Source organism: Oryza sativa, chromosome 12 (genome assembly GCF_034140825.1).
Source record: "Oryza sativa Japonica Group chromosome 12, ASM3414082v1".
Lineage (NCBI taxonomy): Eukaryota > Viridiplantae > Streptophyta > Magnoliopsida > Poales > Poaceae > Oryza > Oryza sativa.
The window spans coordinates 17,858,390-17,930,478 of NC_089046.1; the positions used below are offsets into that span (position 1 = coordinate 17,858,390).

Below are 72,089 nucleotides of genomic sequence, written 5' to 3' on the forward strand. Positions count from 1 at the left end.
TCGCTAATGACCATGTTGGCAGACTTCCTGTCTTTGCGCTCAGGACAGTCCTTGGCCCAATGCCCAGACTTGCCACACACAAAGCAGTCTCCCTTTGCCTTTCCCTTGCCTTTCTTCTTAAAGTTGGTTGCACCTTGGGTTTGACATCAGGCTTGACTTTCTTGTTGTTGTGGGATGCATGAGGGTTCTTCTTCTATACCATATTGGCACTAGAACCTCCCTCAACCTTTTTGGCCCGGACGTCCTTTGCCCTCGCCTTCTCCTCAACACCCAAAGAGCCAATGAGATCAGAAACACTGAACTCTTGTCTCTTGTGCTTTAGAGAAGTGGCAAAGTCCGACCAAGAAGGTGGCAATTTGGCAATAATGCCACCCGCGACAAACTTGTCCGGCAACTCACAGTTGTTGTTCTCAAGTTCCTTAGCCAGCATCTGAATCTCATGAGCTTGTTCTACTACAGAACGGTCATCGACCATCTTGTAGTCATAGAACTGCTCCATGACATACAGCTCACTGCCGGCGTCAGAAACTCCGAACTTGGCCTTAAGTGCATCCCACATGTCCTTTCCGGAAGGCATGTGCATGTACACGTCCACTATGTTGTCAGCGAGTACATTGATCAATGCTCCACAGAACAGGCAATCCGAAGCCTCGAACTTAGCCTCTTCCTCAGGAGAAAGAGGTGGTTCACTTCGTTTGCCCCGTGAAACATAGAAGCACTGCATCGCTGTCAACCACAATAGTGCACGTGCTTTCCATCTCTTATAATTAGGACCATCAAAAGCATGTGGTTTCAGTGCAGCAGCAAAGCCAACTACTGAAAATGACCTATCAGGTTTTTGGATTGTTGGAAATATGGTCATATATCGGCATATTTTAATCCAAAATATTAAGACAATAATCATGGCATGAATAGTGTAGGGTGATCTAGTGACAACATGTAACATAACCAGTAGCATGCTAAAGGCATGAACATCAGGAGCAGGAACATATAACATAACCAGTATGCTAAAGGCATGAACATCAGGAACAGGAACATAGCAAGTTGCGACTAACAGGATTAACATTGCGACTAACAGGATTAACAACGCTAACAACAGGAGAAGGATATACCCCGAGAATGGCCCTCCGCTGGATTGTGAGGCAGAATTGCGGCTCCGGCTCCAGCTCCAGGCGCGCCATCTCCGTCTGCAGCTCCAGGCGCAGACATGGTGGACGAGGACGAGCAGTCGTGCGGGAAGCACTCCCCAAAAACCTGATCACCCACCTACCGGTGCAGATCTCAGGCGAAGGTGTGATTCCAGAGGCCCTGCTCCTTCCAATCTCTTGTGCGTGCAAGCGATCAGAAACGAAGGAGGAACTAACACCCGAGAAATCGTTCTGATCGGACTCGCGACCTCCTTATCTATCAGGAGAGAGGTAGTAGTGGGAACGTGGGATCGTGGACGCGCCGTTGCGGAGGCAGTCGTGGGAACGTGGGTTCGTGGTTGCAATGTGGGATCGTGGACGCGCCGTTGCGAAGGCAGTCGTGGGAACGTGGGTTCGTGGTTGCAAAAGAATAACGACGTGACGCCCGCCAGCCACGCCTAGCCCACGCCCACGCCCACGCCCGGCGCGCGCGCGCGTGGCTTTCCGACCCCCACCTCAACCAGTCAACAGGAAGCCTCCAATAACCCCCTATTTAGGTTAAGATATTCCTCGCTTAAATCCTGAGGTGGTATTATTTTCCTTAACACTTATTATGGGCCTTTGAGATTTAATAGGATAAATTGGGCCTAGCCCAATTATTCTAACAAGAGCATACTCCCATGTTAATATTGCATTGAGGGAGATCAAAAGAAATCCAAAAGATTAGGCTCTACCAATCAATGTGGGTAATTTGTAATTAAGAAAACAACTAGCGTCGATCAGGTGGGAATAAGCGTTGAGTGATCCACCCTCGGTTTCCTTAGCTGGGAGGTCAACTCCCAACATATTCCTCCCCAGATCCCCTTTGTGTTATGTTTCCAACTCCCGTCAATCGTCGGTGGGCAGAATAGGGTCAAGAGAGCAGTCGGGTTAGTCTTGTGGTTGGCTTTATCCTATAGTTTATACTTCCTCCTTTTCTTTTCTTGTATAGTTTGAAATGATGATCGATGTCCATCATCTTTGTCTTTGCATATCTAACCATAGTTGTAACTCTCTCTGGTGTCCATTGACTAATTGGATATCTCCGGGTCTTCCAACATCGCCAATTGTGTTAGGAATGTAGCAGATAAGCAACGGAGGCAAGGTCTACTTCTTGCTTCCAATCGTTGAAGATAAACACCGGCCGATTCGGTTTTTTTGGCGAGTTCCCAGCAATATCTGGTGTCGCATTTATAAGGTCAGAGTATTGTCAGACTAAGATTCCATTGTAACAACATGAACACTGCAGCCTCCATCACGTGCAATTGTAGTTGGGATTGCACCTGATCCCAATCCCTCTTGGAGGCACCGATTGGTTTCATCTGCTAAGGCCTATCTCATTCTTTGCTTTATCATCGCCATCTGTGTTACCTGGATACGGCACAAAAGTCACGTATCCGTATCGGATACTCGCACGGATACGGATACGTATCGTATCCCGTACGTATCCCAGATTTTCGTGATTTTCAATTAAATAGAAAAACACTGATACTTCGCCGATACGTTCCGAACGTTCCTGATATGGTTCCATCTGCTATTCTTCCGGATGCTCCTCATGCTCGTGGCCACACGTGGTCCCGGTGCTGTCGTCATCGCCACACGCGGAACAGCATCGCAGCTAGGTGCAGCGGAAGATTGCCCGCGCCAACGCTAGGCGGAGGCCGTTTGGCCGCTGCCGCCGCCGCCTTCGCCGCTGCCGCTGCAACCGCCGGTGGCTCCGTGGAAGCACGAGTATACTTCTCTTCGTTCCCCTGTGAGCCAAATCTCCTCTTCTGGCTTGGCTTTCCAAATTCCCATGCTTGATCTGTAATTTTTTTTCTTATCTTCTTGCTACAAGTAGTCAAGCATTATCATGGATTTTGGATTTGGAAGCTCAGGCTAGTGCATGTGCATCTAGCAATCCTAGTGCTAGCGCGGCTGCTCATGCAGCTGCTGATTTATCAAGAGAAAGCAAGGGCAAGTAACATCTTGATATTGGTGGTGGTCGATCGGTAGGTGTTGGGTCCTCCTACTTGCCTAGTCGGCACTTCACTTGATGTTGTAAGCACGATGCATCAATTTACATGTGTTGATTTTTGTCTGAATTCGCCAACTTGAATTATCTAGAAAAGATAATTTGGAGAAGATTGATACGGAATTGGCTGAACACTCCTATTTTATTGCTATTTCCTTAATATATATAAATATATACACGTATCCCCGTATCCTAATATTTTGAAAAATGACGTATCCTCGTATCACCGTATTGCGTATCCGTATCCGTATCCCCGTATCGAGGTAACATAGATCACCATCACCAGTAGAAATTTAGCAAAGTTAGAGATTTGTCACCTGCATGTGCATTGCTTGCAGTGTGCGTGCGTCCTAACATGAGAAAACAAATAATCCTATGCATTCGACCTTCTCCAAAAGAAACATATTTAGTGCACATAAACGAGAAAGCTCATTAGCACATAATTAATTAAGTATTAATAATTATAAACTTAAAAAATGGATTTTTTTTAATTTTTAAACAACTTCTATATAGAAATTTTTTTAAAAAAACGCATCATCTTTGAAAAAAGTGCTAACAGAAAACGAGAAAGTTGAAGTTTGTAGTTGAAGAGAAAAAACTAGGCCAAGCCATTAGTAATTTAGTATCCCCTTGGTAAAAACATGCTATTAATACTTTAGGGCTTGTTAACTTTGTTGACATTTTTAACCTTTTTAAATTTTTGGTATTAACAAAATTTAGCAAGACAACAAACTAAACATAACATTATCAACACAATCCTACCAAAATAATCTCTAGAACTTTGAGCTTGTTTGGATTGAGACCTACTTTTGCCCTACCAAATTTTTAGCAACTCCAATAGTATCTTATGCATGATTGTTTTGCTATCAATTTTTGCTCATACAACTACAAACTCTATGCTACTAATTTTGGTAGTGCCAAAACTTGCCAAAGATATTGGCCTACCAAATATTTTTTACAAAAAAAAAACCGCACCAGGCATTGTGTAGTTTCATATTGATATAATAGAAAAAATATTACAAAATTATAGCCCTGGAAGGCTATAACCAGGAAAAAGCAAACAAACACACCACCACCACCTGCTAGCAGCTCTTCACACAACCTAGGAGAAAAGCGTTAGCACTGAGCCGGACATCACTAAGCGTGACCAATCACTGCTAGACCTTAAGGAGGGTCGCAAACGTCTTGCCGAACACCGAAACCACACAAGACGACAACCGAGAAACTAGCGAGGACCGACCTAAGGCGAGGTAAGAAACGAAGATCTCTATCTCTTGAGCCTCCAGGCAAGGCAAGAGACGAAGATCTCCTAAGCCTCTTGGCAGGTCATGACGCAATTATTAAGACCGGATTGGACCGGGAAAAACCGGAACCAGAGCCTCTGTCGGTCCGGTTAAAAGACTGGATATGCTATGTGTGGGAGTATGTGCAAGCAAGGGAGCAGTCGGGGGAAAATGAGGGGAAAATAGGCTTGGGACGGATTCGAACACAGTATAACGTGTGAGGGAGGAAGCTCATCAACCACTAGGCTATCATCCTTCTTGTGCTTTAAAGGAACGAATAATATATTTAATAACTATTGAACTGGGTTAGACCAATGGTTCAACCGGTAGAACCAGTGAACCATCGAACCAAGAGCCTCACCGGTTCAATTACTGGTTCAGTCTCAATGACTATGCTTAGGTGCCACCATATCTTGTCCAACTAGATTGGGTTTTTATCTAGAGAGAGTATGGTACCTCAACCACGCCCCAAGGGGGTCACGATGTCCGAAGACGTTGTCGTTTCCAGCTCAGGAAATCACGAGCTAGGCTTTTGCCTACCAAACCCTCTCTTGCACCTGCCACTGCCACCCCTAGGTTCCATCACCCTAACAAACTCCGCTAGCACGCATCTTAGCCGTACTGTTGCCCCACCACCGGCCAAACCAAACCAAGATTTGTTGCCCTGCAGTGCGACCATTGCCGCCTTCTGCCAGATCCCGCAAAGCCACGCCACCGGAGCATCCCTTACCCCTACCACTACCGCCATCGTCTCGTCAATCTAGCTCCCCACGACCAGAGGGATCGACCATAACATGGGAGGAGGAGGAGCTCCCTAGAGATGAAGAGGAATGCTACATAGGACAAGTCAACTCGGACAACTGCCATGCCTACCTCAATCGCTAGCACCCATGCATCATCTCCCAACTGCCGCCACTTCCACACCTGTCAAAATCCTCAAGGCACACCAACTAGTCGTGGCACCGGCCCAAATCTAGCCTACCGATCTCCTTCCCCACACCCCTGATGTGACTGTGCCGATCCGATCCACTCTACGTGACATACACCCAGGATCACCCATCTTCCGTACCGCCTCAACTACATCGTCTCGACGTTGTTTTCCAGCTTCAGCCTCCTCACCCGGGCCCGATCACCGGTGCATTGGATCTGCATTGCCAAATAAGCTAAACATCACCTTTGTACGTACCTCAAAAGCTCTACTCTCTCTGTCAATATAAGTGCAACCTAATATGGATGTGATATGTTTTAATAATACAAATCTGGAAAGAATATCGGTCCAGATTTATGGTACTAGGATATGTTGATATCCGTACTAGGATGCATTTATATTGGGTTGAAGGGTGTACCAAAATTAGTATGGCCTTAACTAAACTAAACATCACTTATATATTCTAATCTTATTTTAATAAAATTTGATAATACCAAAATTTAATAGTAGTATTATTAAAGTTTCGATGCACGCGCATGTGAAGAAAAGGCCACAGTGAGAAATCACACACTTTTGGCCTTGTTTAGTTTGCGAAAAGAAAATTTCTGGGTGTCACATCAGACGTTTGACCGGATGTCGGAAGGGGTTTTCGGACACGAATGAAAAAACTAATTTTATAACTCGCATGGAAACCGCGAGACGAATTTATTAATCTTAATTAATCCGTCATTAGTACATGTAGGTTACTGTAGCACTTATGGCTAATCATGGACTGATTAGGCTCAAAAAATTCGTCTCACGATTTCTATGCAAACTGTGCAATTAGTTTTTTAATTTATCTATATTTAATACTTCATGCATGTGTCCAAAGATTCAGTTTGATGTTTTTGAGAAAAAGTTTTTGGGAACTAAACAAGGCCTTAGGCCTTTCACAGTGCTCCTACGTGGAGCGGAACCTTGTTGCGCCATGTAGGATTTTCGTCGACGTGGTGCGTGCACCCGGGACCAAACACGGAAACTCGTGACCAAGCATAGCAATGCGAAACTTTGTCGAGGCGAATCCACGCGCGACGCCGAAATCGCGAGGCACGCGCACTGTGGGCAGCGTGCCTTCGCCGCCCCGTGCCCTCGCGCCGACGCCGCTAGAGAAAACCCTAGATCGCCCTCGCCGAGGAGCTCCCAAGAAACAAAAATGGTGGCGGTGGAGGGATGGATGCAGCGGCGGCGGGATGGAGTGGGGGAGGGAGAAGGGAGGGGCAGCGGACAGAGAGGGAGGGGAAAGGCTCATCAGTGCGCGCGTGGTCGACGGTGAGGAGAGGCAGCACCGTTGATCGTGCTGCCCATTCATGAGCTGCCCCCAAGAACGCCGAGGACGAGCGCGCCGAGGAGAGAGCGGGCTCTGCGGCTTCATCATCACTGTCGCCGGTTGGATCTACTCCCCCACCTCCTCCTCCTCCTAGTCGCCGCCTTGGCTAGGTCAACGCTGAGTTCCGCCGCCACGCGCGTCAAGCCCGTCGATGCCGAGCTCTGCCACTTCTTCAAGGACGACGCCGCACGGCCCGGAGGATGCCGCCACCGCCGCTCGGCCCGGAGGACGATGCCGTTGCTCGGCCCAGAGGAGAGGAGAGCCGGCGCCGGCGGAGGGAGGAGGGGAGCCGGCACCGGTGAAGGCAGGAAGGGAGAGCCAGCGGGGAAGAGTGGCATTTGGGGGTGGAGGATTTGGGGATTTGGCCGGTGAGGAGTTGGGGGTTTGTGGGTCCCACTAGAAGATATTTGTGGGTCCAACACGTGGTGCTTGCACTGTAAAGAGAGGGTCTTCAAAGCTCTTTGTCCTAGCTGTCATCTTATGGTAACTCACAGTGGGTGCTTGCACCGTGAGTGCCCTTAGGCCTCTCACAGTGCAGTGACGTGGACCGGTGCTACACCGCGCCAGCGAGGATTTGTGCTTGCGTGGAGCATGGTCGCGCGCCCTAGCAGAGCCCCTTGGCCCCAAGCAAAGCCGCGCGGACCCTGGTCCAAGCGAGGGAGCGTGCGACACCAAAATCCCCGGGCACGCGTGCTGTGGGCAGCGTCACCTCGCACATGCGTGCCCTAGCGGGGTGAAAACCCAGAATCCCTCCCCCCAAAAAAAAAATCCACTCCCACCACAGCCACTCTTTCTCCGGCCACCAAGTCAAGAAAAGGCACGAAAATTTTCGGGATCGGAAGAGAACTCAAAGAAGACGGATTCAACAAAACAAAAATTTTCGGGATTGGAAGAGAAGAACTCAAAGAAGATGGATTCAACAAAACAAATCGAGACGTATGTAAACCACATGATGAAAAAGAAAAAAAAATCCGCCGCCAACGATTCCTCCGCCGCAAAAAAAATCCCGCGCACCGGTGAGCCGCCGCCAACCGCACCGCTCGCAGGATGCACCGACGCGCGCCCGTGGCCTCCTCGCCGCGGCTTCCCGTCGCCCGCCGCCCACCGTCACCGTAGGTAGGGGAGATGAGGTGGATGAGGAGGCGGCGCGGCAAAGTTGTCGAGGCGTCCGGGGAGAAGCGGGACGGTGGCGGTGCGTCGGTGATGACGTCCTCCATGGGGCCGGATGAGAACCCACCGCCGCCGCCAAGAACCCGCTGCCGGGGACGCCTCCACCACAAAGAACCCGCCGCCAAAAACCCGCCGGATCTACGTCCCCACCTCCTCCTCCTCCTCATCGCCACCGCCGCCCGCCGGATCTACGCCCCCATCTCCTCCTCCTCCTCCTCGCTGCCGCCAAGAACTCGCTGCCGCCTGCCGGATCTACTCCCCTACCTCTTCGTCCTCCTCGCGTTCACTATGGAAGACCGCGCCGCCGACTGCTGCTTGGGAGGAGAGGAGAAGGAGGCGCGGCTGCCACCACATCCGTCTGCGTCGACCACCACATCCGCCGCTACAGCCACCACATCCGCCTCGGCCGCCGAAGGGAGGGGAAGGAGGTGCGGGGGAGAAGTGGAGCGGCGGCGCGGGAGGATAAGCGAAGCGGCGCGGGATGAGAGGCAGGCGACGGCGATGGAGTAGAGGAGGAGAAAGTCGCTAGCTGGAAGGGGTAGGTGGGGAAGAAATTTCGTCCCGTACCTCGTGTCCACATGCTTGGGTAACGCTGCACTGTGGGCTCGATTTCCTCCACCTGTGTCTCCATCCAATTAAACCACATATATATATGGGTGTTTGTATTGTGGGGTGAATGTCTTTAAACTGTGACTTTGAGCTAGGGCCTTATGGGTATAGACCCCATAGCTTACACTGCTACTGCCCTTAGGGCACCCACAATGGTTATCTATAGGCTCTCTACAAGAGATCCATGTCAGCATATTTTCCTACTTGGAATGTATTAAATGAAGAGAGAGAGCAAAACTATCTACTAACTTAGAGATAGTCTATAGAGAAAAACGAGGCAATGCATGAGAGAGCTATAGATACCAATGTAGACATACTATTAAGGTGGTTTACTATTAATCGAGTCTATTGCTGAGATGTACATGTTTTATAGATAGCACATTACTTTACCATTGCGGGTACTCTTAGTATTGCATGGACTAACGGGCCCTGCTTCTCTGGAGCAGCTGCAGCCTGCAGGTAGGCAGACAGCCACAGTAACAGTACACACTCAGCTCCACCATTACACAAGGAGGAGGCTGTGTCGTTTCTAGAATCACAAGTTTGACCGGCTTTGCTCGAGTTCCAACAACGTCAAGATGCCGCCATGCCGGATACCTCCAGCTACCCCCGACCCCGAGTAGTCAGTGGTAGTATACAGTACATTCAATGTCACCACCACCACCTGCCTGCCTGCCTTCGTCTCAGTTCTCGTTTATCGCGATCCATTCTCATTTACTTATGTAAAGTTAATTTGAGATACTCTCTCCGTTTTAAAATATAACAACTTTTAACTCTTAATATTTATTCTAAAATATAACAACTTCTCCACCAACACTTTCTTTTGAACCAATCACAACCCCCGCCATTCACTTTTCCTATCTGCCTTCACTACTTAACCAATCACAACACTCCATTATTCACTTCTACCTATTTTTTTAATAATTATACCCAACTCTAAAAATATTTATATTATGGATCGGAGGCAGTACTTATGCCATAGTCGAATGGTTGAATAGCCTGCGAATAAACTGTGGTCATTATTTGTGATACGTATGATAAATTAACTATTATAAATTTAATTTGTGATAATAACTGTTATTCGAGGGTGATACTAGAGTTAACTTTTAACGACCGTATTACATGAGCAATTGTGTCCGTAGTTATATATGTGTAAAAACTTATATTAATAGCTAGGAGTATTGGCTTCAAATTAAGCTTTGTGACTTAGTATGAATAATATGGTTTTGACAAAGCTCCAACTACATATTATGTACAAGTATTTTTCGGAGCAACATACCGACTTGGGTTCTAAGCAATCTATAAAGGTGTGATAAGGAGAAGGAATCCATTCATCTTGCATGCACAAATTTAGAGAACACGGTAATATAGATTATCGTTAACTTTGGATGGAAATTTTTAAATATGATTATTGTCCAGACAAGAGTTGTATATCTTCTTTTATTGACGGAGTGGTTATTTGTCTTCCTTTTCATCCTACGGTAGCTATTTTTTATTTGCCTTTAAGCTAAAAAACTGTATAATTGGTTGTAGGTTCCGTTGAAGTGAAGGCCGGATCTCATCCATTATTTTTTTTTACAAAAACATTACTAGGGGAAATTGAAATGAGTTGTGGAGGGTGAAATTGAAACATTTTTCAATCTCATTATCTACTTGTTAACTTATCACCTACAACCAAATTTTGAATTTTAAAATTTTAGAGTTGATTTTGGACTATTTTCATCATTGTCTATTTTTTAGCATTGCAAACAACAAAAGAAAAAAGTTTTACCTATATTTTCTTTTGTTGTTTTTGTTCAATTTCCATGGATTTTCCATTTCTACCCAGGTAATTATTCTTTGCTCCCTCCGTCCCTAAAAGGTAAATTAAGTAAGAAAACAAAAAAAAACTAATATGCCCTTCATCAATATGGAGAAAAAAATGAGAAAGAGAAGAAAATATTGCTTGTTAAATGGTTAAAACGAGAGAAAATAAAGTAATATTAAAGAAATCTCATAAATATATTACTTAAAAAGACAATTCTTTAAGTTGAAGAGGATACAAAAATAGAGTTATTAAAGATTTATACACTAAGGCTTATTCAGATTAGTACCATTTTAAACCATACCATGTGGTAAAATTAACAAATATATGGATGCATTTAGTTTGTTATCAAACATTGATAATGCATAGTGAATTCTGACAACAACATATTATCCTGTTCTACCGAAATTTGGTAACATTGTCAAACTTATAAAAATATTAGTATTGCCAAAATTTGAAAAGGTTTATTTTGAAATTAATCTTGAACAGGCCCTAAAACCGCTTGAAAATCAATGGTGGGGTGTGACCGTGTGAGCTACGAATAAGGGAAGAGTGCAAGACATTGACATGCTGGCCTATTTTGCCACGTCACCGTAAAAGTGGTCCAAATCAGCCATTGCCAACCTAACGAAAATTGGATGCCACATCATTTGATTCCGTTCCATAAACTGACTTGGCGTACAAACGCCTGCAAAGCTTAGGAAGCTGAATAGAAAATGGCCTCAGTGATATAACACCAAACAAGTTAAGGGGGTCCAGCGTGTAATGCCTATTTACGACACAAGAATTTTGCATGAGCAAACTTTAATTTCTTTAAAATGTGGAAAACTCCCCACGTCCTAAATAGGCATCACCATTCCTCACATAAATACTTTCTCTGTCCCAAAATAAATACACTTAGTACATAATGTGATATATATCGTACATCTACGAATTTAGACAACCAACTGTTTTTATGATTGATTTCTCTGCAGTATTGCCACGTCAGTTTTTATTATCTACGTTGTACAACAATTTTGTTCTCAAACAACCAAACCTCAAATAACATTTCACATCCATACATTAACAAAAGTAAGGCCAAATTCTAATCCGATAAATTTTGACACATGCATTTTCCATCAAGTAGAAATAAACGCATCTAAAAGACACAAAATCTACTGTAACCTATTACAACCATCCATAATTTCACACGTTTAATTTGCTTTTTGCATAACTTATATATTATGCTTAACTTACGGTGAAGAAGGTATCGATGGAAAAATAACTTGCTAGGTATATTTCCTTTAGTTCAACCCACACTTTTTCTTTCTGTTCTTTTTTTCCTCATTGCCAAAAGAAATCACTCTCCAATCTTTCCTATCGCTGTAAAGTTAGCGTCCCAATTAACCATCCATCATGGCGTGGTGGTCGCTACGTTGCGCTACAGAGCAAGGGTCTAATAAGGAGCTAATAAAAACACATAACTTTATAGGAGAGGTTCAATCTATCTTCTATCTATCTATCTATCTATCTATTATAAACTAAAAATCCATTAAACTTCCTACAAACGCTCTCAAGCCGCCACGTAGGACTCCTCAAACCCCTCCTATGCTGCCACGTGGCATTTTAATATATTAGAAATATCTAGCCGTCGATTTTTCACTTAAATTAATGGATCTTTATTTTAGACCATTAGATTAGATTAGATAAAAAAAAAGTTAGTTCCCCCTCTCATCTACCCACATGTACTTGCGCCTGCGGCCCCATCCTGTAAAGCAGGTTGCGTACGTACCCATCCTTTTTTACTTCCTATTTTTTCCTTTTACGTTTATTTTCATCTGTAATACCCTACAATATATTTATATCACATGATCTGTTTTTTTTATGTTATTGACTTTTCAGCGTATATTTAATTATTTGTCTTAGTATAAAAATTATATAATTATAATAGGAAATCCTACAAATTCCAAAAAAAATAAAACATCCAACCCTCGATTTTCACTTAAATCGGTGGATTAGTTTGTATCATTAGACCAAGATCTATTAAAAAATAATGCCTCCCAAAAAAAATAAATTATCGTGTGTACGTATAAATACATAGTAGTACTGTTCACCTGGGAAATAGCTAAAACAAATCCTGTGTACATACGTACTCATACTATTCACCGAATTAAAACATTTCTCTAATGTGAGATGTGCTTCGATACCCTCCTAAGAAAAAAACCGTATCGATTTTAAAGAAGATGAATGGCCTAACATCATAAACGTTATTTAAAAAGCGGAATTTCATCCTTAGTGAGTTAATTACGCTTAATCCTATTAGTTCAGAGCCCATATATAGATTAAAAGTCTACTAAACTTTCTACAAATGCTCTCAAACAGCCACGTGGCTCTCTTACAAACACTCCAAGGCCACCACATGGCACGATCTAATCTCACTGTCGATTTGTGTTTAGATTGGTGGATTATTAAAAATGTGATAATTTTTCCTCCAAATAAACTATGCAACTGGTACTGTTGGCCGGAAGAAAAAAAATAGACATCTATATATGATAAAAAATGATATACCCCCAAAAAATGCATACTTTGTACAGGTGGAAAAAACGACGGTTTAGAATAGGATTTTGTATAATATAAAATAAAAATAAAATATAATACTACATAATACACTGAAGTATATGCATGTAAGCTAGATCTATAATATAAATATCAAATATCAAATAAATCAATGGTCTGTAAACATCATCTTTTAAATTATTTTTAATTATACACCCAATATATGATCCATTGTATTCATTTAATTATATAAACTAACGGTGTATACAAGTTATGTTATAGTCTTAAATACATCACGACAAATCGGATCGACATACAATAGGTAACGTTAGAGACTAAAAGTCCATTAAGATTCCTATAAATACTCTTAAACACAACCATGTGGCACTCCTACAAATGCTTCTACGCCACCACGTGACGGTCTAATAAATTAGAGAAAACCATAAAAATTCCGAGGAAACAAAGAAAAACATCCATCCCTCATTTTCATTGGAGGACCCACTATTTTTAAACCATTAGATTAGATTTATTTAAAATACATCCCATGTAACCTCCCCGAATAAAAAAATCTCATGAATAGTTGTACATATATATACGTGCTTCCGTACTTTGCTACTCATGGAAAAAGGAAAAAAATATAATTACGATTGAAAAAAGAAGGATTAACCCTACCACTGTCCCACCTAATTGTTACGAGTGATATGTACTGTTCACCCAAAAACTGAAAAAAATTCTCACATATACAATACGTACTACTATTCACCGGATCGAGAAAAAAAGTTTCCCCTGGGTGTGTAGATACTACGCACCGTCCTTCCCTCTACTAGCAACATTCACCCGTCCCCAAATAAACTTATCTAAATTAAATGTATTTGAGAAAATATTATGACTACATTTGATATTAACTATATTTTAATTTAAAAATTATCAGATGGAAGCATATTTAGCTCTTTGTCCATTAAATATTCTATACACGCTATTAAGCCGCCACGTAGCACTTCTACAAACGCTGCTACGCCGCCACGTAGTATTTTAATAAATTAGAAAAAATCACAAAAATTACGAGAATAAATAAAACATCCGGATATCGACATTCACTAATATACGGTGGACCCATTGTGTTTACGTACCTCTCCACCTATTACCTTTCTCTCCTATTTTCCTGTTTTGTTAGATGGAAAAAAATTTTAGGATAGCAAATTTTAAACAATTACATTATCTAAATCATATAGCTAACTCTTTATTGGTGTGCACCATTATATTATATTATTTACTATAAAATGTACAATTGAAGATCGAAGTTCACGACTTCATTACTTTGGGTCATATATATTCTATGGATCTATCATAAAAAGAATAATCTCCTCCCATCCTCCTGCCTTGCGTATATCTCTGAGGTTCTGACTCTCCCATCCTCTCCTCTCCAATTCAATTACCTCATCTTCTTTTTTTTAACTAACATAATATAACTATTTTTTTATTTATAACTAAATAAATAAATCAAGATCACATTAGCTATATTTTACTATATAAAAGTTAAAATATATCATTTGATGGTACACCCTATCATTTGCATGGCAATTTAAAAAGAACTAAAAATTAATTGAACATATGTATTATATTATACCAAATCACTGTACATAACAAAAAAATCAATTAAATACCGTTTAGAGCACTAATAAATCATTAAATTAACGTATACATTATTTTTAACTATTAGATCTATTTTTTAAAAAAACAAATCTTAAGTTGCCATATGTCACATTCTATAAAAAAAAGGAAAAATCTCAGAAATTTTTAGAAAAAATGAAACATCCTGTCATCAGCTTTCACTTAAATCATTTAGAAAAAAAATAGAAAAATAAAATCTCCACCTTCTCCTCACACTAAGATGTACACAACACTGTGGTTCTCTATTGTTTTATCTATTTAATTAAAAGAGAAACAATAAATATTGTTTGATATTTTTTTTAGAAACAAAGTACAAATGCAGGCGCTCACAATGTGTGCACACTACCCCTATGAGTACTTCCAAGAGACTAGTCTGACATATTTTGAGATTGACGAAATTACCACTACGCCTCGCTATCAACGGCCACATCGCCTACCACTGAAAGAATTTGTCAAATCTGGGACATGAACCCGAGTGGACAAGTTCCACCACAAGGAACCTAACCAGTTGAGCTATGTTCACTTCGTAATGTTGGAATTAAAACAACCATAATTTTTAAGCTACATTTTCGGAATAATCCTATGCCTTTTAAATTGGTGGAAACATTATTTCTAACCGTTAGATCTATCTTATATAAGAAAAAACAAGTGTGTATTCATGGTACATCACATTTAAAAAAACCCGACACTTGTAGTATAAGTGTCGGTTTTATTTAGAACCGGCACCTATAGTTATAAAAGGTGCTGGTTTTCTTTTTTTTTCACCCCGCAGAGGTGGGAAAATCTATATAGGTGCCGGTTTTAACATTTTCGGCACCTATATAGTGCCGGCATCTATTTGATGTTTTGTTTTAGTGTCTCAAACTACATTAGTCATATTAAGCTATATACATCCATACTTTAAGTGGAGCTTTATGTCCCACCCAATTCATTCTCGAATGAACCATGATAATATATATTCAATTAAAAAAAGAATAATACCTTAGTACTTACTTTTCATTGACATATTTTCTAAAGAAAATAAGTTTACCTTCTTTTCAAATGACGAAGAAGATTACAAATAATTGCTTATAGATATTACTTAAATATGATATAATATAAAGCAGGAGGTTAGAAAATTATAGAAGAAGTTAATGCTGACAAAAACAATTTACGGAGAAATCGTGGTAGATGTTCTCCGGTTAATATTTCGCTATTATAAGTGTCTCAAACTTACGGTCATGCCCGCGCATTCGCGCGGGCTACCTTCCTAGTTTATTTAAAATTACAAAAAATCACCAGACCTTAAATATCTTGATATTCCTCACACAAATAGATGAATCACTATTTCTCAACAATAGTGCCAGATCGTTTTTTATGACCAAGTTTGTACAACAATTTTCTCTCAAACAACCAAACCTGGAAGACCATTTTAAATCTGCACATTCACAAAACTAAAGCCGAATCTCAGTCTCAAGTTTCGGCACCATATTTTCCATCAAATAAAGAAATAAATACTCTAGCCACCATATCTACAACACACAACAACCCAATATAACCCATTATAACCTTACACAATTCCACACGTTTTAAGATTTGCATAACTCATTACTTTTAACTTATGCCAAAGAGGTGATCCATGGAAACACAACTTGCAACTACACATATTCCCCTATGTTCAACCCACCCATTTTCTTTCTTTTCTTTTTGTTTCTTCCTCACCATGCCAAAAGAAATCACTCCCTAATCTCTCTAATGTCCTTAGAGGCATTGCCTCAATTAATCATCTGTCATGGTGTGGTGGGCGCTTCCTTGCGTCGCAGAGCAAATAAGTTTATGGATCCATCAAGCAACTTATAAATACATGGAATTTACAAGAGATGGTTTAATTTCTTCAAAAATGCAAAAAAGTTCACCACATCTTAAATATCTTACTGTTCCTCACACAAATAGATGAATCACTATTTCTCCACGATAGTATATACCACATCGGTTATGACCAACTTTATACAACAATTTTCTCTCAAACAACCAAACCTTAAAGAACAATTCAATTCTATACATTCACAAAACTCAAGCTGAATCCCAGCCCCAAGTTTCGGCACCACATTTTCTCTTAGATAAAAACAATATAAACACTCCAGCCGCCGCATATACAACACACAACAAACTAATATAACCCACTACAACCATCCACAATTCCACATGTTTTGAGATTCACAGAACTCATTAGAGCAGGTACAATAAGCTGACTCAGCGGGCTCTAAAACAGTGCCACATCATCATTTTCCTATGTGGATGGGAGAGAAAGGATGAGAGAGAATGAAGCGAGCGACTAAATTATCGCAGGGCGCTAGCGCTTCTCTCCACGCCGTATCGCTCGTGAGCAGTCGACCCTAGCGCTAAACAACGCGGTTTGTGGGGCCCGCACATCCTCAGCCCGATCCCGTGCGGCGCGCGATCCCCTCCCCCCCTCCCCACCGTGCGCGAATCCATTTCCATCGTCCGTGCGTAATCGTCGTCCGTTCGTCAGCGAAAAACTCGCCCGGTGAAAAACTCTCACGCCACACCGTTCAACAAAATCCGGCTAGGAAATATACTCCTTCCTCGTGAGCTCTTCTTGCCCACGAAACACTAGTGCTTTGTATGTAGTAATTTTTATACAACAGATAACTTGATTGGTATGATCTGTGAAATGATGTTGGTGTTTGGTGAACAAAGTTCATCTAACAACACAAATAGCTACAAGGATACAATTTACTACTGATCACATACATAGATATGTGTATATTATAATTAATTATTTGATTATGAGATACAGCTAGCTAATGGACAATCTATTGTACTAGTAGTTGGCTTTAGTTATGGGCTATTAGCCAGTAGCGGGCTATACTATTAGCCTTGCTCTTATACTTAACTTATGCCAAAGAGATACACAACAACTTGCTTGTACACACTCCCCCAAGTTCAACCCACCCTTTTTGTTTTTCTTTCTTTCCTTTTCTTTTTCGTTTCTTCCTCACCGTGCCAAAGATGAAAAAAATCACTCCAAATCGCCGTAGAAGGCAGCGCCACAATTAAAACCATCCAACCATCCATGGTGCCGTGGTGGTCGCTGCCTTGCGCCGCAGAGCAACGCGACAGCGCAAGTGACAGTGACACAGCGTCGTCTCAGCTCAGCTCGGCTCCCGAGCTTGAGTCTTCCTCACGCCACTGCTCCCCCCTCCCCGCCCCGCGTCGAACACCTTCCTCCTCCCGCTATAAATCCCTCTCGTCTCCCTCCTCCACCTCTCCCCCCGCCTCTACTCCCCGCACACCCGCGACAAGCTCAGCTCGGCTAGGCCAAGACGGTGGCGAGCGGCGGCGATCTGGTGCTCTGCTTGGGTTGAGTTCTTGATTTTGCCGAGGTGTATCGATGGAGACGACGGCGGCGAAGAAGCTGCCGCCGGGGTTCAGGTTCAGGCCCACCGACGAGGAGCTTGTGGTGCACTACCTCCGCCGCCGCGCGCTCGGCTCCCCTCTCCCGCCCGCCGTCGACATCCCCGATGTCCGCCTCCTCGCGCATGACCCCTCCGACCTGCTTCCTCCAGGTGAGTCATGAGCCAGCTCGCCGCCGTCGCGCGGCGTCGTCGGAGTGTGGCCGGCCGGCGCTGACGAGGTCCCGTGCGTGCAGGGTGGAGTGAGCAGGAGAGGTACTTCTTCACGTGCAAGGAGGCCAAGTATGTCAAGGGGCGCCGCGCCAACCGCGCCACGGGCGCCGGGTACTGGAAGGCGACGGGGAAGGAGAAGCCGGTGGCGGTGTCCGTGGCGGCGGCGCCGAGGAGCCAGGCCGCCGCCGTCGTCGTCGGCATGAAGCGCTCCCTCGTGTTCTACCGCGGGAAGCCGCCGACCGGCAAGAAGACGGACTGGGTCATGCACGAGTACCGCCTCGCCGGCGCCGGCCTCGCCCCGTGCCGCCGCGCCGCCACCGCCGACCACCCGGCGCGCCCCGCCGAGGGCTGGGTGCTCTGCCGCGTGTTCCGGAAGAAAGGCTCCGCGGCCGCGTCGACAGCCAGCCCCACCGCCGACGCCGACGACGACGACGCCACCACGGAGCGCGCCGACGACGCCGCGGCGGGCGTCCGGTTCATCGACTTCTTCGCCCGCGCCGACGCGCGGCGGCGCCGCGCGGCGTCGCCGGTGTCGTCGAGCTGCGTGACGGATGCGTCGGCGGAGCATTGCAGGGAGCAGGAGACGACGAGCCGGAACGGCGGCGCCGCCGCCGGCGACGCCTCCGACTAAGCTAGGCAAGGCAAGCCTTGCAAGATTGTAGCAAGAAAGAGGCAGGGTTAAGCTTTGTTTGTAAGTTTGCTTAACGAAATCGCCCCCAAAAAAAAAATGCAGGAGGACAAGACAGAGAGTAGCTCAAGAGTGTTCAGTGTAGCTCAAGATCTGTTAAAACTAATGTATCTGATTTTTAATCTGCTGTTTTTTGTTTTGTGTTTTATTTCACAGTGCCACACGCACCCGCGGTGCTCGTCCCAAATTCGGTGAGCTCAATCGCAAATTCGCATTAAATTGGATTAGATTTTTTTTTTACAAAATTCAGTTTGACTTAAGTTGGTCCCAAGCAAATGTGTAAATTGTGATTTGTGGGAGATTCAGTTTGACACGTCCTAGGTTTTTTAATTCTAAGAATCAATTTCACATGTCCTAAATTTTTATCATATTCATAAACCCCGCGCATTATCAAAAGAGTTGATAATCTCGTATTCTTTGTTCGAATTTTTTAAAAGATAACTATCTTGATTTCATATAAATTTCTATAAGATCATTGAACATGTTGCGAGAGCCGGCCGAAAATGGCAAATTTGCGATGGGAAGCTAAAGGGAATCTTCTGATCTTCTCCCATTTTTCTCAATTGCTTTGGATTGATTACAACCAATTGGGTCAGTCTTCTCCCTTTCTCTCTCAATCTCCCATCCAACACGGTCGTCTGACTAGATTAATCACTAGGGATATGCCACCAAACCGGATGCAATAGGGGCATCAGCATGCATGATTAATTCACAATGCCACCACTTATGACAATGGAGATTAATAATAAATCAATTAATTAACTGGTGGGTCCACTTCCATCTCACACAAAACAAAAAGGTAAAAAAGGTTGGAATGTTGGGCAAGGAAGAACCGAAGAATTGAAGACGATGGATGGAGATGGAGAAACAAATGAAGGAAAGCAGGAGGCAACATCCTCCCATCGCCTACTTGTTACCCTATCAGCCATAACAAAAAATTTAAATTTTAAAATTGATTTTCCGTAAACAAAAGTTTAAATTTTAAAATTGATTTTGAGGGGTATTTTTTCATCGTGATTTATTTTCCAGCATTTTCTAGATACGGTTATAAAAGTTTTGCTCTCAATAAATTATTTCCGATTATTTAATCTATTTTTCCAGTGCTTTTCAGCCGTACGGAGATCAAACGATCAGCTTAATTTACTTTGAAGTTGATGGTGCATATGCAGCAGAATTGTTGGTGGTGAAATGAAATGGAAATGAAACGAGAACTAACTACTAGCTACTAGTAGCTAGGGCAACTTGGTGGTAGAGTATGGGTCAGCTTAGCTTGGAGGACTAGGAGACTCTGACGAGTAAGAAGCGTCCATTTCTAATAAGATATAGATTGATTTTCGTTAGCATGTATTTTACTATGTAAAAGGAGTGAGTAGTGCGCATTTCTAATTAAGATACACATTTTAAAATGTTGATTTCTGTTAACACAAATTTCGGTCCGTTTTAAAACAATATGTTTCATACGAAAACTTGCTATACATAAGTTAATCTAAAAATATCAAATAAATTTATTTTTCAAGCGTTGCGCTAAAACATTTTGATTTTGTTTTACGTGATTTAACTTTATGTTTAATTTTATTAGAAACAAACATCAATCGTGTGAGGGATGGTGGTCAAGCGTGTGATGGGAGGGAGGGCCCCTGATCGAGGAGCTCGTCCCGGTCGGGAATATTTTGCACGGATTTTGTGTTGACCGCGAGGAGAGGAGGGAGGTCGATCAATCAGGGAAGCAAAGCAATCACATGTTGCACGGAACGTGTGCGAGGTGGTGGTGGCCCCAATGGATGGGATGGGATTGGGTTGGGTGGAGAGGTAGAAGAAGACGAGGGGGAAGATGCCGCCGTGTTGCTTTGCATGCCGTGGTTGGTTAATTGCTTGGATTATGATTATAGGTTAATTAGCCTCCAACGCAATTACCACACTGTAACCCGCTATATACTCCCTTCTTTTTTAAATAAATGATGCATTTAACTTTTCAAACGACCATTCGCCTCATTAAAAAAATTTATGCAAATGCATGAGATATAGATCGTGCTTAAAATATGATAAAAAAATTACAACAAAATTAATAATAATTATATAAAATTTTTTAAATAGACGAAATGAGGTAATATTTGTGTTGGGTTCGAGGTGACTGGTGTGAGTTGCAAGAGATTAATCTTTTTGGGGACTTTAAAGAAAGATTCATGCTAAAATTTGTGATTTTGGGCCATTTTACGACCCAAAAAAATTACTTCCTTCGGTCATACATATTTTACGTTCAGGATATGATTCAATTGAACTTTTAAAATTCCGGCTATCCATAATTTTTGGACTGAATTTTGAAAGTTTAATTGAATCTCGTTGTAACTGTCAAATATTTATGACCATATAGCATATTTTTTCTGCTTAGGGCATGTACAACAGTGTTTATTAGTGGTCTCTCTATTATCATGCAAGTAAAGTAAATTTGATAGTATAGAAGAAAGAGAAAGGAGGAAAGAGAAATATGGTTGTTATGCAGGTCTACGGTTCAGAGTCGACTCTTAGCATTTATTAATGGTAGAGACCATATTGTCTTCAACTGTTGTATGACGTTAGTCTCTCTAGATAGCGTAGAGCTCATACCCGTCTCTAACTTTGTGCATGGCCTTAAGATGACAAATAATTTTACTTAGAAAGAGAAGTATATTTGGATGAGGGACGAATCAACGGAGGAAAATTAGCCATGCGACCTGCGCTTCCAACGAAGTAAACATAAATCCACACTCGACCATCACTGACAAAACTTAATTTAAAACTTAGTTTTAAATTTGATTTTGTGGTTTGTTTATCGTATTTTAATTTCCAGCCAAAGCTTTTAAACCGTGAATAATAAAATATAAATGTCTTACTATAAATTAAATTGTTGTTTGTTAAATATACGTCGTTTTAAATAGTGGGCTTAGACATTTAGCGGTTAGGCTTCTCAAACAATTATAGCGATAGCTATGGCGTTCTAAATAGAATTATAACAACTAAATTATATATAAAAGCAAATAGTTAAAATCTTTCTTAAATAGGTATAATCAGAAATAGTGGCATATCTATAGCCGGAGATTTAAAATCATGGTTTACCTGCGGGCCAAACAATTAAACTTGCATGACGGCTTAGATATAATGTTTCATGAGCGCCGTTATAACGTGCTGCGTGCTTAAAGTTACTATTCCGTACACATTCTTTTGTGAGGAAAGAATCACACATGGGCCTAAAATACTATTCCCACAGTCCCATCTTAGGGCTCCTTTGAATCACAGGGTAAAAAAACGGAGGAATAGGAAAAACACGTGATTCTGACAGGAATTGAAGTGTAAAACAGAGGATTGCAAAACACAGGAAAAACACAGGAATGATCGTTTGATTGGAGCGTAGGAAAAACACAGGATTCGGATGAGAGATATAGACTCAAAGGAAATTTTCTAAGAGGTTGGAGCTCTTGCTAAATTTACTCTAAAATCCACATGTAATGTGCCATTCTATAGGAATTTCATAGGATTTGGAAAGCTTCAATCCTTTGAATCAAAGGGCCAAATAGAAAAATTTCCTATAGTATTTGAATCCTATAAAATTCCTATATAAATCATTTGATTCAAAGGGGCCCTTAAACGCAACAATGAGTTTACATGTTCATGTTCAGCTTTAATGATCTGTCTTATTTGAATTTTTTTTATTAGTATTTTTTTATTATTAGATGATAAAATATGAATGATAATTCATGTGTGACTTATGTTTTTTTATTTTTTTTTAAAAAAATTAAATTAGGCGGACGATTAAAGTTGTACGCGAAACTTTATGGCTGCGCTTAAAATGAGATATGAATAACTTCACTATGACTTGTGATTCTTGTGCGCATAGGTGTACATGGGGACAAGAACCACACATTCTTTTGCGAGGAAAGAATCACATTAGTCATAGCAAGTACGTCCTACAGTCCTTGGGAGGTACAATGCCATCCCAAATGTGATTCTTTGAAGATGCTTAATTTCTGACAGACCAGTGCGACATTGTGTTGCGTTCGTGGGCACTCCTTTTACACGATTTTACACGGAAGCACAGACCTTATTATTATTATTATTATTATTATTATTATTATTATTATTATTATTATTATTATTATTATTATTATTATTATTATTATTATTATTATTATTATTATTATTATTATTAACTGTATTTCCACAAAGTAGAAAATTTAAATATATATTTACTATTAATTCCCTCGCTTTCTTTAATAACGGACAAGTACTATTCATTTTCACGCTTTGACCACTTGTCTTTTTTTTTTTGCAAAATATATATTTGCAAATACAAAAAAAATACAACATATTGTTAAAGGGTATATCATCCTTATATAAGCATGAAACTTTTAATAATTATAGTCTAATTATTTAACAACAAATATTAGCCAAAGTTGAAACAAATAAAATTTAATAATATTAATTATTTGAAAACCAAGGAAGGCTGTGTTTAGATCTAAACATTGGATCCAAACTTCCAACTTTTTCCATCACATCAACCTTTCATACACACACAACTTTTCAGTCATATCATCTCCAATTTCAACCAAAATCTAAACTTTGCGCTGAACTAAACACAACCAAACTAAACACAGCCGAAGTACTTTACACACCTGAACACTTCTACAATCATGTCGAGGATATCATCCCGGTGCCAAATAATTAATTAGTGGTTAAAATTGTAACAATAAAAAATCAATATTAACTAGGAGAACACTTTACATGAACACTTCTACAGTATGTTTGGGATTCCGTCTATTTTATGCAGCGTACATGTAGCAGTTATGGAAGAACAAATCGGAGGTTGGAATTAAGCTCACGAAATCTCCCGACCCCAACCACTGTACGAAATACAAATAGTGAAGAAGCACATGACACAGGGCATATTGTCATGTTGCATGGCATGGCAGTTAATTTCAGGTTAGCCTGCCGTGCATGACAAGCAATTAGCAAAAGCAAAGGGTTGCATCACATCACAGGCTAGGGCACATTTGCAACATTGCATGCAATTATAATTAATTAATTAATTTCCCTGTCAAAGACTCAAAGTGATCTCACGTACACACACCACCTGTGGCCCCCATATCACAAACAGAGGCGCACAGCAACCAGTTTGAAAAACTAATCACAAAAAGGCAGGCAACTTGACTATGGCTGTGTTTGAGGAGAGGAGATAGGGGAGATTGAAAAGATACGTAAAACGAGGTGAGTCATTAGCACATGATTAATTGACTATTAACTATTTTAAATTTTAAAAATGGATTAATATAATTTTTTAAAGCAACTTTCCTATAGAAATTTTTTGAAAAAAAACACACCGTTTAATAGTTTAGGAAGCGTGTGCGCAGAAAACGAAACAAACTCACTCACAATCACCCAGATCACTCATGAAAGAATACAGCCTATAATTATTTTGCTAACATGGCAAGCCCATTAATCACATGAACCAATTAATATGGTCTGAAATTAAACTAAAAGAAAGCAACGCAAAAGGACAGTATAGTACTAGTGGTACTGATAAGTTGGCAATAATTAGCAGCCTTGCATGCATACGCTTGCCTGCCGTGTCAGACAAATTAAGCATGCACCGGCCGCAGAATATATAGGAAGGTGTTACATGCACACCACCAAATCCATCCCGAATTTCCTCCAAATTTAATTCCCGTTTCAACCAAACCAAACCAATCAAATCAAGCCATAGCTAGCTAGCTGCATGCATATGCGACAGTGTGGCTTCCACTCCTCCCGAAGCTTTTGCCGTCATCCCAATAGCGAAAAGGTCTCTCTGTCTCACAATCTATATATTACTCCACGAAAGATTTCATTTCTAGCTTATGCAGCTGCACAAGCACACTGCTGGGAAAATCATTTTTCTAGACGAAAAACTTACTACCTTTTTTCCAGGCAGACAAAAACTTCGCCACCACCGGTCCTGCAACATAGAATGTCGAGCTCTGTGGCCATCCACTTAGGAATATCTATCTTCTCAGACGGACCGCTTAAGGTTCCGTCTGGAAAAATATATTTTTCTAGGCAGCACCTTAGTACTATGCATGCAGGTGTAGTGCCGGAGCAAGGCCAGAACAAATCTAATTATCATGAAAATTCTATTTATTTTCAATTTAAATAATAATATGAAAAATTCCACTTCATATTCATTGGGCCCAGACCCATGCTGGGGTCCCGAAGCGGTGGCTCCACCATTTGTCCAAGTGCATAGTTAGAGACAAAATCTTTTTGGTATCGGTACATAGCAATTTATATGTTTATTTTGTTTGTCTCGGTATATATGAATAAATATATAGGTTCTATGTGTGTAATGGAAGTGAATATATATAATATGTATACAGAGATAGATATGCATATATATATATATACTTATATAAAAATATATGGTGTTTTTGTCAAAGCACCGCGGCGCACGTTACCGCGAGAAGGGAGAAAGGTCGCGAAAAGGCTGACAGCAACGTGTCGTTTTGGTGGAACGTTGACGAGCAAAGTTGAAATTCATATCATTAAAATGCTCAAAGAAAAAGGAAGCCCAGGGTGCGTGTGTGTAAAAGGTGCCCCTTTTTCTGATATTGCGTTTTGCGACACTCAATCGATCGAGCATCTAGCTAGCTACAGATGATTATAGGTCTAATTTAATTAATCTGTATTTGTTTTCAAACTAGCTAGCTTGCAAGATTGATTCTCCGTGGTACGACCGGCCGAGTTTCGAAATGGAATCAAGCTTAATTCTATCTGGATTTCATCTAGACGGTCGTCCCCATTTGCGATTTGGCCCATGCGTTTGTTTAACTCTGATGCTGAAAACACTTCAGAACTATTTCTGTTTCGCAAAGGCCGCTTGACTACCTCTGTTCGTTTTAGGGTATGTTTGGTTGAAGGGCAAGGTTGGATGGGATATGTCCATCCATGTTTTTAAGGATGAGGATATACAAGTTTTGTGTTTGGTTGTATGGATGGGATGAGCCAACTTTTTGTTTGGTTGACAGGATGAGGATGCATCGGATGAGATTAATTAACTAATTATAATATCTTAATTGGCATAATATTACTTAGTTATACACTTACAGGTTGGAATTAACACTTGTTGACACTAATCTTGCCATGCTAACTACTAATTAATAGCAAAACATGCTAATACCGTTAATCATACTCTAATAAACTCACTAATCAAGCACTAATCAGCGTCCTATAGAAGGTGGATGGCTTCATCCGGCCAAAAGAACCGGATCCCTTCATCCAGCATATTGAGAGAATATTCCTTATTCTGGGCCGCCATATCCACCCCGTCCTCCAACCAAACACCCCAAAAAATCAGGCGGCCATCTCCCATCCAGTCCCATCCACCCAACCAAACACACCCTTAATTTACTTGACTAGCTAGTAAAATGTCCTTTTTAATATAACATGAGAGATTCGTAAAATTATGGATTGGTTACGAAGATGATTGATCATAAAACATTGGATGCGGTGGTTAAGTTTCGTGTACTGACATATTGCGCTTGATGATAGGGGAATAACTAACTATTTGCCACTCTTACAAGTGATTGTAAAAAATCTGTCATTGGACCCACATGCCATAGACACATGAAGGCCCATATGTCATAGACAGCGAGTGGTAAATCCTTAATTGATTTATCTTAAAAGTGACAAATAGTTAAATGTCCCGATGATAGGAGGGGATAGAAGGAGAATGACTTCGTTTTTAAGATAGTAGAGATATTCTATTTTTATTTTCTATGTCTTCCCACCTGATCGAATTTTACTCCGTCCATGTGTTTTGTTTGACGTTCGTTAGTTCAAAATATTATGTGTGACGTTCGTTAGTTTAAAATATTAAGGGATGGAGGTAGTACTTGTATAGAACTATTTGTAAAATGCATTCTTTTGATGACAAAATTATATATGTAAGAATTTATAACCTCAAATCCAATGTCTCATTTTGCATAACACCTCTCTAGATATATAAATAAATTTTGTATGTTAGCAGCCAAACTTGTTCTACAACAGTAAGTAAGGAATAACTGAGGTGGAATCAGATATACACATGAAAAATTCCTTGTTTTTAGTGTGAAGAACATGGCCGACAAACCCACAAAGATTGATCACAATAAACTTGTATTTTACTACCATGCATACACAACCAACAGTGTGGCTGACTGAGGCATACCACTATCTCCTAATTAATTTAAACGGAGTTGATAAAAAAAGAAGAAGAGATCATATAGTACGAAACACTAACAACCTCCCTAATCTCTTTACAAATCACGCCCCTGTTAAACAAAGAGCCCAATCAAACCGATAAATACTGAATGATATATATTCTATATCGAGCTAGGCCCGGCAGTGTACATGTGTGCATGGCCCACGGCCGACGACGCAGCAAAACAGCACATGAACCAACCAACCAAAATCATCGAGCTAGGTTACTTGCAGCAAATGGCAAGTGATTCTGTCCATACATACACGCACACACACACACTTCACATACTCCTTAATTATTCATCCACATCCCCCAACATGTACCCACATCACTTAATGACACATGCATATGCATATTAAATTAAATTAACATCAAAATTAAGATCGAGCTAAGAGATCGAAAACGATGGAAGGACGCCGCCGCTGCAGCTAGCCGTAGCCGACCAGGTCGATCGATCGATCGGCGTCAGTTGCTTGCGATGTTGGAGCAGTTATAGCGAGCTCGATCGAGGCGGCGACGAGCAAATCGCCGTCGTGATCGAGCTGAATAATAATAAAACCGTGGCAGGTCGGTCGGCCGGCCAGTCGGGCCAGACATGTGGCTGGCTGATTGGCCGGCCGGCCGATGATGGGAAAGAAGATTGTTCGTTCGCTCGCTCGTTCTTTCGTTCGTTTGTACGATGTCGTCGGTAGCTTGGTTGCTTAGAGGGTCAGCTCACGACACCGGCCGGGAGACGGGTCGCCGGTCGCGTACGCAACCGGGAGGTGATGGCGATCGAGAGGAAGAAGAAGATGATGATGATAGGGGTAGCTAGCTACTAGAGCTAGATGCCTTAGATAGAGTTATTTTTGTGTGTGTGTGATTTGTTTTGGGGCGGCGACCGGGGGCTGAAAAATTCAACGAAAGCGAAGCTGTCTCCGGCCCCCGGCCGGCATGGCACGGCCTGGGGTTGGGTTGCCCCGTTTTGACCGTCTCATCTGGGGGTGTCGTTGTCCGTCGTCGTCGTCGTCGTCGTCACCGGATCGAAGGAAGGGAACAAATATAATCGAACGGGAATAGGAAATTTTGAAGCTTGTTGAAACGAGTGACACGCTTGATCGAGTTAGCCAGGAACAGTTTGTTTCCTTTTAATTCCCCAGTGCTTGCTGACAGTTGTATACATTTAATAGTCTCATATCACTAGCTAGTATATATACAAAATGAATAAAAGATGTATACCGCCAAATCAAATCACTTGTGGTTCCTGTAGAAGCATCATCACTGCACCGTCTAATTAAACCGATGTTAATTGCTGCTAGTTCTCGATCAATAAAGGTCGGCAGCGAGATACACATTACTGCTAGTTTTTATTCTGAACCAGCAAAAGATACATCAAGGACCATATTAAATTGGTTGACCGGTTGAACCGTCAACTCATTAAGGGCTTAATTTCCCCACTCCTCTCACCCATAGTACCCTGTTCCCCCTCAGTCACCGCCACTGCCACTGCAGGCTCACCCTCCTTTGGCACAGTACACTACTACGAAAATCAATTTTTATACGGTCAAAACCTATTTTTGTTTGCGGTTGAACCGTCCGATGTTCGAAAGTATCTGCGAAAATTGCTATTTTTCCATGTAGGCGCACTCGCATACGCATGCGGGTGCTTATGCCGTCTATCTATAAAAATAAAAATCTGAAAAAAAAATAAAAATGCCCCCAAAAAAATCAAAACTCGAAACCCTAGCTCATACGCCAGCGAAGAATGTGCATGGGTTTTTTGCCGGCAACGTGGTTGCCAAAATCCGCCACCAATTGTCGACATCGTCGTCGCTGAGTCCCCGCAGCTCATCGCCGTCGCCCCTCCCTACGCCTCCACTGCCCCTCTGCAACCTGCAGATTCGCACGAGGGAGGGCAACCGCTATCAGAGGAGAGTGGAGGAGGGCCCACCGTTGTCGCCGTCGACATGCACCTCCCCCTTCGAGCTCCTCCCGCCTAGTCCGCTGTCGCTCCCGCCGTGGACTGTCGGAGCCATACGTCGTAGGAAGAGAGGAGAGGAGATGAGAAGAGAGGAGAGGATAAGGGAGGAGTGGGGAGAGAGTGAGGAGTGGAGAGAGGAAATTTGATATTTTAGGGTGGTGGTGAGCTGGTGGTAGGTACGCCGTTTGTAAAAATAGGCTCATTTTTTCATGCGGGTATGTTAAGAGACCCACCTATGAAAATTAATTTTTGCTTGTGGATCGTCTCTTAAGAAGCCGTATCCTAAAATGCATGTTGATTTTTGCAAGCGCAACCAGTTACGGTTTGCCTACAAACTATTGGGACAAGCATGTGAGCGATGGAGGCTGGCATGCAGGGCCAGATCCAGATATGATCATAGGCGATGGCAACAATGGGAGGACAGCAAGGGGGGTTGTTAGCGCATACGATGGGTGTACCGAGCTATGGCGCGGACATAGTTGATGAGGAATTGAGGAGGGAATCAACGATGAAGAACGTACATGTACATGGGTGTGTTGCTCATTAATGGTGTTTAATCATCAGTACCTATTTCTCTTTGTTGATTTTAAAACCGGGAGAGATGCCAGTTTGAAATTGGAGAGAGATAATTTCTCTAGTAATACCAACATGTATCCTAATAAGGATCTATAATTAATCGAGAATCGCAGGAGTACTGTGCCAAACGGTCCCTAGAATAATCCCATGATGCAGGGAGGACACATCACAGTAGGGTGGAACCAAACCGAATTAACCAACCATGATATGCATGATCACACACATGCATTGACCAATCAGATGATCATCGTACCCTCCACGAACCTACGACGTCGGCACGCAACGCAACGGGAGGGGGCCGTGTCTCCATGCATCGATGGATGGATGGGTGGATGTTTGCTACACTCTCACGTACGCAGTCGCAGCGGTAGTCGCCGTCCCCGTCTCCAGCCTCCCGACGACGGACGGAAGCAGCTGTTGTGCCTAGCTACTGCGTGCGTGCGCGGGGACGGCACGGCACGTTGGGGTTTTTTTTTTTTCTTTTTGTCGCGTCGCGTTTGTTGCGTTCGACCGTACGAGAATATGTGCCCCCATTGAGGCCGGGGTCCCCTCCCCAGTCCGTCTCGTCCTTCCCATATCCGATCGAGTTGCGTTGCGTACCAGGAGTATGCAGTGTCACCTCCCGCGCCGCACCATCGGTTTACCTAATACTCTCTCCGTCACTAAATATTTGACGCCGTTGATTTTTTTTTTTAATACGTTTGACCGTTAGTCTTATTCAGTGAAATATGTAAAACTATATGTATACATAAAAGTATATTTAACAATGAATCAAATGATAGGAAAAGAATTAATAATTACTTAATTTTTTTAATAAGGCGAATGGTCAAACATGTTTAAAAAAGTCAAATGGTGTCAAATATTTACGGTCAGAGGGAGTAAGTCAAAGCAAAAGTCTAAAATTTAAATTTTAAAGTTTATTTTAAGAAACTTTTGACGTCATTCTTTTTAGCGTTGGCTTCTAAATCGTCACGAATAACTGTATAAGAGTTTTAACTATAAATTAATTTTTATTTCCTAATAAATCGCTTTGATTTCTTAGGGATTATATGGGTAACCAATGAGACTTCGGCCCATAGGTCCGGGGGGTTGAAAACTTGAAACCAGGGAAGAATTAATAGAGAATCTGTCTGTCGATGGATCTCCATGGAGTGTCAAACCTAAAATACACATACGACTTGTAGTGCCATGCTGCAAGAGGGGGGAAGCGTTTTGTTTCTAATGAGTTATCGAGTTGTGTACGCTAGCGACACTGAGCGATCACGGAGATCGCATCCCATCCTGGGCTGTTGTTTATGTTTGTTTTCTTCCTAACAAATTGATGGACGAATTAATGGGCTGTTTTAATTTCATCTGCTTGTCACTTTTGTCAGCGCACTCAAGTGGCCTTGGTTTAAAGGAAGATGGAAATGAAGATGTAGTTAATTAAAAAAAAGATACTAGCTATTACTCCACACAAAATAAATTAAATTTCGATTACTATATGAATTTAGAGAATAGATTTATTTGTTATTTTAAAGTAACTTAATATATATAATTTTTGTAAACAAAATGCATTGTTTGACAGTTCTATTATATTTTTTAAACAAAATGCATCGTTTAACAATTCTATTATAAATCAAGTTAAAATTTGTATGTTAATCAGAAAAGGACAATACCTAGCTCGCTGCTCAACACAAGTTGTAACAGGTGTAGCGTTGTAGTGGAAGATTCAGATACTCGTCGGCTCTCGGCAGATACAGTATATATGTGGGTTATTATCTTTCTATAATTTCTTGTTTTCTTCAATTTCGAGTTGATTTGAGTTTTTTGGGTCAAAATTGGTCATCATTCAAACGCACACACAGAAAGGAAATGAAGAAATTACAGTGGTTAAAAAAAATAATCTACCCAGAGGAGTGACCAATAACAAACCATTGTCCAGTGGATCAATTAGGTCGTTTCCGTAAAGGTGACACCATTTTTGACCATTTATGTTTTACTCATATCTAATATTTGAATTTCCTAGTCATATATAAAATTTGATTTTTTTTTTCTAATTTTGCCATCATGTTGCAGTCGGAACTCGGAACTATATACTTAACATTGATAAATATGAAAATTCACGATGGTCCAAGAATTGTCTCCGTAAAAATGATACTCCCTCCGGTTCTATAATTCGATGTTTTGGAGGTTAAAGTTAAACTTGTGTAACTTTAACTATCAATAACTTTAAAAGTATTTAGTTTAAAAGAACAAGAAAACCATATATGAATTTGTCTTTCAAATTTCTATAATAAAAATAAACATATATTTATATATTGTATATATTATAACAGAAAAATAAGGGTAAAGACATATTTTGAAAACCGTGTCACTGTCCAAAACGTGAAGAAATATGAAACCGGAGGAGTATAGTTTACATCCCTATTACCGGCGAGAGGATATAAATTCAAACTTTAATCTACAACACTTTTGTGCAACAACTAGATGGTTACCAATTGGTACAAATTCAACATTTTAGACTTGAACTTCTATCCAAATCTAATAACCGGACAGTGGTAGTATTCAGAACCCTGTCTCCACGCCACAAAGTCATTTTGGCCAATCCCTAGCGATTTTCCCAAGTGGCATGACAACTCTCTTTCCGTTATCTCAACGTATAGTCACTTCACAGACAGTACATGCCCTATCAACCTCACGTATAGGAAAGTTGCTTTAAAGAAAATCATAGTTATCTATTATTTAACTTTATTTTAGCTAATGCTTACTCCCTCCATCCCATAAAGAATACATTTTTCAGCTTTTTATATAACGTTTGACTATACGTCTTATTTTAAAAAAAATATGATTAGTATTTTTATTGTTATTAGATGATAAAATATGAATAGTATTTTATGCGTGACTATTTTTTAAATTTTTTCATAAATTTTTTAAATAAATAAGACGGATGGTCAAATGATTGACATAGAAACTTAAAAATGCGTTCAATGTGGGACGGAGGGAGTAATTAATCACGCGTTACTGGATCGCTTCTTTTGTGAACGGAAAGGTGAAGTTCCCAACCTTAACCTTATGTACGGTAAACAAAGTCAGAAAAAACCACAACAATCCATCAATAACACATGCTTGCAAGCCTCTGTTTTATCTGCTGCCGGCGCCGGCCCTTGCCTCTTCTTGGTTCCTCCTGCCGACCCAACCACAGGTGAAAAAGGTCACACGCAGGACAGATATTTCTGTTGCGTGTTAAGCTCACATCAAAACACATATGTTTAATGCAGATGCAGATGCTGGCACATGGGAGAGGAGCAGATTACATGGCAAAAACATCACAACGGACAAGAGCTGTCCGTGATGGCAACAGGTTACTCCTCCTCCTCGTCTCATGTCTTTAACCAAACTTGCAAGCTTGGGAAATGGTGACCCTCTGACGTCAACGACATAATGGGGGGTGCATTGCATTTTTTTTCAAGTTTCCACATTATTGCAATGCTGAATAGAATTCTAGAATAGAGGCATCTGCATAACAGTAGATGTGAGTACACTGATCTAAGCATGATGCATAGTGGATGGAAGCAAACAGACAAATATGAAGCTTCAGGGAAGTGATGCAAAGCACAAAAATTGTGGGGTTCAGTGGGGAGAGGAAGATGCTAAAGGGTGATGTAAGCAGGAGAGGAAGCATATGGCAGCAAGCAATGATGTATGTGTCCTCTTGATGAAAAAAGGTTGGATGTGTACATGCATGTACTTGTTCCAGTTGATGAAGTAACAAAGCTTGGAAACATGGAGAGGCTTTCAGCATTGTCATGCAGAGGCCTTTTCAAATTGCATTTAAACCTGTGTGCATGTCATCAGATTGACTTTGGGATCTACTGTTGTTTCCCAGAGGCCGATGCGGTGTTTGATGTTGACGACGACGACGATTCTGCTTCACCACAAGCCCTTATAACTGCCTCATTCTGAAAACAAAAACGTAGCAAACAGTCATTAGCATTTCACTCATCTGATCTGGGAATATGAAATGCAAGAATAGTAGAATACTATAAGGTTAAGTGATAACTGGCCAATAGAGTTCAAAGTGAAAACGATAGAGATGCAACCCGTGAACGCTATTTTGCCTTATCTTTCGCATCAAAGGACAGTGCATTATCATTATGGAAGTGCACGCAATCACAAATTTTTAACCAAAACATAGTAAAAGAGCCTCATAACCGCCATCCAACAAATATTGGCTCAAATTCAATGGGATAAACTGCACAACTTGGATGGAATGTGGAAATAAATAATCATTTAGGAGTTAAGTGGGGATTTTGAGGTTCTATTGCAGATCCTTGGTTCAGGACTTTGCAAATTAATTGTCTAGCTGATACCAATTAATAATAACAGCAAATTAATGTTCTTTTAGTCTATCCTAGGGCTCTTGCTCCACCTCATTTGAACTGTTACTGTTGCAGAAAATGAAGTATCTAATAAAAACTATCTTCTAACAAATCATAGCATATTATTGCCCGACAAAATTTCAGGGAAAAAGCTTAAGAGGAAAGAGTTTCTTTTATTTATTCTTGGTTTTTGCTACACCTCGTTTGATATGTTCTTTTTGGATGGAATAAAATAATCTAAACAAATCATAGATTTAAACTCCAAATCATACTTCGAAACAAAACTTATAGACAAAAGTGAACAATGCACTTGTGCATCCCATTTGAATTAACCACTGAGTAATAGTTAGTTGGGATAATACAGATATAATGTATCATGAGTAAATTGCAAAATAGTCAAATGAGGGAACATGGTAACTTTGTAAATGTGAGCAAATAACAAGCAATGTGAAATTATGCAAATAATTTGAGTTCTCAAAGCTAAAATGATCTTCAATCATGCATATAAACTGAACAAGATAAATACCAGTGATGATCGTCCAAACAAATAACACTGTAATTGTGGCTGCACCAACAAACAGAACTGCTAAGTTGAACTCATGAATTACTTAAGGTATTCATTAGGGAGTAATGACGGAAGATCTGGATAGTTCAACTAGCATGTTGTGATTCCATATGCTTCACTAAAGTTAGTCTCAGTGAAGGGTATTAAGTATTAACTGCATCCAACAAACTGAATAAGAACAGTACAAAATTAATTATATTGGCAGTATAGTTGTTTATGTGACCAAACTTCACAGAGAGGAAGAAAGGTGACTAGGTGAGTACAGAAAAAGGATAAAATGTTGGTTCAAGTGACAAGTTGGTGGTGATCAAAAGAATCAAGTGATGCACTCCATGCACCAAATGTATATACTAAGAAGCAGTAGCAAAGATAATTTTTTCAACACTTGAGTGCAACTGGTCACAGACTTTATAACTGACCGTGGTATCTCAGCATAGGATACAATCAAGTGCCTTCCCTGCATCCTACCTACCTCCTGCCTAGAGCAAATCAAGTACATCCATATCTTTACAGTGCATGTAAAGTTAATACTCTACTAACTCTAGAAAGTCATGTGCAATAAAAAAGAACCCACTTCCCTATTTGCATGTTACTCTTCATTCTGTTCAATCAATAACACATTACAATTCACTAGCCTTCATATCTTTAGGTATTGCTGATGAAATCAGAAACTCTTTCCACCCTTTTAAAGTGTCAATTTATTCCATCTTTTGCATGGAACAAACCTGCATTATTTGCTTTGTAAACAATGAATATTTAGATATAGGCATATATCCTTAACATGGTTATATCATATTGCACCTCATATGGCTGAGGCCTAAGGTTCTGGGAATGACAGGAAGTGTGGTCAAATAGCTACATTTTGATTTAGGAATGGTCTGTGTCTGAGACTATCAGTGTTTTATAAATGCAGCAATGCAGCATACCTTGTGAGGTCTTATTATATGTTCATCTTATTCACATTTTCTACTCTTCAGAATAAATCGTAGATGAGAAGGTACACCAGTGAATGTCTGAATCCATGTAGACTCTTCTCAAGAGGGTGAGATTTCTAGGGACTTCCTAGCTTAATATAGGTGTAGAAACTAGAAACTCTTGAGTTTTGTCTCTTTTGTACTTTTCCTTACTGAGCATTATGAGGGTAAAGACTTATAAGCTACAAACACTACATGAAAACGACTCCAAAGAGATTTTGCTGTTTGCTTTTGTTTGAGTCAGTTCAAATTCCCTAACCCTAGTTAGTAATCTTGATTAATTTTTTTATTGTATATTAGTGGAGGTGATTTCATAATTTGGAGGTAGAAAGATAACTTTTTGATACATTAATATGGGGGTCAGCATAATGCTTCACATTTTTTAGGGCCGTTTCCTGATGTAGCCATGAAAATTAATTAACATGAAAGTTGTTAAGATCATCCCCAAAGTGGGACTAAAAGTTCTGCTTGGTGCTACACAAACAATTGGTATTTGAGCCTTGTACCCTGAAATAACACGCGAAATCAACCAAAGTAAATTTGCCAAAGCAACCTTGATTAATTTCTTTCAGCAACTACGCAACTTAATATATGTTTTTAAAGACGAAAGTTAAATCTTAATGCAAGCACTTTCAATGGTTCATTTGCAATGCATGCAACCAAACTTGGATTTTAATACATTCTAGAAGTCAGGGGTCCCCAAGTCTGCCCACTAATCTACTACTCCCTCCATTTCTTTTTGTTTGACGTTGGTTAGTTCAAAATTGAACTAACCAGCATCATGCATTGGATGGGGCCATGGGGGTAGTATTAAAAACTAATATCCATGAAACTGGAACAGGTCACATACTCACATGATGGTTTGAACTCATAATCAACGCAATGATCACACAAGTGAAGATGAGAAGCAGAGGTAGGGTCTAGAGACTTGATGAGGAACACGCATTGTGGATAGGATGAGGGCCTGAGGGGAGAGGTCAGGGCTTCTGCATGTCTTTTTTTTATTCTTATTTTTCTCTCATAAACTGGACTCAGTTTATTTTCCATATAGTATGATTTGAATTGTATTACTGCCACCAAACTTGGGGCATTAGGCCCAGTTACTACAAATATCTAATTCGTTCCCAGTTAAGAAGTAAAATTTGATGATGCTACAAGAACATTGGCAAGTAGCTGTCCTGTTAGGTATGTAGAACTCCCGGAGAAATTCCATAAAAATAAAATCTCACTCCTCTAAGAGCAGGTAAACCCTTCCCTATGAAATTAACAAGTTCCAAATTCCAATGCCCTAACTTTCTACTACCAGACTACCGGTCAATCTACATCAAGTATCCTATCCAACTGCATACTTATGCGCGTGAATCTGACATTGGAGGTGGTATATGAAATTTGCCCTTCATTCCAAAAGAACAAAAATCGAGGGATTGCTAAAATTATGGCACCACATTTTGGTGATCAAAAGTAACAAGTTGTTGGTGATCAAAAGGCTCAAGTGATGCACACATGCACGAAATGTGTGCATCAATATGGGTCAGCATATTGATGCACTAAGAAGCAGTAGCAAAGATATTTTTTTCAACAATTTGAGTGCAACTAGTCACAGACTTTGTAATTAACTGACTGTGGTATCTCAGCATAGGATACCATCAACTGCATCCTACCTACCTCCTGCCTAAGAAAATCAATTAGATCTCTCTCTGATGATCGACAATCTTCACAGTGCATGCAAAGTTCTGTACTTAGTAACTCTAGAAAGCCCTATGCAATTAAAAAGACCCCCCTTCCTTATTTGCATATTTTGATCCTCATCCTGTTCAATAAATACGCATAAGAAATTCACTAGCCTTTATATCATTAGGTATTGATGATGAAACCAGAAACTCTTTCCAGTTTCCACCCTTTTAGAGTGTCAATTGATTCCTGTTATTCACTCCTGAATATCAGCATGTTGACACTTCATGAGTCTCACTAATACTAATGTAGGCTCTAGATAAAATTTGACCTACCAGCAGAAAAAAGATCATTGCAACCAATGTCATACAGAAAGCACTCTGAGGAGTTAGGTGGTACTGGGTTCTGATGTAACACTAAGATATATAACTTATCAAACTCAAAAGTACTGAAGTTTGCGTAGACAAATTTTGCATGGAACAAACCTGCATTAGTTGCTATGTACACAGTGAATATTTAGATACAGGCATATATCCTTAACATGGTTATATATCATATTGTACCTCGTATGGTTGAGCTTGAGATCTGAGGTTCTGGGATTGACAGGTGGTTGTGGTCAAAAAGGTATGTTCTAATAGAGGGAAATGATCTGTAATCTAGGAGACTTATCATTTTTTTTTTATAAATGCATGAGGTCTTATTATCTTTTCATCTTATGCACATTTTCCACTCTTCAGAATAAATCACAAATGAGAAGGTACACCATTGAATGTCCGAACCTATAGACTCTTCAGAATATGGCTTACTTTTATTTTCCCTCTCCACATCAATGGTTCTCAAGCTAAATATATGTGTAGAAACTCTTTAGTTTTGTCTCTTTGTACTTTTCCTTACTGAGCATGCTTATGAGGGTGAAAACTCATTAACTACAAACACTACAAGGAAACGACTCCAAAGAGAATCCACTGTTTGCTTTTGTTGGTATCGGTTCAAATTCCCTTACCCTAGTTAGTAATCTTGATTATAATTTTTTGTTGTATATTAGTGGAGGTGATTTCATAATTTGGAGCCAGGAAGATAACTTTTTGATGTATCAATATGGGGTCAGCATAATGCTTTACAGTTTTTGAGAGCTGTTTCCTGATAGAAGTTAATGAACAAGAAAGTTGTTAAGATCATCCCCAAAGTGGCATTCAAAGTTCTGTCAGGGCTATACAGACAATTGGTTGTTATTTTGAGCCTTGTACCCTGAATTAACATGCAAAATCAGCCAAAGTAACTTTGCTAAAGTAAACCTTGTTTAATTTCTTTCAGCAACTACACAACTTAATATATATATATGTCTTTAAAGACTAAAGTTAATGCAACCACTTTCAAAGGTATTATGCAATGCATGACTTCTGTCAAAGACGGCAATAAATTGTCACAATAATAAACTTCTAATTCTAAGCAGCACAAATTTTCACCTATGCAACCAAACTTGGATTTTTATAGAAGTATTAAAAAATTGTCCAAAGCTTCCATAATCATTACTTTCTCATGATCAGGTCAGAGGCCCTCAAAGACCTGAAATTACCCGAGTCTGCCTTTGCCCAATAATCTACTTCCACTATTAACAAATTAAGTCCATGGATAGTATCAAAGGAAGAAAATTGATATCCATGAAAATGGGTAATAAAATCCACAACAAGATGAACACATCCTTCCTCATTTTTCAGGCTACTGCACACCTAATGTAACAAGGATTTCTTTTGCCAGTTGCCATGCAGTCCTTTACTAATTATTACAACCCAGGGCCCAGGCGCCTACAACTTTACTGTGTCATAGCCCAGGAAACTCAACACCTTGCACTGTCAAAGTGCAAAAGCAACAGGGGTGTGTAGCAGCAAAGAGAACTCACATGGATGATTTGAACCCACAAGCAAGGCAAAGATCACACAAGTGAAGATTAGCCTTGATGAGAAACACACAATGTGGATTAATGGGCATATAACAGATGGGAATGGTATTGAGGGGAGAGGTCAGGGCTCCTGCATGTTTTTGTTTGTATTTTTCTCTAATAATGAACTGGACTTAGATTTTCTCCAAAATTAGAGTTTGATTTGAATTGGATTACCCGACTACCAGCAAACTCAAGGTATGAGGTTCAGTTAGCACAAACAACCAATTTGTTCCTATTACTAAGAAGTAAATATGATGATGCTACATTCAACATTCTCAAGCAAGCAGCTTTCCTGTTAGGTATATAGGATTATTCCCAGAGAAATTTTTTTTAAAAAAATCCACTCCTCTAAGAGCAGGTAAGCCCTTTCGTATGAAATTAACAAGTTCCAAATTGCAATGCCAATGCCCTAACTTCTACTACCATACTACCGATTAATCTACATCAAGTATCCTATCGAACTGCATACTTATGCACGTGAATTTGACATTGGAGGTGGTATATGAAAGGAACAAAAACCGAATGGTTGCCTCCGTCCGAATACGAGGTCCAATTTAACATCCACCCGTTTTCACCACTGAGGCTGTTCATCCCCAATCAACCCTTCTCCTTTAAATGACTAAATTAAAAATCACAAACAAGTACTTCCGGAATCAAGTGCATGTCCATACCAATTATATACTACTAGACACAATCAAACTACCCAAAATGTTACCAATCCTAGATTACACCAAACGGAATCACTGAAATTGAATTTAAACTGGGCACCAAAATAACAGAATCGTTGGGAGCAGATCACCAGAACGCCCCCCCCCCCGCAAGAAACGTTCATCCACGCGGGTGGGGTTCGCATGGGGGTAAACGTGAACGGAGATGAAAGAGGATGGGGGAGGGCGCGGCCATGGGGGGATTGATTTACCTGCCAGAGGCGCTTGAGGCGCTTCTTGGCGTTGTTCTTGCGGGTGGTGGTGAGCTTGATCCGCTTCCAGAGCAGTCCCGGGGAGTCGTTCCGCTTCACCACCTCCAGCGCCCGCGTCGCCCAGAACGCGCCGGCGCCGCCGAACATGCCGCCTCCCGCCATCGCCCTCGACGACCCGCTCGCTCCTCCGTGTTCTTGCTCTCCGGCGGCGGCTCGGGGAGAGAAGTGTTGAGAGGGGAGAGGGGAGAGGAGAGGGGTTTGGGACTTGTTTTGGGTTTTGGGCCTCCGGCCCAGTGGGCCCGGTTAGTATAAGCGCTGAACTGAGTCTGGCTCGCTGCCAGTGGGACCCCCGGTGCCAAAACGAGGAGAACTACGAGTAATAAGGCACATGATTAACCATAAGTGCTACAGTAACTCATATGTGCTAATGATAGATTAATTAGCTCAAAAGATTCGTCTCACGGTTTCCAGACGAGTTATGAAATTAGTCCGATGTGATATTTAAAAATTTTCTTTTCACGAATTAAACAGAGTCCGAGTTTTTTAAGGGATGGAGAGAGTATTCCTCACTTTCCCTTGTATCAACGACAGGCAAACAAAAACACTTTCACTACTCATGCATACTGGGGTGACTAGTCGAGCTGTGGAAGCCACTTTCACTACTCCATCTGTCAAAAAAAAAAAAAAAAAAGACAAACTCTAGTTTCCGTGTCCAACGTTTGATCGTCCGTCTTATTTAAAAAAATTATGAAAAAAATTAAAAAGAGAAATCACGTATAAAATATTAATCATATTTAATCATTTAACAACAATAAAAATATGAATTATAAAAAATTTTATATAAAACGGACAGTCAAAGTTAGACACGGAAATCTAGAGTTAGCCTTTTATTTTGGACGGAGGGAGTACGCCATGTCTGACTCAGTCTGTCTTACTGTCCTAGCCTGCTGTTGCTCTGTCTAAGCTAGTGATAGCAGCAAAGGGCATTATGGGATTTTATTACGTCATGGGATTTTATTATGTTGCTCTCAGTACGTGTCATGATGCATAATAAGATCAACACGTGCTGTACTCTGGCTGCTCTCAGAAGAAAAATATGAATCAACACGTTCCCCTTTGAATTGAAGAAAAAATAGAGGAAAAACAAACTATTTATACCTTTGATTCGTAAGTATAAATGAGAAAAGGAAGCACGTAGAAAACTTTTCTATTTCTATGATTCTAGAGGAAAAACGTAGGAAATTTAACATCTACTCTAACCTCTTGGAAAATTTCTTCTGAGCTTATCTCTCTTATCTGATTCCTGTGCTTTTTTTTGGACCAATCAAATAGTCATTCATGTGTTTTACAATCCTCTGTTTTATACTTGTATTCTCGTCAGAATATAGTGTTTTTATATTCCTCCGTTTTTTTAATCGTGCGATTCAAAGGGGCCCTAAAAAGTGATAATTGGTTTGTAGGAATTAAAACATATGAATTTTATAAGAAATCCTGCATGAATAAGAGTGAGAAGGGACGAAGAGAGAACATGCATTGACTTAGCAAATGAAAATAAAATATGAGGTGCTAGACGGTAATGCATTTCATAGGAATTTGACATCTCCAAATCTTATGATCCAAGTGACCTCAATTGGAAAAACTCCTGTGGATTCAAATCCTCCATTTTCCTTTCAAACATCCTCCAATCCAAAGGAGACCAAAAGTTCTTTGAAAATTATGAACAGCTTGTTATTTTGTAAACATATATACTGATAATAACTTTAACTTTTCCCCTAACAAACTATATACATACAGTTTCCCTACCTGGTAATATAATGGTTCCAGGTCCCTTTCAAAGAAATAAGTAATGGTTTCAGATTTCCAGCCCACAATAATAACCAGTAGGTTTATTTTGCTTTACAAAAGGTTTTTCATTCATTCCGAAACCAAGAGTGCAAAGTATACAAGAGGCGTGATTGGAGAAATTCAACAAAATGCAACCCGGCAAATTAACCAACTATTCAATGAATAGTAAGGAAACCACTTATTTATTACTTCAAAAAAGGAAGACAATGGTTATCTAAGGAAAACATAGTTTATATAGGAGACTATCATTCATATCGAATACCATCGATAAAGATTAAATTGAAGTATGAAGGCACCGATATATGGCTAACACAAACACACTTCCATATGCCACAGTTTCTTTTTCGGAAGCATTCATGCCATAGTTGATAATTAGCATTAATAATAGAGATAGCATAACGAAACAACAAACTCTTGAACATGACTACGCAATAATTTGCATCGCTCAATCCTGCGGCCTCATACTCTGTCTCCCAAGAACAAAAAAGTTTGCTATGCCACGATGATAAACCACCATTCTCCATACGAGTACACATGTAGTGGTCCAGAAGTCCTATAGTTAGTCAGAACACAAGCAGTGAGAAATCATAGGTTACAAGAAAATGGACATAAGCTGCATGAATTAGGAATTAAGAGCAGTAAATCAGTACCAGTGCGGCTTTGCACATAAAAAAATAAACTTTGATGCAGATAAACAGGGGGGAATTAGTGACTCGCAGAGTTGCAGTATCCAAATGGAGTAACATTTAACCTGCATGAGATGAAAAGTTAGCAAGGATTGTTAGTATGTTACCCACAGTCCACAGAGAGAGAGAGCGAAAGAGCATATATGCAGGAGCATTACATGATTTGTTACTATGCAAGGTAGCTGCAGAACTGTTCATCGTCCTCAAGCAGCCTTACGTTCTTGAACTTCAACAGAAACCGAACAGCAGGAACATCAAAGTCCAACAGAAACCCAGCCATGATAAGCTCAGCGAGAGCAGGAACTTGGTCTGTTCTCTCAAACAACAACCCTTTTGATATCTCCTCAGCAAAATATGCTGCACACTGTACCCTCTCCGCATTCTCCAGTGACGCCGACCCGAAATTCCTAGTCATGAAAATTCTGGATTCCTCCCTTTCCCAGCGGAAAATCCGTGCAGATTTAACGTTCAAGCTTCTTCCTGAAGAAAGCCCTACCTGATAGCTCACTGTGAGAGGCATAGCTGTCTCATAGACAACCACATTGGTGAGGCATGATACCATTTCATGCCTCTTTTCAGCAGGAAAGTCGAGAGCAGGATCTGCAAGAAATGCTAGTATGATCCTGAGCAAGCCAGGTTTGATCACGGTTCCTTTCTGAACCATGGTTAGCGAATGATCGAGCTTCAAGTCCTCAGATTCATCCCGCGTAACAACCTTGGATATTTTCTGGACACCAACAGTGCTATAAATCTCATTTAGTTTTGCTGGAGATAAGAGAGACAAGCTAGCTGGTGGATACCATACAAATAAAGGTTGCTCAGCCTGCATCCTGAACAAATCCTCCAGCAGCAGATCATCTGGAATGAACACATCCTGCTTCGGAAGTAGCAAGATCCGATCTTCTGAGCAGACAGGAACTTTTGTGATGGATCCAGCAAGGTACTTGCCAATTTCTGTGTTCCAATTCTTATCAACAAATTCAAAGAAAGCAGCACAATCTTTTGGTGTCGGAGTGGATTTGGAGTTCTGCCACATGATCCAGAGCCTGCAGTAGTCGCCAATCGTTGGATGACCCTTCACACCAAAAACAGTTTTGAAAAACCTAAGTAGCTTGTAGTCGTACCATGTTACCAAAACATGGAGCTGAGAGCCAAAGAGGCTATTTCTGTCATAAAGAACACAACGATCTGGGCTCACCCACTGTCCATTATCACTTCCCTGTGGTACCCAAATCCAATTATCGTTAGCATTGCGAGGCTTCCAACGTAATGCCTCCAAATATGAGTATATCCTGGAAATTGCATCGCCATTAGAGCAACTCTTTAAGCACTGCGCCATCAGCGCACAGCCAGCCCTAGCATCCACAATAACTCCTAATGTGTGCAGCTCACTCTCATATGACAATATCTCCTGCCCATAAAACACTTCATCTACGAAGGGGCCATCATCCCTGTGAAGAGAAGAGCAGGCAGGACCAAACAGGAGACAATTCTTGGGATGCCTATATCCTGCAGTCGTCTTCACCCACCTCAGGTTGATTGAGCTCATGAAATTGTCAGGTAAAGCTGAGCCAAGCATTTTCCAGCTCCTGATGCACTTCAGCAATGATATAACAGCTTCTGGTGTAATAGCTGAAGCATCATGAGGAATTTTGAGTCCAGAGATGACAAAGGGTGCTCCATGTTTTAGTTCAGCCTTGGCACCCAAGGCCATTAGTTCATCTCTGTAGATGCTGATACCTTTCCCCTGGCCATACTCAGAATAATAATAATCATCAATGAAGGGTAGATTGGAAATTTTAGAAACATGTTCCCATTCAGAACCAAAAATAATTGCTTCCTGAGGAGCTCTGAATCCAAGTGATGTATGCAGCCATCTCTCATACTTCATGCAATTGGCAAGATCAACAGGTAACTTTCCATGCTTGGTACTAAGTTCTCTGTAGCATTCCAGCATGGCAACTCCCCTCTCCTCTGTAAACAAGGAAGAACATAACAGTTTCGTGACTCTACAGGCAATTGCCTTACTTGCCTCTATAAAGCCAACGATTACACTAACCTTCCTTAACTCTCCTGCGTACACCCTAATTTCATCTCCATAGAACTTCAAATCAAGCAGCGGTACATCATCAACAATATTCAGAAGACATTTCCAATCATCATTAACGAGGAAAGTTCCAGGAGGAGCTCTGAAGCCAAGACAAGTCTTCAACCATTTCAGCTCTTTCAGCTTTTTAGCAAAATGTTGAGGTATCTCAGCATATCGAAGGCACTTGAGCATCAGTATGGTGACATCAGGAGTAATTTGATCTCTAATGAGACTGAAGTTGTCAACTAGCAGCTGGTAATTCTGTTTAAAGGCAACATGAACTCCCAGTAGCTCAAGCTCTGGTTTGTACTCAAGTATGTCCTCACCATAAAACAGGGTGTCAATAAAAGGCAATGAGCTGATGACAGAAGCATTTTCCCATTCTGAGTTAAACAGGATAGAATTTACTGGCAATCTGTTCCCAAGGCAAGTCTTGAACTGGCAGCCCTTTTTAATTTTTTCAATGAAATTTACAGAGGTCAGGTTATTCTCGGTCAGGTTTCTGATAAACTGAAGCATTGCAAACATATTGACCCGAGAAAGAGCACCGTTTGATGATTTTGACATAAGATAGTTGACAATATGTACAGATGCATCTGCAAACTCAAACTGCACTCCAATACCATGCAGCTCGTCCTTGTATGCGCTTATTTTATTTTCATAAAATTCTTGATCAATGATGGCCACATCAGAAAATACAGATATGATCTGCCCCAAATTTCCTGAATGTGCAGGCAACAAAAAAGATCGTGACGGAGAACTGTACCCAATTGATGTCTTCAGCCAACTTCCATTCCTAATATAGCTCCTGATGTTATGAGGTAGTTGGACACCTATCGATCTTAGATCCTTGATCCACTGTAGGAGTAAAATAACATTTTCCATGCTCAACGGTTGGTCGGCAATGTGTAAATTAGCATTTGCGAACTCAAACTGCACTCCAATTGCTCTCAACTCTTCCACGTACCCACGCAGTTTACTCCCATAGAATTCTTCGTCAACTATGGGCACACCAGAAAAAATGAATTGAATCTGTAGCTTGCTTCCCCATCCTACACTTGATAGAAAAGATTCTGATGGCGACTTGTAACCAACAGAAGTCTTTAGCCACTTCCCATTTCTGATACAGCTCAAGAAGTTATGTGGTAGACTGATATTGCTTGATCTTATATTCTTAATCCATTGCAGAAGCAAAAGTGCATTCTCCCTAGCTAAAGGAGATGAAACAGAGGGGAAACTAGCATTGGGAGGATGCATAAACGGCACATCCATTGCTTGTGCATAAGTCCTTAAGAATGTTATGAGCTGACCTTCAGGTGTATAATTTCCGGCATAAGTTCCAGAAGACATGTAATCTGCTGATAGATCAATATACTTTTGAGATCTCCAAGGATTCGTTCCAATCAAAGTAAACCAGTTGCTCCCTTCAGCAGGAACAAGCAAAGCATTTTTCTGTTTTATCACGGATCCACATTTATCTACCAAAGGCATTGCATGAGACAGGTTGATAATGCTCCCCTCAGTAATGTATTTGTTTGCATGTGAGTGATAAAGGAAGTGGCAGTAAGCAATAGCAGAACTTGCCTTATAAATAGTCTTCGAAGCTGCAAAAGCATATTCATAGAGGTTCCGAATTTCCAGCTTCGCAATTTTCTGAAGCCACTCAATAATCTGTGTTCTCCTGCAAAACGTGTTAAGAGACTTCTGTGTATTCAGGGGCAGAAAGAACATGTTAGAGGTAGTTGAGAGTTCCTTGCTCCAGCCAATAATCCATGGTAAGTCATTAACATTGGATGCTATACAAATCCTCTTATGATGCATGTTAGCTCCACTTACACTGCAATATGACGGACAATCAGCTCCAGTCACATATTTTATGAGGGGTACATCCGACATGCTTGTATTAGAAAACTTCAACCACCAATTATCAGCAATAAAAGATAATATTTCAAGATAAATATCTTCCGGAGCCTGTGTCACAAGATTTGAACCATCAATAAACTTACCATACCATTCATGGTTGACATATCCAACTCCCAGAAATCCTAATACATCATTGTATTCCTTGCTATCAAGATAGGAGTTCAGGACAGAAGTGCCATGAGAACATAAATTCTGCAGATTAATTCCACGTTTCTTGGCCATGATTAGAATTCTCCAGAACGCACCATCCAGCCTAGCGACCTCACTGGGTTTGCAGAAAACCTTCTGTGTATCAAAGGACTCGCAAGGCATTATATCTTTAGTTGCAATATTGTTTTTTATTGACAACCTTACTGAATCAAACACAGGTATGGAAGAAGTTGCTACTGGCAGAAACCTAAAAATTGGAGGAAGGGCAAATGATGGGGCATTGCTTGATGATTTCAAAAGAGCTTCAAATGCACTGACAAAAGCATAAGGTACGCAATCAAGTATACCACGATTCCATTGGCTGTCAAGCAGGATGGACTCACGGGATGAAGCAAGAAGGAAATCAGCTTGAATAATGAAGGGCAAATTAGTAACCATCTCTGTTGGCAGGAATGCATAGACACCAGGTGACCGTGCTCCTCTGCTTAGTCGTTGTCCATGAGGAAATGCTAAGGTAATCACCCATTTATCTACCTCCATTCTTTTCTTATCTCTGCACTCTGGTTTGACCACAAACTTCTGCTTCCACATATAGTAGGTACACTCCTCTTTATCACCCCTTTTATTTTCTTGCATAGCTAGATGGAGAGTGTATGACTCTGCATTTATATCCTTCTGTGTCTTATAGTCCACTTCACTTGAGATTGAAATCTGGCTAAGCTTACTGGCCTTTGGATCATCGTTTATTTCCCTGACAGACAGCTGCCTAATTTTCGAAAGAAACAGAAGAATTTCAGGATGCGTGCTTGATAGTTCATTCTTCACTGGGAGTATCTTATCACTCTTCAGGGGTAAGATGATAGTGGTCGTAGGAAGCTTTTTAGAATAGCCATATACCGCATGTATGTCATCAATACTTGGCTTCTCATCAACCCATTTAGGAACAATGTATCCGATATCACAATCTTCTGAGGGTTCTTCATTAAATTTTATCTGATACCCATTGCTGAAGATGTGTGGTTGACTAGATACCAGAAATACACTTTTAAATCCAATACCTGAATGAAAGGTGATTACTTTTTCTTAGAAGGACAAACAACCAAAAATGCAATATTACTATAGTACAAGATGTTATAAATGTAGTCTTAAATACCAATGGGATAGCCTTAAAAAAATCAATGTTATTTGCTGCAAAAGCAAAAGTGTTGGTTACCATGCAAATTCTAATGCTTGATTCAGTGTATAACAAGTTGTAGGGACATCTTTAGACCATCGACAAGGTATAGATGACTAGTAAATTCAAATGTACTATTAACACCAGGTAGAGGTAAGCAAATCTTTTTCCAGAGTAAAAAGTGAACCAATATTCATATAGTCACAGCAAAAATAGGACCAAAATATTGATCCAGCCTGCCAAAATGATCCTAATTCAATACGAATGTTAAGAAACTGAAATAGCCATTACAATTTGCATTGCAGGTCCTTGTATACTTGTCTAAATCAGGTAAAATAATAAAGTAAGCAACAGGGGTGGCACTGCCAATCAGACTAATATTCTGACAGAGATTACCTTTTTCACCAATATAGCCAAGATGTCTGTTTCCTTTCTTAGTGGATTTACCAATCCTACAAATGGATTCAACGTTTGCAGCAGAAAATCCCCTTTCATTATTGAAGACAAGAAGAGTTGAGGCAGCTCCTGTAGCAGTGATGTCTTTCTTAATGATAACGAACTCCAGTGCAGGTTCCACATCTGATGGATACTCATTATCCTCCGCATTCTACCAAAAAAGTCAGCACATTAGAGAATGTTGAATGTCTAGTTGTATGCTCTCTATCACTAACTAATAAATGTTACCCCTGGTACAGTTTCAATATTTCAACAGGTTATAATGATCACATAATGAAGAAGACATAATAATAAAAAAAACCGAGATGTCTTCAATTATATGTGAATTCAGCTTCAATATCGTTAATAATTAAAAATCAAGTTCAGAAATTATATTGCTCTAACTAGATCATGCCCAGGCAACAACAGTAAAGGGCAACTCCTGATACATTAGCAAATCTCGATTACATGGTGCTTTTGGTACCTCTACATCCTCACAGTCTCATTTTTTTACAGAGTCCACTGCTGAATAGTGTGATATAAGTTGGAAAGTTAAGGTTTAGCCAAAGTACCAGTGCGCTTGAAGATATTACACAAGTGAAGAATGCTGCTAGCCTCAGCTGACAGGTAAAATAAAGTACTATCCAAATGCTAGTTGTAGGAATCATACCTCTTAATTTCGTCCAAGATGGAATTAATTCTCTAAGGTCAAAGTGTTCTATTTTGAGAATTCCAACCCCTCGTAACTAAAGTTTAGTGCGCCACAACACAAACTGGCTTTTAAGTAACAAATCACTTCAGCGGCAATCCGACGAACACCTCTAGGGCGTCATTAGGTGGTGACAGATTTGCAGGGCACAAGACCAAAAAAATAATAATAATAGAAAACGTGGGTATTCCTCAAATCAAGAGAAGCAGGAGGGATGCCAGGACAAGAGACATCGGAAAACAGTAGATACGAGGAGAAAATCGAACCAGGATGAACTGCAGCTCCTAAGGATTTCGCAGGCGCGCGTTGCGGCCTATCTTGATGTTGGGGGGGAAAAGAGAGAGTAGACTAATTTTTGTGGGGGGAATTGAAGGATCAGAGCGGCGTTGAGGACGCAGGTTGTCTGCAACGTGTGCAGTACCGCAGAAGATCTGAATGGGTTTGGCGATGCATCAGTTTTTCTTTTCTTGTTCAGAACAGAGACTGATCTCATCTCATTGATCAAAAAAAAAAAAAAACAGAACAGGTTGCGTGACCTGCCAACGATTTTCGAGAGTGTGCATGTATTATACTATTTTTCTTTTCTTAAAAAAAATGAATCAATAGAGCACCGGCAATATTTTTTATAGGATTTGATTAATTATTACTTATTAATAAATGTTTTCCAATACCAATTTTATGTCTTTTTTTTTGCAGGAAGAAATAATGCAGTACTCAATCAAAATATCCTCAGAGACTAGCTTTTTTTTTTGATCTTCTCACAGACTAGCTTTGATATAAAGTTTCAATCTATGTTAGCAACACCAAAGATCGCAGTGCAAATTGCACCAAATGCTAACTATAATTGATGTTGGCCCACGAAGAGTTTAGTTTTATAAATTAGTACAATCAAAGAGCTATTTGGAGTTTGTTAACATTGGCAAAGGCATTCACGATAAGAGAATCTATCCTATGTCACTAAGTTTGTCTCAATTAAACGATTTGATATTAACTTTGTTCTTTTATAATATACTAGCGAGTTATCTACTTTTCTACAATGTGTTATTGGGCTAACTTTTTTTTAAATACCCAAATTCCCTTATAGACATAGGGTCTGTTTACTTTGATGCTATTTTCAACCTTACCAAATTTTAGTAAAATTACCAAAAAAGTGTCTATATTTAGTTTGCTGCCAAATTTTGGTAACTATATAAGAAATCCTACCAAAATTTTGGTAAGTTGCCAAAATTTTGGCAATGCCAAATTTTGGTAAGGTTTTTTTGGCATCAAAGTGAACATGCCCATACTCCTTCCGTCCTAAAATATAAAAACTTTTAACCCTTAGGATTTGTCCCAAAATATAACAACTTCTCCACCAACATTCTCTTCCTAACCAATCACAACCCTCCACCATTCACTTTTCCCACCTACCTCTACTACTCATCCAATCACAACCCTCCACCACTCACTTCTCCCTACTTTTTTAATAACCGTATCCAACTCTAAAACTTCTTATATTCTGGGACAGATGGAGTAAATTTTAACAATTGATTTATCTTAACATAAGTTTAGAAAAAAAATATGTTTTTTAGCCTCGTTACATAAGTTGTGTAAAATTTCAAGATTTTTGCATTCTATTTGAAAAGTATAATTTATCCATTATATGCTATCTATAATGTTTTCTTTCTGTTGTTATTTATAACGCAAATTATCTTTCATATGCTACACAAAATATTTTTGTGCTATTATCTTTTTTGTAAGCAGTTTCCCTAAAATATACTCCTTCGTTCCAAAATATAAAGGATTTTGGAGAGATGTGGCACTTCTTAGTATTGCGAGCCTGTCCAGATTCATAGTTCTAGAAAATATCACGTCACTCCAAAATCTCTTATATTATAGGATGGAGGGAGTACCACACGACTATTTTTTTTAGAAAAATAAAAACACACAAAAAAACTTGCAACAAACTTCCATTTTGTTTGAGGAGTCATACATTTAGTTTTCGCCCTTTTTTTAAGTGCTTCGTACTAGCACTCTATAAGACGTTGATGATGCCGACGGTGCTTGCATATTTCAAATGGAAACCGGTCAAAAATCAAAGCACTAAACTTTAATACTTTGATGTAGGACGAAAGTAGATTTCCTGGCATATTCTGAATGGTTTTCGAGAAATTCATCAAATTTCAAACAATAAATTCAGCGAAAAATTGCCTAAAAACAATCATCCCATCAGGGATCAAGATGCAGATCGTATAGGAGAGATTATATCAGTTCTGTTTTCCCTTCATGCATGCATGTATGACCATGAGAGAAAAACACAGAGATTTTCTTATTCAATCAAACATACGATATCGACTCGCGCATTAATTAATTAATTTTTATCTCAGAAAGGAATAATTAACAATGGGATTAGCACCAGGGTTCACTCTATCGTTTTCGGACTTTGTTTCGGGGGTCACCGAAATTTCGGAAATTTTGAGCAAAATTTAGTTGAATTTAAACAAATATTACCCAAATTCATGAAAAAATTGAAAAATTTAAAAATTTCGGCCGAAGTAATATCGTATCGGAGACGACCGAAATGACCGGTCAGAAATTTCCAACCCTGATTAACACGCACGCACGCATGGATGAATATTCAGGTAAATCCTGCACTAGTACTATTTAAGTGATCAGATATACACCCACCTGGATGAGCTCCATGAGGAAATGGAGGTCCTTGGAGTAGAGCTCCTGGGAGAGGTAGGTGACCGCCTGGTGGATGTCCTCCGCCAGCGGGTTCCTCTCCTCTCGCCCGATGTAGAATCGCTCCCGCCGGATCCTCTCCACGTGCTCCCTCGCCGCCGCCGCCGTCAACGCCGCCGGCGAGGCCATGGCGGCGGCCGTACGTCGTAGCTGAGACCTAGATTGATTGAGCTAGCTAACCGATCGAAGAAGAGAAAGAGAGTTCGCTGGCCGGAAAGGAGGAGGAGCAAGCAAGCAAGCAAAGCTATCTGCTGAATTCTGAATGGCGCTCCGTACGTTATTTGTTGAGGGAGGCGGCTGTTGGGCTGCTTGCCAGTCGAGGAGGCGCGCGCGTACTCGTGAATCGATCGATCGATCGACGCGCCGGCGCCTCGATGATCGCGCGGGAAGGTGAACCGCCGGGGTGGGGTGCATGGATGCATGCATGAGATTTTTTTTTTTGTAATTATACTGTTCAAGTTTTTTCTTTCTGAAACACGAGATTCGAACCGGTTTAAACAAATAGACAGTCGTCACGGTTCGGCAGCGCGAAATCGCAAGACCAATACGTGATAGAGACGACAGCGTGACGACACAAGTGGTCTCGCAAGGCGAAAACGCGAGACCGGTCAGTATTGGCCTCGGTCTCGCTAGTGGGCCAAATGAGATGGCCAGAATGGCTGCTCATGACACAAGTAATCATGCCGATCTAGTACGTAGGTACAACACCTGGTACTTGTAGGTATTAGCCGTGATATCTCTAGGTATGAGGCCTGATACTACAAGTGCCAGCCAAAAATAACGTGTTGCACGACTTACCTGGACACAATGTCAGCGAGTTGCGCAATGGGGGTAGTGCTGATGGGCGGCGCACATAGCCACCCTCATTAAGTCCTACTATATACGTATATATGTAAGTATATTACTTTGAATACATATTTTATTTGATTGTATGTACACATATCAAGTTTATACGTACGTATAAAAAGTATGTATGTATAAACTTCATATATATTTTTTCAATTTTTTATATATGTATGAATTGTATTCATATAAGTACATATACACTTTAGACGTATAAAAAAATTATACATATGCACGCAAACTTTACATGTATACATATAAAGTTTGCAGGTACATGTACAAAACTTTATACATATACATATGAAAAATAGAATATTCTGTGGCCCTAGCTAGGAACTGTCCGCGTGCAAAGAGGCGCATGGTTTATCACTAATTAACGATTTTCACATAATGGGCTAGCGAGGAGCACAACGAATCTCCACATCTAGTCATTTTGACTTTCTGCTCCATCAGATCTACTAAGAAGAAGGGAGGGCGAGGAACCCTCATGTATCGCCATTGAAGGGGAGAACACCGTATCCCATTCCATGGCCACCAGGGAACCCCGACTGCAGCCGTCGACTCTCTTGGGGTGCACGGAGCAAAGCGAGGAGTGAAGAGTAGGAAAATGAGCCGGCACTGGCAGGGAGAGGTGCGAACCATTCTAGCCGGCGTAGCCGAGGAGGAAGATGAGAGGGAGGAGGGAGAACGCGAGGAAGATGAGTGCCACAGGTGCGAGGAGGAAAGCGATGGGTGGATTGTAAAATCAAAGGTGTTTTTGATTATTATTCTGTGATGAACAATTGGGCATTGGAGATTATTGGTTTTGTTATTTGGAATTTATTTATTCACGAAGTGGTTTCTTTCTTGTACTAGTGGGTTTCCTAAGGTGTTTAGGACTCCTAGTATGAGTTTGGTTCGTGGCTTTAGGCTGCCTACCTCATGTATAAATAGAGGGGGAGCGTGAGGTTTCCCGGTATCGCTTTAGAGAGCAATTGAGTTGAGTTTTGAGTTAGGGTTTCGAGTTTAGTCGAAATTTTTGTAAGGAGTGCTGTTGGTGCACTTTGTAAACACAGAGAGAAGTAATAAAGTCGCCATCTACTTTAAGAGTTCTTCGATTTGTGTTTCACCGGGTTTCGGCGGTTTAACAGCCGACTCATCGGCGGTCCGACCAGCGGCAAGGCGGCGGTCAGACCGGCGGGAGCAAGGCAGTTGGACCGGCGGCGACAGCAGGCGTGACAGGCGACTTCGGCGGTCAGACCGGTAAATCTATACCGGTCAGACCGGCGACATTCGAGCGGTCAGACCGGTAAATCAATCTCGGTCAGACCGACTTCCATCGATTTCGAGGGTAACTTTTATTTCCGCTAAAAGTTCTTGGTTTTTGGGTATACCAACCATTCACCCCCCCCTCTGGTTGGCTTAGTTCTTGTGATTCGATCCAACAAGTGGTATCAGAGCCTCGTTTTCTTCTTTGGATTTTTATCGATCTAAAGTTTTTGCCATGGCTACTCCCGCTAGGTTTTCAACTAAGCCTCATATTTTCGATGGAACTGATTTTCCTCATTGGTGTAGTAAGATGCAATCTTACATTATGGCTGAAAATTATGATATTTGGAGGAAAGTTTCTCATCCTTATGTGATTCCTGAAGCCATTAATACTGATGCTTTAAAAACTGAATTTGAAAACAATTGCAAAGCTCGTAATATTCTTTTGAGTGGGATTTCTCGTTCTGATTATGTTCGTGTTGCACATCTTGAAACTGCTCATGAGATTTGGAATGCTTTGAAAAACTTTCATCAAGGAACAAATAATATTAAAGAGCTTCGTCGAGATCTTTTTAAAAAGGAGTACATTAAATTTGAGATGAAATCTGGAGAGGCTTTGGATGACTATCTTTCTAGATTTAATAAAATTTTAAGTGATCTTAGATCTGTTGATTCTTCTTATGATGCTAATTATCCACAATCTGAGATTTCTTGTCACTTTTTGAATGGTCTCGACATGTCTATTTGGGAGATGAAAGTTACATCTATTCAGGAGTCTGTTAACATGTCTACTTTGACTTTGGATTCACTTTATACTAAATTGAAAACTCATGAGATGAATATTCTTTCTCGCAAAGTTGATTCTAAATCGAGTGCTTTGGTTTCTTCTTCTTCTTCTTTGGTTGTTGATGCTTCTTCATCTATGCCTTTTTTTCTTGCTGCTTTTAATGCCATATCCGATGATCAACTCGAACGAATCGAGGAGGAGGATTTGGCTTTGGTTGCTAACCGAATTGCTCGAGCTATGAATAATGCCAGGAACAGGAAAAGAGGTGGTCCAAATCGTTGCTTTGAGTGTGGTTTAATTGATCATCTTCATTCGCATTGTCCTAAGCTTGGGAGAGGCAAAAGAGAGGACAAAGACGGTGAGAAGACCAACAACAACAAGCCCAACAACTACAAGTCGAAGGGTTCTAACCAAGGGAGGAAGATGGAGAATCTTAGGAAGGTTTTTCAACAAGTTTGCGCCGCCTTCGAACCACTAAGTGATGTAGATGGTGAAAGTGGAGATGATGATAAGGGAAAGAACGTCTCGGATATTTGCTTCATGGCGCGTGGCGAATCTGACACAGAGTATGAAGATAATGAGGTGAGTGCTTTTGAAGAAGCTATTAATATTTTGAGTGCAAAAAATAAAAAGTGTGAGAAGATGTATAAAAAACAGGAATTTATCATTGAATCTCTTAAGTCTGAAATGATAGGTTAAAATCTTTTATTCCTAATGATGATGATTGTGAAAATTGTGAGGTTTTAATGAATGAGATTTCAAAAATTAGAGATGTTAATGCTGCACATGATTTGAAAAATAGATCTTCTCTTGCTTGTTGTTTTGCTTTGCACACACGCACTTTGGATGAGTTGTTTTTAACTAAAAAGTTGTTGCAAAAATATCAAATTGCTTTTCATGCTAGTTTGATGTTTAACATGATTTCTGCTAAAAAGTTAAAACAACCTCATGATGTTTTGGATTGCTCAACATGTAATTTGAATAAGATGAAACTAAAAGATGCTTTAGGTCGTGTTGAGTATATGGAAGATGTTGTGAAAAACAATGAAGTGTTTTCTTGCCCCAAATGTCGTAAAAGCAAAGGTATCATGGTAGATTGTGAAAATTGTGCTAATTTGGAAAAAGAGGTTTCTTATTTGAAAAATTCTTTGCTAAGATTTTCTGATGGTAAAAAGAACCTCAATATGATTTTGGATCAATCAAAGGTTAGCACAAATAACCGTGGTTTAGGTTTTGATCCTCATGCTCATAATGCTAGACATCCTCCTGTTGTGTTAGGTGTTGGTGCTAGAAGAGGTGAGATTTTGGTTAAACCTGATACTAATAAAACTGTGTTTAAATCTGCTGGTATCATGTCTACTATGAATGCATCTTCTTCAAAATTCAATGTTGTGCATGCAAAACCTCCTGTTTCTGCTTGTGTTGCTAAATCTTCTTGCTCTAACAATGTGTCTAAACAACGTGAAAAATATGCTTGTTCTTTTTGTGGAAAAGATGGACATATTGTTGATTTTTGTTTCAGATTAGCTCATAAACAGAAAAAGGAGAGAGAGATCGCTTTTGCAAAATCAAAGTGGCAAAAATCGGGTTTTCCCTCGAGGAAACCGGTCAGACCGCAGTGCGTCCCGCGGTCAGACCGGCGACCGGTTAGACCGGCTGGAGAGCCTCGGTCAGACCGGACACCGGTCAAACCGGCAGTACAGAGGCGGTCAGACCGGCCTCTGGTCAAACCGGTCACTGTACCTCGGTCAGACCGCCTCGGAGGAATTTTTCTGAAAATTCTAAAATTGATTTTGCACGTGGATATATGCCTATTGGATCTTCTGGTCGTGTGTCTCAGTACTGGATTCCTAAATTCTTATTATCATCTAACCCCAGTACTGAGGCTTCGACTTCTACTTGTGTGTAGGCTTTGGTGGCAAGGAAGGAGAACGTGTGGATTGTGGATTCCGGTTGTTCGCGGCACATGACCGGTGATAAAAATTGGTTCTCCTCCCTCAAAAAGGCATCCAAGACTGAATCAATTGTCTTTGCCGATGCTTCTACTAGTGCCGTTGTCGCTACAGGTTTGGTTAAGGTAAATGAAAAATTTGAATTGAAGAATGTAGTTTTGGTTAAGGATTTAAAGTACAATTTGCTTTCGGTTTCACAAATTGTTGATGAGAATTTTGAGGTTCACTTTAAGAAAACTGGAAGTAAAGTTTTTGATTCTTGTGGTGATTCTGTGCTGAATATTTCTCGCTATGGAAGAGTGTTTAAAGCTGATTTTGAAAATTCTGTTTCACCTGTGATAACATTTTTGGTTGCTAAGTTTGATAAAGATGTGATGTTTTGGCATCGTAGACTTGGACATGTTGGTTTTGATCATCTCACTAGGTTAAGTGGTTTGGATCTTGTTCGTGGTTTGCCTAAACTTAAGAAAGATCTTGATTTGGTTTGTACACCGTGTCGTCATGCTAAGATGGTTTCTACTTCACATGCTCCTATTGTTTCTGTGATGACGGATGCACCGGGACAGCTATTACATATGGATACTGTTGGTCCAGCTAGAGTGCAATCTGTTGGAGGTAAGTGGTATGTGTTGGTTATAGTTGATGATTTTTCTCGATATTCTTGGGTTTTCTTTATGGCAACTAAGGACGAAGCTTTTCAACACTTTCGTGGTTTGTTTCTTCGATTTCCTGGTTCTTTGAAAAGAATTCGAAGTGATAATGGTGGAGAGTTTAAAAATGCTTCATTTGAACAATTTTGCAACGAAAGAGGTCTTGAACATGAATTTTCTTCTCCTCGTGTTCCTCAACAAAATGGTGTTGTTGAAAGGAAAAATCGTGTTTTGGTTGAGATGGCTAGAACAATGTTGGATGAATACAAAACTCCTAGAAAATTTTGGGCTGAGGCGATTAACACTGCTTGCTATATTTTAAATCGAGTTTTCTTGTGTTCTAAACTTGGAAAAACTTCTTATGAACTTCGATTTGGTTATCAACCCAAAATTTCACATTTGCGTGTTTTTGGTTGCAAGTGCTTTGTCTTGAAATCTGGAAATTTGGATAAGTTTGAGGCACGCTCTACCGATGGATTGTTTCTTGGTTACCCCGCACATACTCGTGGCTATCGTGTACTTATTTTAGGGACTAACAAAATTGTTGAGACTTGCGAAGTTTCTTTTGATGAGGCTAGTCCTGGTACTAGACCCGTATTGCAGGTACACTGTCACAGGTTCAGGGGGAGGATGGTCGTATTTTTGAAGACGAGAGCGACTACGACGACGACGACGAGTCGGCCGGTCAGACCGGGCGCCAGGCCGGTCAGACCGCCGGCACACCTCCGGTTAGACCGGCTCATGAGGAGCGGTCAGACCGGCCAGGTTCGTCGGGTTCGGATACTGTTGATGCTGATCGAGATGGTCCTCCAGAGAAGTCAACTTCGACCAGTACTGAAACAGAACGTGGATCAACTTCAGAAGTTGCTGCTCCTTTGCACATTCAACGACGACATCCGCCGGAACAAATTATTGGTAATATAGGTGAGCGGACTACAAGGTCAAAGGTAACGGCTCATGATGTTTGTGCAAATTCTGCATTTGTTACTTCTTTTGAACCCAAAGATGTGTCACTTGCATTAACTGATGAATCGTGGATTAACGCCATGCATAAAGAACTTGAAAATTTTGAGAGAAACAAAGTTTGGACTTTAGTTGAACCACCTTCTGGATATAATGTTATTGGAACCAAGTGGGTTTTCAAAAATAAACAAAATGAGGATGGTTTGATTATGAGAAATAAAGCTAGACTTGTTGCTCAAGGTTTTACTCAAGTTGAGGGTTTGGATTTTGATGAAACTTTTGCTCCTGTTGCTAGAATTGAGGCAATTAGACTTTTGTTGGCTTTTGCTGCTTCAAAAGGTTTTTAATTGTATCAAATGGATGTAAAAAGTACTTTTCTAAATGGTTTTATACAAGAGGAAGTTTATATCAAACAACCACTAGGTTTTAAAAATCCTGATTTTCCCAACCATGTTTTTAAATTGTCTAAAGCTTTGTATGGTTTGAAACAAGCTCCTAGGGCATGGTATGATAGGCTTAAGAACTTTTTGCTTGCGAAAGGTTTTATAATGGGAAAGGTTGACAAAACGCTTTTTGTTCTTAAGCATGGTGATAATCAACTTTTCGTTCAGATTTATGTGGATGATATTATCTTTGGTTGTTCGACTCACGCTTTGGTTGTAGATTTTGCTGAGACTATGCGCAGGGAATTTGAGATGAGCATGATGGGTGAGTTATCGTACTTTTTGGGATTGCAAATTAAGCAAACACCTCAAGGTACTTTTGTGCATCAAACGAAGTATACGAAGGATCTTTTGAGACGGTTCAAGATGGAGAATTGCAAGCCAATTTCAACACCAATTGGTTCTACAGCTGTGCTGGATCCTGATGAAGATGGTGAAGCTGTTGATCAAAAGGAATATAGAAGTATGATTGGATCTTTATTGTATCTAACTGCTTCTAGGCCAGACATACAATTTGCTGTGTGTTTGTGTGCGCGCTTTCAAGCTTCTCCTCGTGCTTCACATCGTCAAGCGGTCAAGCGAATAATGAGGTATTTGAATCATACACTTGAGTTTGGAATTTGGTATTCTACTTCATCTTCTATATGTTTAAGTGGATATTCCGATGCTGATTTTGGAGGTTGTAGAATTGATAGGAAAAGTACTAGTGGAACATGTCATTTTCTTGGTACATCATTGATTGCATGGTCTTCTAGGAAACAATCTAGTATTGCTCAATCGACTGCTGAATCTGAATATGTTGCTGCTGCTAGTTGTTGTTCACAGATTCTTTGGCTTTTATCTACTTTGAAAGATTATGGTCTTACTTTTGAGAAAATACCTCTCTTTTGTGATAATACTAGTGCTATCAATATTGCTAAGAATCCTGTTCAACACTCACGCACAAAGCACATTGATATTCGTTTTCACTTTTTGAGGGATCATGTTGAGAAAGGAGATGTTGAGTTGCAGTTTTTGGACACCAAGTTGCAAATTGCTGATATTTTCACTAAACCTTTGGATTCTAATCGCTTTGCTTTTCTTCGTGGTGAATTGGGTGTAATTCATCCTTTTGGCATGGTTTGAGGGGGAGTTTGTACCTCGTGGTTTTATCAAGCAATAATATGACAATGAAAAAATTGATAAAAGAGAGCTTTGTTTATGCATATGGTATTTTCTTGTGCATGCTAGCAATATTTTGAAGGTGTATTTGTCTCTAGCATAGCTTGTATGTATTCTAGTCTTTTCATGAGATTTAGATTTTGCTTTTAAGGGAGATGATGCATGACACTTAAATTCTATACTTGAATTAAGAAAATATGCAATGTTGATGCTAGCATATGGTTTGATTTATAAATGCTCTATACATATGCTTTATTGACTTGTTATTCCTCAAATACCTTTATTTGCTCATTGTGAAAAAGAGAATAAAAATATAAAAAAATGAATACCGAATCCTTGGAAACAGTCTTGACGACAAGGACGTATTCGATGTGAGCAAAATAATGGGTGCCGAATCCCTGGAAACAGTCTTGACGACAGGGACGTACCCGGAATAAAAGAGAAAAATATGAGCAAAAAGGCTCAAGAAAAGAAAAAGTTCAAAAAATTCTCTGGTTATTTTGTGCTAAAGGTTATTTGAGAAAGAGTGATAAATGCAATAGGTATATGTGTTTAGTGTTTCTTCTTCAACCTATGTGCTTGTTAAGATGTTGCATTATAAATCGTATGAAATCATGAATTTTGATTGTTGATTCAAGCTTCATTGTAAAATCTTTGGTTCATGGTTATACTTTAATGCATGCTTGTTCTGTTATAGATGGGTTCATTTTCTTTTTATTGCAACACATGACTTGATATGCTATATGTATGCTAAGCTCTTGAACATTAATGAACATAATTCCTATGCTTGATGAAATCATTGTCAAAAGGGGGAGACATAATGTGAAAATTTTTGGATTTTTGGAGAAGCAAAGTGAATTTTTGAGAAGAGCATGTTTTTGGTTCAATTGGGAATTTCTTTCTTTTAAAAAGGGAGAGAAGTTTTCTTTTGGATTTTTGAGCACGATGTGTACATTTGTACGAAGTGTGCTTTTTACCACCAAATACCAAAACATTTTTATGGATTTGCCAATGTGTTCATCAAGGGGGAGATTGTAAAATCAATGGTGTTTTTTATTATTATTCTGTGATGAACAATTGGGCATTGGAAATTATTGGTTTTGTTATTTGGAATTTATTTATTCACGAAGTGGTTTTGGAGATGATTGGATTTCACAGGTGAATATACAGATACTGCTGTGATTTTATGTAGACCGGTCAGACCGGGCTCTGGTAGCCGGTCAGACCGGCGTGTAATGCGCCGTCAGACCGGCGCAGCCTGCGGTCTGACCGGCCGACACTGTGTCGGTTTCGGTTTCGGGTTGTTTATTTGGATATCCGAGTTTATTCCATGATTATGACTTCTAGATGGATACTATACGCATGTAATACTATTGTTTACTGCTAATGAGTCAAGTTGGAGATAGCTTGGTCTCGGAATATGGTTTCTTTGTTTGTTTCATGTGTAGGTGACTCGATGTCTCGGGAGAGTATTTGCGGTGATGGACCGGGAGTCGGCTTGGGGATAAGACGACGTCCGTGGTGGTCAGAGATCATGCGGGATACTTAGGCTAGAGTTGATGCACGTGGTTGATGGAGATTCCATATGGCATACGATGGAGGAATTGTGTGCGTATGGGATGCGGAGTCGAATTTGGAAAGAGTCCAAATTTGGTACGATTGGTTATGTAAAGTTTCTTTCTTGTACTAGTGGGTTTCCTAAGGTGTTTAGGACTCCTAATATGAGTTTGGTTCATGGCTTTAGGCTGCCTACCTCATGTATAAATAGAGGGGGAGCGTGAGGCTTCCCGGTATCGCTTTAGAGAGCAATTGAGTTAAGTTTTGAGTTAGGGTTTCGAGTTTAGTCGAAATTTTTGTAAGGAGTGTTGTTGGTGCACTTTGTAAACACAGAGAGAAGTAATAAAGTCGTCATCTACTTTAAGAGTTCTTCGATTTGTGTTTCACCGGGTTTCGGCGGTTTAACCGCCGACTCATCGGCGGTCCGACCGGCGGCAAGGCGGCGGTCAGACCGGCGGGAGCAAGGCGGTTGGACCGGCGGCCGCAGCAGGCGCGACAGGCGACTTCGGCGGTCAAACCGGTAAATCTATACCGGTCAGACCGGCGACATTCGAGCGGTCAGACCGGCAGATCAATCTCGGTCAGACCGACTTCCATCGATTTCGAGGGTAACTTTTATTTCCGCTAAAATTTCTTGGTTTTTGGGTATACCAACCATTCACCCCCCCTCTGGTTGGCTTAGTTCTTGTGATTCGATCCAACATGGATAAGGAGTGTGTGTTGGGTTGATGAATGATGAGGAGCGCTGTGCTCATTAAGTATCTTGTCTCCTCCAGACAGGATGCCATGATGTAGGTTTGTGTGTATTCATGTAGCTTGAGTGATTTTCAAAGGAAATTGCAATCTCATTGTAATTTGAGTATGCTAATGGCCAAGAATTGTCTTAAAAAGAGGGAAGCAATGGAGTTTGTGTATTTTTGAATGGTGTGTTCTGCACTTGTCACAAACAGTGCATATACCTCTATAGATACCAAATATTCTAGAAATAATTAAACACAACACTTGCACACCCATACTCAGTTAATCTTTTAGGTAAAATAGGCTGTCCAATAAGCAACTCTCTCCAAAGATGTACCCCAACAACAGTTCTGGCACTCAGTACCACAATGCAACAACTTGGCTAGTGATAGGTTTCTTGCTTTTAGGATTAAAAGCGAAGGCCAACCCAAAATTAGCTATCGTAAGTTCCCCATCTTCATTATTCAATAATCCCTCCAATTTATATTATAAGTCATTTTGACTTTTTCCAAATAAAATTTGATCATGATTGTAAAAATTGCAGTGCCAATTTTGTAAAAGAAAATACATGTCCATTTTTTTAGTAAGTGATCTTAAAAAAGTGAAATCAAAGATTGCAAACAATTTTATACCGTCTATGAGATCTTTCAATTCCATGCTAAGAGCGACAAGCTCAATACAAGTGAAAATTAATCCTATCAATTGATTTTACGTTTGCTCAATTTTGGAACTTATAAATATCAAGACTTCACCACAGTTTTTTTAAGTAGTCAACTAGGAGAATCCAAGCAAGCTCTGAACCATATGTAACCAATTTCAAATCATTAGCTTAAATATGGTTCTATCGAAGTATAACCATTGACAATTTTCCGAGAATGAACCTTTCTTGTTTTAGTGCCATGTTTGATATCAACAATGTTCATTATTCGAGAAGGCATTCTATGTTAGACATTAAGGATCTGTTTGAAACACAAGATTGAGAAAGTGAAAATAGAAAAAGACATGATTTTGATAGGATGACAAGTGTAAAAACATAGGATTGCAAAAACAGGAAAAACATGAATGACCGTTACAATAGACCATAGGAAAAAGCAAAAACAATTAGAGGAGAGATAATTAAAGACTCAAATTAAAGTTTCCATGAGGATGAACCTCACTCTAGCTTTTTTCCAAAACTTATGTGGCTCCAAGCATCAAATAGGAAAAATTTCCTATAGGATTCAAATTTGATAAATTTCTATGTTCTTCCTAGAAATCAAGGGGCTCTATAGCTTTACCCTAGGTTGATTCATGAGCCCCAACATAGGCTGCATATTCTATGTTGAGTCCTATTGAGGTTGGATTATTATGAAATTTTGTATTTCAAAGTCAATCATTTCTAATGTGAATAGGTATCTGATCTTTCAATTGGTTCGATTTGTTGACATGAAGATATTCACATTTTGAGGCTTCCGATCAGACGATCATCACTTGTAATCGCTACACCCCGCACTTCTCATCGTTATTGACCACTCTCTCATAATTGACCTCACTAGGAAGGTTATGTCCTATAAACATTCAAAGAAATTCACAAGAACAAGGAAAAGTGAAATCTGAATTGCAGATGAACGATTAGCACTTGAAATTGGGGTTGCACAAACCGACCTTGCGGCAAAACTGCATAGTGACAGAACAATCTAAGCAAAACCTAATCCCTAAATACGATGATGGTTGTCTAGCAGTCTGAGGTCGTCCATAACAAAGGCTAACTAAACATGACTCAATTAGAACACCCAAGGGCTAAACTATATTTGGACCGAATGAGGTATGTTAGTTGTTTCGCAGATTTCGAGAAGCTCAGGTGGAATTTTGACGTGAGACTATAACCATCTAAAAGTAGAGTTAAAGACCTATCCAATCTGGAGATAATATTGGCAAGGGGATGATCATAAGAAAAGGTGCAGACTTGCTAGATGGGATATTATTTGCCAATCCAAATATCAGGGTGGTTTGGGGGTTCATAATCTGGAGATACAAAATAAATGTTTTTTGAGTAAATGGTTGCTTAAGTTAATAAATGAGCAAGGGGTTTGGCAGGACTTATTGAAGAGAAAATATCTTTATAATCAGTCTATAACCCAAGTTGATAGGAAATAGGGTGATTCCCATTTTTGGTCAGGTCTCATGAAAGTCAAGAGTATTTTCTTGAATATGGGTTCTTTGATTGTGAATAATGGGGAACAAACAAGATTATGGGAAGATAAATGGTTAGGTAATGTGGCTTTTAAAGATAAGTATCCATCATTATATGCTATTGTTAGAAGGAAGAATTCTTCTGATTGTTTTTCATGGAACTTTAATCAGAATGGACGGTTCTCTGTAAGGTCAATGTATCTAGTTTTGATTAACAATGGCTATATTGAAAGGGATAAGATAATTTGGAAGCTTAAGATGCTGCTTAAGATTAAGATTTTTATGTGGTACTTGCTTAAAGGGGTGGTGTTAACTAAGGATAATTTAGCAAGATGGATTTGGAATGGTAGCTTAAGATGTTGTTTCTGTATGAAAAATGAGTCAACACAACATCTTTTATGGATTATCATTATGCAAAGTTTTTATGGAGAGCTGCACAGTTCTCTTTTTGTTTATACCTCCCTATTAGTATATCTCATATTTTTGATGGGTGACTGTTGGGGGTGGACAAGAAAAGGAGTAAACTTATATTGGTGGGAGCTTCTGCAATATGTTGGGCTCTGTGGTTGAGTAGGAATGATATGGTTTGACAAATCACCATCTATTTCTTATATGTAGGTAATTTTCAGGGCAACATATTAGCTCCGGTTTTGGGCACAACTACAAAGGTGTGATGAATACAAAGGTGTGATGAAGACGGTGAGTTTTTAAAAGTTGTATGTCGTAAGCTTGAGATGACGGTTATGCAGCTTTTTGCCAATTATGGATGGAGATTCACAAATATACTTCAATAATGTGTTCTCCTGATCTTGTATTGGTTAAATTTACCTTTGTGTGGTCATTTCATTCTATCATTTTTGAACTACACTCGTTTTAGAGTGCTAGATTGTAATAATGGGTTGTAGCTCTTTTTGAGCAAAGGCCAGGATGTTTATTCCATTATCTAAAAAAAGACCTATCCAATAATTATTTATGGGCCTAACAAATGCTTCTGGATTAGCAGCTAGGTCCATTTTAATTTGATGCTGCCAGGAGGGTCGAATTCGAGTCCGAAACATGTAAAATACTATCTCTTGCCTTCTAGCACCTTAGTAATGTAGTGACATGGAAAAATACTTTGGGGGGGGAGGGGGGGGAGAACTTCAGATGTTCCTAATCAACTTCATTGATCATTCATTGTCTCCATGTGTATGCTCACCTTTGCTTGATAAATGCTAACACTTCTGAAAGGGAAGATACATAAAATTCATGGTGCATCATTCTATGTCCAAACATATAGAAACAAAACCCAATATAAAACACATGCACATTTTATATTATCGTGTTGATGTGGAACATGGGAATGGTCATATCTAAGCCGGTGATGTTCTCATCAATTCAATTCTAGGAACTGTGCCTATGCCCTAGGACAAATTTTACTGGCTATATTTGTGCTTGAGTCCATCTTCCTCCTTTCTGCTGCCCATTATTTTCCAATGGTCGGAATGAGAAGTACTATAATCTTCACTAGAACCATTCTTCAACACGACGACATACACGAGACTGGTATGGCCATGTTCAATTTAGATTATTGAGCACATTATTGTCAAGGATTATCTAATAGGCTATATGTATCAATTAAATATTTCAATAAATAAACTTAACATTAAAACAAGTGGTCTAAGCACAAAGTATAAGGAAATAAACATAATAAATGGCTTAAAACATATTTTTTTTTGAAGTGTGGAGCAGATGATCCAATTCAATAATCTGGTGAATATTGTTAAGTTAATGTATTTCTACCTTGGGCCCCACATAGGACTTAAGAGTTTAGAGAAGTGGTTAGCCAAAAGGCTACTAAGGATTGATTGTAAGGAAAAAAAATCATAACCGCTCAAGAGCACCATATGAGGAAACAATGTGTTATTGAGATAGCCTTTTCCAAAAAGAAGCATATATAACTGTTAACGCCAAAATTTGGTAAGCCCAAAGTCTTCATCGGCCTAGAGTCAGTATCGTCTTCAGAGTCTTGGAATCGGCCAATGGGAGTTGTCAAGTCGCCAGCAGTTGTGTTCTTGATGGAGTCGGATCAATTAAAGGAAGCTTATCTAGAAGAGTCCGAGTTCAAGGAGGATGCGACATGGCAGTTTATCTATTAATTAGGCAGTATTTGTTAGTTCCCTTTTATCTTTAGGAAGGTGTGTTTAGTGTCCGATAAGGACTTTATGTTTTCCTTTTATCTCTAGGAAAGTTTCTTTCTTGTCCTATAAGAACTAGTATTTACCCATGGGTATAAATATGTACACCCAGGGTTATTGTAATCAATCTCTCGATCAATACAACTACTCTCGGCGCATCGCCACCCTCTTTACCGAGGTTTTTATTTATCATCTGACGGAACTTGGCACCTGACGCGGGGCTGTATCGGCTTTCGATATCCGGCGAAGGGGTAACTCCTACGTTCCGCCAGCCCTGGTGAATTTATCGGCTACGTTGGTGTTGTTCAAGGCTGCATCGCTTCGATCTCTTGGATCTCTCTGGTTTGGTTGATATATTTGCCTACCTGATATCTCAATTCTATCTCTAATTGCATTGTGTTTAGAGACGTATCGGTTTAGTTGGGACTGTCTCGGTTAGGTCCGATCTTCTGTCTTAGCCGATATATCTCTACAATCACAATGTTGTTGTAAATAGATTTGTTATATCCATCACATTAGACAGATCTATCGGCTCATCGAGTATTAGATTATCATATACAATCTCGTGCTGCATCGGTTAAGTTCGACCTACTAGATTGTTGTTGATAATATAAATCTTGTTAAGCCGATAGGTTCATGCTAGTGTTTTATCGGGGTGCTAGCCGATAAGTTATCTGGACGTTGCATCGGCTTATAAGGATTACATACAAGTTGGGTTTAGCCGATCGTAACAAAGGTTTCACTGTTTAATCTAATCTTGTGGATTTTATGACATCGGACCTCCAGCCGATATATACTTTAACCTTCGGATCAATGCTTATCTGTCATATCATTATTAGCCGATTGGTTTCTATTGGATTATATTATTGTTATATTTTATTATCATCAGTCGATTGTCTTCATATCATTATCTACATTGAACATATAGCCTATTGCTCAAAACCCTATCGACATTGACTGGAATCGGCATCGGCTATTATCGGCTATCGGCTGGAACTACTCTATCGGCTTATCAGCCAATCGGCTCATTGATCTACTGTTTACATATCTTGTCAGTTGAAGGATCAAACTGACTGGCACGCCCGCACCTCACTAAGATTTGGACCTGCACAGGAGCTAAGCAGATCTCCCAGGCCAGTGTGTGTTTTTCGCGTTAACAATAACACAAAAGCTTCAAGCATTACCTCGTGGATTCAAAACCTTAGAATACTTTAGGGTAAAAACTGAAGCGGTTTCCACAAAATTGTGAAATATTTCTTGTTGGGCGTAAGAACCACCAACATTAGGGTAATAAATTCTTTAATTCTATCAGATTAATTGTCCATGGATTTCGAGGGTTGGTACCTCTTATAATTAATATTCACAGCTCAAGGAGGGGAAACAATTCATTGCAGTACAAATCATAAGTTGATTTGTACATTTATTATGTAGATTTTATATCTATTTCCATTAATGAGTACCTCTTATAACTCTTTCTATATAATGGAGTTCCATATAGAGATACGATGCTCCTACATTTCAAGATGTCTAAGCATAACCTAGGATTATCTATCCATGTTATCTATATCATGTTTGCTGCTCACCAAATCCTGGGTGGAGGATTTCATCTGACCAACCAAGATGTGAATATGGTAGGCCTATGTTTATTTTACTTTTTAGTATTTTCCATTATGAACTTTGATCGTTTTGTTTTGACATGAGCATAATTGCAAACTCATGCCCTTTTGATGATAGAGGAAGTCAAATTGGAAAGTGCAATTTGTTTCGATGTATCGATACATATATGGCTTCCTTTTCTAAATCTTCTACTCCTACCATATGTGGTTTATGATGAAATTTAACCAAGTGCTAATAAGAGTAGTTTGCTTACTTCATGCTATAAATGCCTTTTCATCTTCAGACAAGGTTTGGAAAATCTTTGCAATCAAAAGTTGGTGATGCCACAAAGTCATATGTAAGTATATATGCACAACCATTGTGTTTTATTTTATCCTTATAGAAATTATTTTCCATGATTTTTTCTCTCTATTTCTTTTGCTTGTTTCTACAGATGGCCATGCATCAGACATATGAGGGGACCTACTTTGGGTTTGTTGCTACATTGGATGTGTATGGATTTGAGATTAATTATAGCCAAAGAATCATATCATCAGTATGGATTGTCAACAGAGGTCCCAATGACAACCTAGAAGAGAATGCAATTAGGATTGGATGGCAGGTAAGCAGTTCTCCTTGAAAAAGTCAGTAATCTTATGTTTATGTTTTGTTCGTTTTCAGCATTAACTATATCACATTTTTTCTAGGTTTTTCCTGAATTGTACGGTGACTCACACACCCACTTCTTCACTTATTGGACGGTATGATTTTCTCTACAACTCAAAAATTATATTGCTTATAAAACATGTGTGGCCATTGACCTTTTTTTTTTTTTTTGCATTTGAAATAGAGGGACTCATACCGAACTACAGGGTGCTACAACATGAGGTGTCCAGGTTTTCAACTCACACTTGGATCAAAAATAACTCCTGGTGATGTCATAAGCCCAGTATCCGATGTTGATGGAGCGCGACAAAATATTACAATTAAAGTGTCTAGGGTAATTAACTACTCCCTCCGGTTTTATTTTAATTGACGTTTTGGACAATGACACGGTCTACAAGATACATGTTTGATCTTATTTTTCTATTATAATATATATAATAAATAAATGCATGTTTATTTTTATTATAGTACTTTAAAAGAAAAATTTATATATATTGTTCTAGTTCCTTTAAACTAAATATTTTTAAAGTTATCGATGGTCAAAGTTATAAAAGTTTGACCTCAACCTTGTCCAAAACGTCAATTAATATGGAACCAGAGGGAGTAAATATATATACTACAAAGCATAACTTCCATTTATATACTCCCCCCTTCCCTAAATATTTGACGCCGTTGACTTTTTTAAATATGTTTGACCGTTCGTCTTATTCAAAAACTTTTGTGAAATATGTAATACTATATGTATATATAAAAGTATATTTAACAATAAATCAAATGATAGGAAAAGAATTAATAATTACTTAAATTTTTTGAATAAGACGAACGGTCAAACATTTTTAAAAAAGTCAACGGCGTCAAACATTTTGGGATGGAGGGAGTATATTGTTAGGCATATGTAAATGCTATGATCAGTGCTAGCTAGTGAACTAAAAAAACATATATAAACTCAATTTACTTTTTTTTAAAAAAATAATGACAGGAAAAGTCTACTGGGGATTGGTGGATATACTATGGCTTCAACAGTGCTCCAACAGTTGTGGGTTATTTCCCAGCTAATCTATTTACCAACTTATCTGAAAAGGCAACTAGCATTTTATTTGGTGGGAGTGTTTTAGCAGTAGAAGGTGCTTCAACCCCTCCAATGGGCAGTGGATTATTGCCATCGATCCTGTCTGACAAGGCTGCATCAATTGAGGATATTTTATTAGTCGATGAAGATGGCAAAATCGCACCATTTGATGTGAAGACGATCAAAGACGAGACCTCAGACCTTTGTTATGCCATGACACCTATTTTTGGTGAAAGCACTTCAAGGTGCTTATATGGAGGCCCTGGAGGTTGCGTCGTCGGTTAGGCAGATTTGGCTTCAACTAATTTTTGGCCTCTGTTATGTATACATGTTCTTTTTCATTGTTGTCAATGGAACCAGGGAGTTCCATATATGGAGAAAGATAATTTGAGGCCGCACCATTGGTTGTGAATTTTAAAGCATAATACTAATTTTCATATTGTCTGATCATAATGGAGTATATTTTTGCATGTCTAATTCGGTCGTTTACATTCCTCACTTATTTTAAACCAAGTAGTTTACTTGTAGAAAAAAAAATCAATACTAGTCAGCATGCACGTGGATCCTACGTTGACATATGAGAATATATCAACGTTGACAGTTGTTAAGTACCGATTTCGACCGTCAATTATCTTAACAAATAAATATATAGAACTAGCATTTTTACACGCATATTTGTTTCAAATAATTTCCCTTGGAGAATATTATAAATACATGGATTGGCTACCAAATGAAGGAGAATGAGCCAACATGCAAAGAAACATATTTCCGGCTAATCACAAGAGTGCACACAGATTGAAGGGCCCATTTAGCACATACTTGACAAGGAGGAAGAGCATGGGAGACAGGGGATCGCCCTGCTAGAGCCCCCCTACAGTGTAGGAAATGGTGGCTCGGTACCCCGTTGACCAGCACCTGGGAAGAGGAGCAACGGAGAATCAGGGAGATCCAATCACGCCATCGACTGCTGAACACAAGATAGGTAAGCACCTTGAGCAGGAACAGCCAACTAACTTGTCAAAGGCCTTCGCAATGTCCACTTTGAGGAGCAGATGGGGCGTGCGCCTAGCATGGAGTGCCTTGGCCGCAAGCTGGACATAGCAAAAGTTGTTATGGAGTGAACGGCCTTTGACATAAGCACTTCGATTAACCGCCACCAGCTCGTTGAGGTGGGGAGTGAGGCAGGACGCTAGGACCTTAGAAAACAGCTTGCCAAAACTGAAGATGAGGTTTATTGGGTGGAAATCGTTAACTTGAACAACCTCATTTTTCTTAGGCAAGAGAGAGATGAGGGCATCGTTGAGGGAGGCGAGACCATGGTTGTTCGCCAGAAAGAGGGTGTTAAGGGCAACCAGTATTTCCACTTGATCATTGGCCAGCAAGATTTGTAGAAATGGCTTGTGAAACCATTATAGTCAGGCGCCTTATCTAAAAGTAGCTGCTTGATTACCGCCCACACCTCATCCTCAGAGAAGATGTTGTCTAGGCCAGCAAAGTCTACCGAATAGAGACCAAGAGAGTGGGGGTCAAGACAAAGGTCTCGCTCGATGAACGTCCCCATGACACTGCAAAAGTGAGTAGAGGCAAGCGCGCTGGCGCGTGATGCAGTTCCTCTGCCGCCTGGCCTTAGTGTGAAGATGGAAAAACTTGGTGCTGCCGTTACCCTCCTTGAGCCAAACAAGACGCGAATGCTGGTGCGCAATGGTATGCTCAACTGAAGCAAGGTCAAGGCACTTCAACTTAAGGTCATGCCATAACCAGGACTCCAATGGAGAGATGGGCGAGACTCTTACATGACCTCGAGCCGAAATATAAGCTCTTCTCCATTAGCAATCGAAGATAGACATTGCCCACGTGCTGGTAGCTCTAGCTCTGCAAGCACTTAGCTGTGTTAGAGAAACCCCAAGCGAGTGCTGCCATTGGGGAAGATGGGCCGGTAGTTGCCACTCGTCCTACACGACTTGGAGGAAGCCGTCGAACTTAGGCTAGATCGCTTCAAAGTGAAAGCGATGTGCTTTCGACGAGAATCGCAAGAGTAAAGGAGTAGAGCACAGTGATCAGAGATAATGGAGGAGGCCGCTTGAAGGAGACAAGATGGGAAAAACTCCTCGCAATCCGTGGAAAAGAAGACATGATCAAGTTTGACGATCGTGGGGGAATCGCGCTCTATGCACCAAGTGAAGCGACGGCCATGGAGTGGCAATTCTCGGAGGTCCAGCTCGTCAATCAGCCGTGAAGCGGCCCATCATGCTACAA

General features: G+C 40.1%; 3 protein-coding genes across 3 annotated transcripts; 1 reads left to right on the forward strand and 2 right to left on the reverse strand.

The window, feature by feature from the left end:
- Nucleotides 1–17,632: 17,632 nt before the first annotated feature.
- LOC4352203 (NAC domain-containing protein 83) lies at nucleotides 17,633–18,987 on the forward strand. Its single transcript, XM_015762817.3, has 2 exons — nucleotides 17,633–18,115; nucleotides 18,199–18,987. The coding sequence occupies exons 1-2, from the start codon at nucleotides 17,941–17,943 to the stop codon at nucleotides 18,804–18,806; spliced, it is 783 nt and encodes a 260-aa protein (XP_015618303.1). The 5' UTR covers nucleotides 17,633–17,940; the 3' UTR covers nucleotides 18,807–18,987.
- A 14,322-nt stretch (nucleotides 18,988–33,309) lies between these two features.
- On the reverse strand, nucleotides 33,310–40,306 carry LOC4352204 (uncharacterized). The gene is made up of 2 exons (XM_015763044.3): nucleotides 40,077–40,306; nucleotides 33,310–33,585 (listed from the first exon to the last, which is right to left on the reverse strand). The coding sequence occupies exons 1-2, from the start codon at nucleotides 40,236–40,238 to the stop codon at nucleotides 33,496–33,498; spliced, it is 252 nt and encodes an 83-aa protein (XP_015618530.1). The 5' UTR covers nucleotides 40,239–40,306; the 3' UTR covers nucleotides 33,310–33,495.
- A 1,774-nt stretch (nucleotides 40,307–42,080) lies between these two features.
- Nucleotides 42,081–49,628, reverse strand: LOC4352205 (uncharacterized). Its single transcript, XM_066306575.1, has 4 exons — nucleotides 48,340–49,628; nucleotides 42,766–47,827; nucleotides 42,572–42,672; nucleotides 42,081–42,474 (listed from the first exon to the last, which is right to left on the reverse strand). The coding sequence occupies exon 2, from the start codon at nucleotides 47,403–47,405 to the stop codon at nucleotides 42,777–42,779; it is 4,629 nt and encodes a 1,542-aa protein (XP_066162672.1). The 5' UTR covers nucleotides 47,406–47,827; nucleotides 48,340–49,628; the 3' UTR covers nucleotides 42,081–42,474; nucleotides 42,572–42,672; nucleotides 42,766–42,776.
- Nucleotides 49,629–72,089: the final 22,461 nt, after the last annotated feature.

Coding starts and splice junctions, on each gene's coding strand:
- LOC4352205 (XM_066306575.1), bottom strand. CDS start 47,405: ATGCAAGAAAATAAAAGGGGTGATAAAGAGGAGTGTACCTACTATATG.
- LOC4352204 (XM_015763044.3), bottom strand. CDS start 40,238: ATGGCGGGAGGCGGCATGTTCGGCGGCGCCGGCGCGTTCTGGGCGACG. Junction 33,586..40,076: donor GCCTCAAGCGCCTCTGGCAG/GTAAATCAATCC, acceptor TTTTGTTTTCAG/AATGAGGCAGTTATAAGGGC.
- LOC4352203 (XM_015762817.3), top strand. CDS start 17,941: ATGGAGACGACGGCGGCGAAGAAGCTGCCGCCGGGGTTCAGGTTCAGG. Junction 18,116..18,198: donor CTCCGACCTGCTTCCTCCAG/GTGAGTCATGAG, acceptor CCGTGCGTGCAG/GGTGGAGTGAGCAGGAGAGG.